Source organism: Myotis yumanensis, unplaced genomic scaffold (genome assembly GCF_028538775.1).
Source record: "Myotis yumanensis isolate MYYU_CA2020_CCGP unplaced genomic scaffold, mMyoYum1.0.hap1 SCAF_2, whole genome shotgun sequence".
NCBI lineage: Eukaryota > Metazoa > Chordata > Mammalia > Chiroptera > Vespertilionidae > Myotis > Myotis yumanensis.
In genome coordinates, this window is record NW_027223753.1 from 65,294,019 (window position 1) to 65,366,107 (window position 72,089).

Below are 72,089 nucleotides of genomic sequence, written 5' to 3' on the forward strand. Positions count from 1 at the left end.
ACTCCATCCCATAGTAGCCGTGGCCTGGCCCTATTTTTAAAGTGACCGCAAAATCAACTGAGGACCACCCCTAGGAGAGAGCTGTGGTTGCAGGGGAGCCCAGCTCAGGGCGCACACTCACATCCTTCATTAGATCCAGGCTGGGGAGCAGCACCAGCTATTGCTTTCAGATGAGCTTCCCAGGAGTGGAGGGACTTTTCTTTGTGAAGAAGAGAGAGGCTTTATAAACCTTGTGCTCTTTTCAAAGAGGCCTTATGGGTGGCAAGGCACAGCCTTGAGGAGGAAGCGGGAGAGGCAGCAAAGAGTTGCTAACTATAAGCCTGTGCAACATGCTTTCTAAGGGTGGGCTGAGGGAGGCAGGAGGGGAGATGCCCTCAGCCCCTACCTCCTTGGGCATGATGAGCTATGGGTGGTTGGCACCTGTGCTGTTGGGCAGCCCAGCTCCCTCCGTCCCTCCATTGCTGCTCCTTGCTCTGGGTGGTGCTGGTGGAGAAGGGCCCAGAGCTGCGTCTGCCAGCCCATCAAATGCCAGCAGCTGCACAATCCTGGGATAATTGCTCATATCTGTTTCTTCTCTTCTCCAGGCCTCGAAGAGTGTTCCAGGAATGAACTTTCCACAGTATGATGACCTGCAAAAGCAGCCCTTCCATTTACATTTCAAACTCTAAGTCAGCCGTGTCAAAGTTTGAACCGGGCTGGGGAGGAGGATAATGGGTCAAATGCAATTAGCAGCCCAGAGAGCTGCGCATTGCAGTCTGATTTATTTTTTTGCCCATCAGATTCCAAGAATCCTAGTGCTTAAAAGCAAAGAAACAATCACTCTATTGTTCTGCAATAAAGCCCAGTTAATTCAAAAATCAATTGCCCCACCAGGTGGGGCACACCCTGGCCCCAAAACAGATGGGGTCAAAAACTCCCCCAAAACGCAGTCTTGTTAAATTAAAAACTTGATCCAGGAGTGGAACAAATAGGAGCCCTGAATGGAACAGGTCCACTCAGGCGAATTCTTTCTTCTCCCACTCCTTTTAAAGAAAAGAAAATCCACCATTCCACTCTCGTCGGTGCTCGCATCTCTGTAGAAGCGCAGGCGTCCACCCTTTGCAGTACAGTGTGTTACTTTAATTAGTCTGAAAATTAAAGGGCAACTCTGGGCCAATGCGAAAGATGATGAAAATACATGTGCATCCTATGCAATCCTCTCATTTAATGAACAGTCTTGTAAACTATATGGCTCACTTTAAGGCGGTCTCGAGGTATAACAAGTCCATTTAAATATCCACTTAATACTTAACAGGATGTGAGGGACACAGTATAGCATACGGTCCCTTCTCAAGTTTCACTGTCTGAAATGTTTCAAAGCTGACCCAAGTCAACCCGAAAAATGTTTAACACCCTGGGCTTGAACACAAGAAACTCTGTGATGAACAGACATTCAATTACATTTTTTAGAAGTGAGAAGCATTTTTGTAAAATAGCAACTCTGGAAACTAATTGGCAGCCGTGAAACTTGTGAGCGAAGGCCAAATCTTGTGGGGAACTTTTACTACAGTAACACGACTCAAAGAAAATGGGAATAAAGGGCATCTTTGTTTCCCAGTCAAATTAGCTGATTAAGAAATAAAACATCTTAACGTGTTTTTAAATGTAGAATTAATTATTTATGTGAAAAAATTAAAGGCACGTTATATGAATCCTACCCTGTGCATGAATTGAATGGGGCAGAAATTGTAATCCGTGTGGATCCGCGTCTTGGGTCATTAAGCAAAACTAAATATTAAGAGCTCTGGTTATTGAAAAAAGAACTGCATTCAGGTCACATGTTGTGCTTCCCATTTTGATTTTTAAAGTCCAGATTAGTTATGGTGCACATGAAAAATGTGGTTCAGAACAAGAACACTGCTCTGTACAGGCTGAGTACTGAGAGTTGAGTGGAAGGAGAAAACAGCCCTACAAAGAGCAAAGCCTACTCCTGGGAGAACACAGGCCTTTTGCTCTAAGGCACCCAGGGAAGGATTCACAGAAAGAATCTGAACAGGCCGCTCTTTATTTTGCTAATGGGTGAGCATGGAACTCACGCAAACAAGAAAACCTAAGTTACTCCTTAGACTCAGAAAAGAAGCGGCCAGGTGACCTTTGACATCTCAGGCCCCCTTGTCTCAGCCCAAGACCGTGAGCCCTGACCTCTTAACATTCCAATATCCTGAAGCCAGGCCCTGCTCAAGCCAGGGCTGCAAATTATCTCTGAGACGTGGATAAACATCTATTGGGCCACTGTTTTGCAAGGTGTGGTCTAAGGACCACCTGCATTAGAATTACCTGGGCCCTAGGAATCACTGGGCCAGATGGGGATGGGGTCCAGGGTTTTTTACTTTTTGAACACATTGACCAGACACTATAAGAACAGTAAAGTTTGAGACTCCCTGTACTAGTGTCCACTTAGAGATGACTTGAGTACATTTCACTAAATTTCTTTAATGGGTCCCCTTTAGTGAAAAGCATTTATTCAACTGTGGAAGCTTATCCACAAATCCTTCAGTAAACCAAAAAAAAAAAAAGTCCTCCCGTCCTTTTCTTCATTTCTCATGGCATCTCTTCACAGAGGGAGTATAGGAATGCTTTGTCCTTTAAAATAAGTTCAGCGAGTACTTGAAAAGTCATTTGGCAGGAGATGAGGGATGAGACAAAGGGGGAAGATTAATGACGAACAGAATCAGAGTCCTTGCTAAAATAAAAATGGATTCACACCCAACTTCTTGTGAAGGGTAAGACATATGGCAGCTCATGTGGGAAGCGAGCGTGCTCAGTAGAAAGAGGTCCTGCTGCAGAGCTGTGTGCTACGGGGTGCAGCTTTCTCAGCCAAAAGCAGAGCATCACGTGCTCCGGGGAGATGCGCCGTCTCCCCGATGTGATGAGAGAGGCTGACTTTCTGAAATTCAATGCTGCCTGAACGGCTTTAATACTTTTAATAAGTTTCTCAAGATGATCAGGTTTGGGGTTTGCATCTTGATTTTGTTCTTATCTTGGGGTGGCCTGACAGCCCATCATCTTCTGTAACTGTGAATGGAAGCCGTTGATAGATGAAGGTTCCTCATTTGTAAAATGGAAAACACCGTCCTCTATCATTTCTAAGAACTGTGAGGAGGAAAGTGCTGGCCACTAGAAATTGCGTCTAAGTTTTAGCTACAAACTACGGATGCATTATTCTTCTACATCTTCTTTTGGGCTTTTTAGATTCTTTGCCAGGAAATGCCAAGACACACATGGAACTATTTTGTTTTGTTTTTAGGAGAGGGAAGAAGGGCAATCATTTGTACTGAGTCATGTTATGCACCAACCTTAAAGTAGCAAGGGCCCAATAGACTTCAGGATTCTATTTCTGGGATTCATTCAAAATTATAAACATATAGATACACAAAGGATATTTACAGTTGTGCCTCTTGTTATGCGTACAGTAGCAAGGACACGAGTTCAGTTTTAGCCCATGGAAAATGACTGCTTAATAAGAGCTTTCCCAATCCCGTGTCCCCTTTCAGATAAGTTTCCACACTAAGTTTCATCGCCCTACTAGAATTTCCTTTGGAATGTTTGTGCTAAATTCCTTTCTCCCTGATTGAAGTATACAACACAAAATCTAGCTTCAGGACTTAAAAAAGTAATTCACCAAAATACACAGAGATGTAGAAAAACTTGGGAGAGGCAGTGGGCAGGAGGGAGGCAGAGGAGAGTTGGGGAAATGAATTAAACTCCCCAATAATTAAGAAGTGATTTACTTGGCACATTTAAAATTTGGAATGCTTGAACAGTAGGGCAGTGTATAACTTCGTTATATGCCATGGGCAACCCTAGCAACTCAGTTTTGCTTCATGAAGCTTTCTTTTTCTTCTTTTGGTATTTCCTGACTTGGTATGTGCAGTTGTGAACTTAATTAACACACTAGTGATTTTGTACCCTCAGGGAAAAATGGTAAATTTTGTAAAATGTAAATATATATAATATAAAAAGAAAGTTCCTTTCCTTCCTGTTCCTCACAGTCTTTATTCCCTCTCTTGCACTCTGCATCAGGAAACCATGAAAGGCACATGAAGGTTTATAGAACCCAAGCCTTGGACCCCACTAAGGCACAATACCCAGGGATTCTTAAATTACTCTTGTATCTTATAGGCTAACTGCTTTTGTGTGAGAGAAGGCAGGGTTAATAGTAGCAAAAGTTAGCCCTTTAGATGATAGCATTATATCTTATGTGCCTTTTTGTATTATATTGCTCTCATTTGGAAGTAGCTTGTACAATTCCCTTTTGAATCAAGCCCTATAAATTTGATCAATATCATTATTTTCATGCGACAAATTTAAACCAATAAAGTTGTCTTGCTTCTTCCCTCTTCTCTTCCACCTACCCTCTTTAAAAAAAAGAAACAACAGGGAGAGTCACAGCTTTGGCATGTAGCTTGAGTGTGAAGCTCTGGTATGGAAACGTCTACGGAAAGATGATATTTATAGATGGGTACATATATATTTAATTTCTTGTGTGTGAGTGCATGAGTGTGTGTGTATATATATTTCTGCTTCTGTTCACCAAGGATACGACATCATAATTAAGGGCATTTTATTTTATCCAATGAAGAGTTTTTTCAGTTCTCTTTAATTGGTAATTTAATTACAGAGCTAATTAGGAACTGAGTGGGTGTTGGGATTACAATGATTGCCTTTAACTGGAAATTCTTACCACTTACAAAGCAAGGAAGTTTCTAAATTATGGAACACTTAAATAGTGGATTAATAAGTCAGTAAATACGACTGGGTGAAGGTAGACCATTCTCATGCCCTTCAATTGGCAAAATTGAGTAGTCTGATCTATTCCACCAAGTAATTATCACTCTGCCTTTCTAGCCTCCTGGGGGGTCTATGCTGAGGCCCCACAGATTGTATGTGGTAAACTCCAGCGCTGGAACGCTCGGGCCAGAATTTAGGCAGAAGATGGATCAGCTGAAAGCTCTTTGGAAGGAAGTACTGTATGGCCCAATACTCAGAGCAAAGAGTCCTATTACTAGCCTTTGCCACTTACACGTGGAGAAAAGCAAAGGAAGAGCTTTTGTTTCTGCCTCAGTTTTTCTACACCTTTGCCCACTGCAGCTGCCACCTGTGCTCCAGGGCGACAGAATAGCAGCTGGAGGTGGTTGGAGGATGGCCTTGGGCACAGGTGCCGCTAGCAATTGCTGGGTAGCCTTGGGTTCCTTAGGCAGAGGGGTCTGCAGCTGAGTGAGCCAATCCATCCCCGCTCTGGCCCACCCATGAACTGAAGGTCTGCCGAGGGCTGAGCTTGGCCTGGGTGCAGTGGGTGGAGCTAATAATCGAATCAGAACACAGCCGCAGTATTTTTTGTATTCTGCGAATACTTGTGACTGATCTATTTAGGAGGAATCATCCGTTTATTCATCAAACATGTAGGACTGTTTGGGGCTACATGCACAAGATGCTCACACAAAGACACCAAATATAAATATGTTGTCTCTTTGAACACAAGTGAGAGAATTCCCTAAAGGACAGATTTCACAAGAGCTTGGGAAAAGCCTAGGTAAGAATTTCTCAATCTGAGTCCAAAGGATGCATTGGGGGAACCAATTCTCAGTTGTCCATAGTGACTGCAGTGGAAGGAAGCGGAGGTGGGGGGGTGGGGAGGGGGGGGCGATTACTGTGCTAAGTACGTGAAATCCACAGATCATCTCTCAATTCTAGTTTCAGTCAATAGCCGCACGCAAGCTCACTTTCCCCCAAACTTTGCACCTAAATTACTGCCTGGAACTGAATTGACTTGAGCTTCGCTGGTTTCCTTCTGCTGCCCATGGCATGGCCGAGAAAGGCATTCGTGGCCGGGTTGGGAAGAGGCCCACACAAACCAACTGCAACCTCACCCCGCAACAGAGAGTGTCTTGAAAATGAAGGCAAAGAATAGTCTTCTCCCTAAACAAAGAGTTAATTGATGAACGAGCACTTTTATAAGCTTCAGGGTTTAGAACTATTATCGGTTTTTCCTCATTCACCAAAAGGAAGAACTTTCTGATGTTTTCTTTTATACTCTCACCCTAAATAACTCTTTTTGTGCTAATGCTTCCACATCATGGGCTGACAAGGCCCCTTATAGTTTACTTTATTTGCTTGTTCTCTGTCTTACTTCAGAATGATTTAAGCTGAGGTCCCCCATGCTATTCGGCCTAAGGGAAAAGAAAGTGTGACCACCCAAACAGACGGAGGCTCGAAAGAAATGAATCAAAAAAGTCCCACCCTTAAATATTATCTTTTCATTAAATTATTGAATTCCCAGTTTCATCAGAACATTCATTCCTTTATTTAATAAATCTACAAATCTCTATCAAGTGCTTAGGATGAATAAGGGTCATATAATTTTAATCCACACCCTGTTCTCTGTGAGTTTCTGGTTAGATTGGAGAGTTGGTGTGTGCACAGTATTACGTTACATGACAGAGGGTAATAAGTTCCATGTGTGAAGCCAGGAGAGAGAGAGAGCTCTCTTGCCACTGGGCTAATCAGGAAAGGCTTCATGGAAGGGAAGGGCAGGGCTCCCGCGGGGCATCCATTGTGGAGGAATTTGATAGGCAGTTGGGGGCAGGGCATTCCAGACAGGAGCTAGGTTTACTGAACACTTACTTTTTGCCCAGAACTGTGGTAAACACTTTATACACATCCAATGAGGGAGGAATGATTATTTTTCCCAAATGCAAATCATGGCAATTATGAAACTTTATTAAACATTCCTGTGTATCAGGCACTGTTCTAAGTGTTTCACACAGATTATATCTTTCAATATTCAAAGCAAGTCTTGGAAGCGGATACTATTATTATTATGGTTCCCATTTTACAGATGAGGAAACCAACGCACAGAGAGGTATGTAACTTTCCCGGTTTACTCAGCAAGTGAGGGGCAAATGAAATAGAACCTAAAAATCTCGCTCCAGAGCCTCCCTTCACTTTCACTCCTGCTCTAAAGCTTCTCCTGGGGAAAACCACAGAAGCAGGAAGAGCCAGTGAAAATGCCTAGAACTCAGTACTGGTGTTTCTTTGTGAGGTGTTTGCAAATATCACACAGATTGAAACACTTTTAAAGGGACCAACCTAAGAAAGTGTTTACATTTTTTATTTAACAACTGGTGCTGTGACAGAAGTGAAAGGATCATTTTCAGCTCATGACTTCTTGTCTCTGCTCACTTTCAGAACCATGGGAGAGTTAGGGGCTCTGGAGGAGGTAGTGGGGGAGAAGGAGAAGGTGAGGAGGGGAGGTCTTAAAGAAGCAGCTCTCTAGCAATGGTCCAAGTACCAGTAATCGTCATTCCCCAGAATTCAAACCCCTTTCAGGCAAGAAGGATGGGCGTGAATGATTTAAGGAAGCCATTTTGTTGAGTTTGGGGAGGCAGAAGGGGCAGAATGGGTTTTGGCTGCGTGTGGCTGGGTGCATCTTCTGCAGCGTGAAGCCATTTGGAGGCATGGTCCCAGCTATGGGCCCACGGGAGGTGCCAGGCCCCAGCAGTGAAGAACTGACACTCCGCTGCTCAGTGTTCAGTCATGTAAGGATGACCTTGTTGGATCATTTGGTCTAAGTGTCACTTGAGCAGTGAAGGATTCAAATAGCACCCTTAAAAGGTAAGTGTAATTTTGTCTTAAAATCCTTATCTAGGGATCTATAGTTTTCAAGATAGTTCCCCACACATTCTATTGTTGGATCCCACAGACGCAGCAGGGAGAACAGGGCATTTTACAGATAAGGGAAGGAGGTGGAGGGAGTTTAAAGGCAATGGACTAATGACATAAATCTTGGGATTAGGCCTGGTGCTCTGCCTCCTGGTAGCTTCTCTGTCAGTGACTACACTGCGTTTACAAAGGCCCCTTCCTCCTCTGACCAGCAGGGCCTGGGTGCTGGAGGGGGGCAAGTGGGCAGTTGAAACTTGAGAAGGGCTGAAATTCCAGAGGAGACAGATGACCAGACTCCTCCAGATGGCACTGGAGAAGGAGAATAAAAAAGGGGAGGAAAGGATTCAGCACAGAGAGGTAAGCCTTCACTTTTCAATTGGAGAATAGCACATTCAAAGTCTTAGAAATAAAGCCCTGAAGACACACTCCCTGAAGCAGAGATCTTCCTTAGCCACCTCCCAGGAAAGGACCCAAGTGGGCAAAGAAATGAACATTCATATGTTTGTTCAACTAAGAACCTGTTCTGCCCCTGGCCCTGGGGAAACCAAGATGAATTAGGACCTTAGTCCCTATAGAAGTCATGAGTATAGTCACACAGAATAAGAGTGGGAGTGTGTAGAGAGACAAGTACACCGTGATCACACAGGGGAAACCAGAGGGACGCTGGGAGCCTCCTATGGACAGAAAAGGGACACCAAATACTCACGTGGACCAACCCTGTGCCAGAACTGTCTAGACGACTTCGTGCATGAGACCTTAGAGGAGTCTCAAATCATGTGATGGAGGCAATATCATCCAATTTTCAGAAGAGAAGTGAGGCTCAGTGAGGTTGAGAAACTTCCTCAAGGTGACCTGGTCATAGAGGGTTGAGCAAGATTCAAACGCTTATTTGATTGTCTCCAAAGCCCTTGCTGTTTGAAGTGTCCACATTCCGAGCGACCAAAAGGCTGTGTCGTTTTTGTCTCTTCCACCTGTGAACGCATCCTGTTTTCTCCCTTGTCTAGAGAACAGAAAGAGGGCATGGGAGTGGGCTTTGTGTAAAGTGTGAGCAGATGCATTGCAGAGTGTGTTACCTTGCTTTCTGACAACTAAAGAGTAGACGTTGCCAATTCTGGGGCCCACATCTCTGAGGGGTGAGCCAAGAGTCCCCCAGAAAAGAAAGCTTACCGCCTGGTGTGTGCCGAGTTGTGGGGTTGCACTATTAGGTTTGGAAAGAAGCAGAGACTTGAAGTCATGGATTACAAAGGCCATTTGTCCTGTCCTTCTGCTCCCGTTCAACCTCTTACATATCCCTTTATGGGGACCTGTTGGCCTGAGTATATTAAGGAAAAAAAAAATGTTCATTGGTTCAGTGACCTTCATGGACAAGTCATGACCAGTTGTGGCCCAGTTGTTTTATGGAAGGAGGCCCGTGTTGGACAGGCTGGGAATTGTTTTGACTTATGTCAGCCACCAGCACTTTGAGGCCCATGGCTGGGGTGGGGGTCTGCAGAGAAACTGCTAACAGCCACCTGGCCACCTGAGCAGGGGCACTCTGGGGGTTAACTTCAAAATAGTTTCCCACCCTTGGATAATTATTTTGTCGGAAATGAAACCTCTGGTGTTCCCTGGCCTCATTTTGATACCTGCCATCCTTTCTTTTCCTCTTTGGAGTCCTATAGTCATGTAATTAAAGTCCCTGGAAAATGTCAGCCGAAACCAAGGTTTCTGTCGCGTATAACCTATGAAAAATGTATTGGATTTAATATGTTTGGTTTGGGAAATCAGTTTTTGTCCACTATAACCAATTGTCCATAATAACCATGTCTGTTGTAAGTGGTGTGCACTGTAATAACCCTCATATAAAGGGTAAAATGAAAGACAAACCATTTCAGATGGTAGCTGGAGCCATATCAATATAGATCACTGCCTACGTATATCAAATGATTGATGGCCATTTTTAAGGCTTTTTCAATTCAATGCCAGTGCCGTCTAACGGCAGTAAAGCACACAGTCTTTGCTGATACCCTTCCTGATAAACCGTCTGGTTGCAAGTGAGAACAGCTTAAGGAATGAAAAGGCACCGGGAGCCATTTCTTTCAAATGATCCATTCCCAGTGTCCTAGTGGGAGGACAGTCCTTGTTGTGGGAGATGGAACATGCAGAAGCAAGCAGCAGCTATGCAGCGGGACATGCCCCCAGGCCAGGGGGAGGGGCCATCTCAGCAGGCTGTACTCAAGCTGGGCCCCACGAGGCTGAGGCTGCCCACTGCTGGTCAGGTGAGGCAAGAGATGAGACTTTGAGGAAGAGACAGGCTCTAGCTCCCCTTTCATAATGACAGCCAACGCGAATCTGCACAGTTGTAAGCACTTTATACTTGTTCATTCATTTAATCCTCAGATAAAGCTCCCGAGATCTGTATTCCCGGCAGTCCCATTTTCACAGTTGGGAAGATGGAGGCACACAGAGGCAAAGCGACTTGCTCAAGATCGTAGTTAGTGAGTGGGTTAAGTTTAGTATCACACCAGGTCCTCTGGCTTCGGAGTCTGGGCTAGGCTAGGTTAGTCTAGTCTACCTCTCATGTCACAGAAATGTATTCGATCTCACTTACATGTGAAATCTGACACAGTCAAACTCAGAGAAACAGAGAGTAGAATGGAGATTCCTGGGGGTTGGGAGAGGAGGAAATGAGAAGATGATGGTGAGAGGGTACAAAGTTTCAGTGATGCAAGACAAGTTCTAAAGACTCTACAGCACAGTGCCCGTAGCCAACAGAACTGTATTGTCTACTTAAAATTTGCTGAGGATAGATCTTATTATCTTAAGTGTCCTTGTGATGTAGGCATCATCATTACACACAAATGATGATGATGATGATGATGATGATGATGATGATGATGAAAGGGAATGAGAGGAAACTGGTTGGTATGTCTATGGTCTTGGTGGTGGTGATGGTCTCACAGGTGTAATTTTACCTCTAAATGCATTGAGTTGTATACAATGAATATGTACAGCTTTTTACATCTCAATCAGACCTCAATAAAGTGTCTTATTTTTAAGTGCATGGATATTAAACTGTGATTTCTTAGAATAAATGTTGAAGGTTTCATGAGACTGTTGCTGACATCCACACCCACCAGCACCTGCTAATAGCCTTGTCTTGGCCAAGATGCCGTCACTCTCTTCCAAGCCCTGCCTCCCCACCCTGGTGCCAGCCGATAACCTCACTCTTCCCTCAGGAACATGAGCCAACATGTGACTGCTCAAACCAGGCTGGTTGTCTCCACGCACATTCACATAGGACCCCGAGCCTTTTCTGCACAGTGCACTCATGTTTTATTTTAAATGATTATTTGCATAATTATTTTTGAATATTAGCCTCTCAGAATGGACTGTAAACTTTGGAGGCTGGGATCATTTGTCCTCTTCATCACTGTCTTCTCATGACAGCCCAACAGTGAGCCTTGCACACAGTAAGGTCCAAGAATTGTTAAAGAATAAGTAAAATGAATACAATTCTTCAAAACTGAAAGAGAGAGAAGGTATTTTATCTGTCCTTCCTGCCCTTTATCCAGTATGAGAAATGTGATAAATCCTTTTCAAAAGGATTGCTTTCCTTAAAATATCCATGTCTGTGTTAAGGAAATGAAATTTCATAAGAGCCAGGACACTCCGATATAAAACCAAGGCGACTTTCAAAAGTCTCAGTTCCAGACACACACGCACGTGCACACACGTGCACCCCCAGTGTGCGCCCCATTAAACCAACCAACCTCACACTGCTGCTCTCGCGTCCTCTGCGAGGCTTCCTTCCTTCCCGGGGAGCACGCATCAAAGGGGTTATCCCACTGTCTCGGAGGAATCCTCCTGATGTGCACTCGCTTTGGGAACACATGCAGACACTCACAGTTTAGCACCGGGGCCCTGTCTTTTCAGCTGTCTTTTAATCTTTGGTAAATTGAACAGCGTGGAGAACTTGCAGGTGACAACCAGCTTGGCTGAGGCTGCAGGGATGAAAACCGTGTCAGTGGAGTCCCTAAAAGTCCTCCAATGTGCTTGAAGCACATAAAGAGAACCCTTGATCCCGGCTATCAAAGGGTGCAGAAAGATCAAGAAGAATTAAAACTGATGGTGTGCCAGAAACCACCTGCAACAGAAGGTCATTACTTCTCCTCGTTAAAACAGCCTCAGTTCTGGGGCCTGATCTGAAGCTTAATTGAAATGTTTCAAATAGTGGATTATAACGAAGATGAGACGTCCCCTGTCCATTTCATGACCTTTGCTAAGAAAGGCAGATTGGTAACAAGGTTAAAAAAAAAAAAACCAGAGTGATTGCCTGAAGACAGCCAAGCGTCTTAATGATATGAGCTGTGACACCTTTCTTGGTAAGGCAGGGGCCGGGGGTGGGGGAGAGATGGTGTCCAGGATGCTGAAGGGATAGAAAGGATCAATGGGAAGGCAAGAGGATCCCAGGATCCCGGCCATTCCCTTGGAACCTACTCCTCTGCCCATATTTCTGTGGCCTTTCCTTTTCTAAATAGGGATGGAGGGACACAACGGACAATTACTACCCTACCTCTGGGGTAGTAATTGTCCGTTGTCCCAAACGTTATTCTTGTGGTGCAAAGGGTCCATCTCCCTGTCACGCTTCTTTTGCAATCTTTCTATCTAACTTTTGTAATCACACATGACCCCCCTCGATAGATGAAGATGAGTTTAGCCCTCCAGGTCTGCAAAGGATGGGAGTGCTGCGGGAGGGACACGGGCAGGAGATAGCTCAACTGCGATCTTATCGGTGCTTCTATATCCTGAAATAAAATCACAATGCTGCTGCCACTTATGCCTTTCGCATGATAATAAATTGCAAGTCATATTTGCCCAGAGATTTGAATGCCTCCTGGCTTTCTTCCTCTTTTTGCTATGATTATCTGCCCTGGCAATAAAGTCCATGTCTGAAGTCCTGTGATTATCTCAACCTCCAGCTGGCACGTTGTGAAAGTCACTGTTTTGGGGATATTGTTGCAGCAGCTGATAGGAAAGCTTTACAAAAGTTCCGAGATCTCATGGTCATTTCTGCTCTGGACTCACCTGTCTTGACCTGATGTGTGTTTTAAGTTTCTTCCATGATTGCTCAGATGCTGGTGTTTGGGTACCCTCTAAGAGCTCTCTATACAAAGTCTTAAGATCATGGGGACACTCATTAGAAATGTAGAGCTGTAGGCCCCGCCCCAGGCCTAATGATCAGATCTGTAATTTAGCAAGATCCTCAGGTGGTTCATAGGCACATTAAAGTTTGAAAGGGCTTTAGGAGGAGGGAACTCTCTTGGCTGGATGGGTTGGAGGAACCATAGTGAGCATTCTTTGGTGCAGAACTCCTCTCTAAGACTGGATTTAGTTGACCCAGTGCTGAGCAGGCCCAGAGGGATGCTTTGTTGCTCTTGCACAGTTCTAAGGAGAAAGGGTTAATAAGTCCTCCAACAGCTGGAGCTATTTTGCAATCAAGAACCAACATAAAATGACAGCAGGCCAGGCACTGAGGCCGGCCTGCCAGAGCCGTTGGATTAGAGCTCCTAAGAGCCTGAGAGAAAGTACTAGTCATTCCTTCTGACTTTATTAAACTTTTGTGTGGTGGCAAAGTTTGTTTGAACTTCACTAAATCCTCCAAATAAAAGACTAGCGTGGACCATCTGGTTCTCTAGGATGAAATAATGTAATTCAGGTCAGGCAATTATCAATAATTGTTTTGGTATAGTTAAGAATGGAAATTCTTAGTCCCACTTGCTCTGTTTCCCTTCTGAAAATACTTTCTCTCTAAACCTTTTGAATGGAAAGTTAAACTAGAAAATTTAGTTTTATTTTTATATCTTGCTTTGGGTGTTTGATTCTAATTTAATCCTAGTATAACTTTTCTTTCAAAATTCAATATTTGCCCCCTCTGAACAAATATATATACACCTACCTCATTTTATTTTTGTTTGTTCTTACTTTGCTTTCATTATTGTCTACATTTCTGCTGTCTTTGAATTTGTCCTTTACTCTTTTCTTCCTAAATTTCAGCCCCATGATATTTTGGGATTCTCTTCATTATATTTGATACTTCTCCAAAGTATTTTCCTATTTTTCTTTCCCATTAATCTTCAAACACAGACATAACTGAAAAAGAATTTATTGAAATGTTTAAAAGGACTCTTCTACTGAAATATATCTTGATGTAATTTTAAACAATTCTGTACTTTTATTCAAGAAACCCAATTTTCTTCCCCAGACTCTAGAGTTTTGGGATTACTTTTTCAGGCATGTCCTCTTTTGAAGCTTTCTAGGAGCAAGAACTGAGAGAAGTCACTGCATTTTAGAGCTCCAAGTCTGAAGTTCCCGGATGAATTATAGAGCAAGCCCTATAATTCTGCCAAATGCCTCATTGTTCTTAACTGAAACAGGAGGCCAGTGCCATCTCCTTGTCCTCAGGAATACAAGAGGGTGAAGAGCGGGCAACAAGGCCTTTGAGCTCTTTCTCTTCAGAGACGAGAGCCCTGAGCTTAACATTCATCATGATGTCTCTCCTGTCCCATCTCCTGGTCCCCTTGTTGGACCAGGTGCATCAGCACGTGGAACCCTTGATAGTTCTCTGCACACACCAGGTGATTTCTTCCCTCTCAGACTTGTGTGTGCTCTTCCTTCTGTGGGGTAAGCTTTCCCCCCTTGTCCACACTAGACATGTTTCAAGATTTCTGGTCAGCATCACCTTCTTTGAGCACCCTTCCCTGATGTCCCCAGGTCAAGTTCACTGCCTCTTCCTTTGTAACCTCACTGTTCACAACACATTCCTTCATCTTTGAGTCTACTACCTACACAATGTAGATACCTACCTTGTATATATTTTTCAAATTTACTTCTCTGTCTTCCCAACTAGACATGAGCCTTTGGGAGTCAAATATTGTGACTAACTCATGTCTATGTTTTCAGAATCTGGTTTGGCAAATGATTGTAGAATAAATGAATGCATGGCCTTCTAGATCAGGCTGCATTTGATTGATATAGCTCTTTGGTTGCAAGCAACAGAAACAAACTTGATTAGGCCAAAAGGGGAGAATTTGTTATTAGAGTTTTAGGATGCATTCAAAGGTAGGAATGTAGCCAGACTCTCAGGCCAGAATGGATCTGGAAACTTAAAAGAAATAGGGATCTCTTCATCTCTCAGTTCTTCTCTTATTTATTCATCTGCCATCTCTCCTCCTCCTTCTCCTCTTCCTCTGCCTCCTCCTCTTCCTCCTCCTCTTCTTCCTTCTCCTTCTCCTTTTCTCCTCCTCCTTCTCCTCCTCTCCTCCTCCTTCTCCTCCTCTTCCTTCATCTCCCCCCCACTCTTTCCTTTCTGTCCTTTCACCACCCCCATGGGTTTCTCTGTTTCTCAGATCACAAGAAGAAACTCTGTTATATGTCCAGATACCTACAGAGTATGATAAATGTTCCCTTGGTTCCAACTTTAAATACCCCGTAGAGAATCTGATTGGCCCAGCTGGGGTCAAATGTCTACTTCTGGACCACTGGTCTATAGCCAGGAGAACAGCTGGTTACAAGGAGGCAAAGTTCCAAAGGAACCTTTATTTCATTCTTTGCCACCCTTTGGGGATAAGAATGAATTGTTTTGCAGTGGCACATGAAACCGCTTACAGACTGGAAAGGGAGGCTGTAGGAAGAACAGTTGGGAGCCTATCAAAATAATCCCACATCTAATCCACCATTTTATCCTGTTGGGTTAGCCTATCAAATACTTCTAAGATGCACCAATTCTCTACCTTTCTACTACCACTCCAGCTTAGCTGGTCTTCTCTCACCTGGACACTGAGAGAGCATCCTAACCAGTCCATTTGTATCCACTTGTCTCGCCCCATCCACCTTTCAGACACTGCAGCTGGGATATTCATTTTAAAATTAAAATCTGATCTGCCACCCTTCTGCTTTACATCACTCTTTTTTTAAAATCCTCACCCGGGGCTATGTTTTTATTGACTTTTAGAGAGAGAGGAACGGAGGGGAGAGAGAGAGAGAGAGAGAAACATTAATAGGTTGCCTTGCATATTTTCCCTAACCAGGATAGATCCCAAAACTTAGGTATGTGCCCTGACCAGGAATCTAACCTGTAACCATTTGGTGTATGGGATGACCCTCCAACCAACCTAGCAATCTGGCCAGGACTGCTTTTCATCATCCTTAAGATAAAGGCAAACAGCCTGATGTTACCTTACGTGGCCTGATTTTGGTCTACCTCCCTGCAATGGTTTTCTCTGAGTCTTTTGAATGCGCCATGCTTTCTCCCACCTCAAGACCTTTGCATATGTCTTTAATTTTGTCTGTCAGACTCTTCTTACCATCCTCCATCCTTTGGGACTCACTCAATAGTCATTTTTCTCAGGAAAGCATTCACTGATTAGAGAATTTAGGCCAAATACTGTTATTAGAGTTTTCAGAGTCCTATAGTCATTTACCTACCATGGTTTTAATGAACCATTTATTTCTGTAACTGGCTAACTAATGACTGCCTCCCTTACTGGCCTGTAAACGCCATGAAGAAAAGGACGTGTCTTTTGCTCCCCATTGTATTCTCAGTACATATCTCAGTGTCTGGCACTCAGTAAATTGAATCAGCAAATAAATAAATAGATGATTAAGTGAATGAGAATCTGAACAGTGACAGTGGCACTAGGAATGGAAGATCTGGGATGGATGCATGCAAAACTTGAGTGCTGACTTTTCCACCAGTTGGCATAAATTATGTTGGATCATTTCCTTAGCTGTTTTTAGTCTCTATTTCCTAACTTTTAAATGGGAAACAATACCACTTCTCCCCAATGGGTAGCAAAGAATGAATGAGAGCGTGTACACAAAAGTGCTTTATAAAACTAAAAAAAAAAAAATGCAACAACCTACCAAGTAGAGATTATTTCTGTTTTATAGTTAAGAAACCTTGTCAGAGTAGGGAGAGCGCAGAGTTGGGATGAGAACTTAGTTCTGCTTCTGGGTGGCAATAGGTTGTCCGATTCTCTTATTATGAAAGGAGAGGCAAGAGCAGACACATCTCCAACTTTCCGAGCTGGAATGGGCCACTGTCAGTTAGATGAGGAACTCAGGGTGGAGTGAATGAGTTTTATTTTTGTGATAAAAGCTAAACCTGTGATATTTTAATAGGGACCAATTTTTGATGAAATTACGGAGGTTTCCAGAGCAAAAGACAAAACCCTTGGGAGTTACTTGACTGGCATTTCTAGTTCTTGTGAGGATTTTATTTCCACTTATGGAAAAGAGGAATGTTTATTAAATAAAAAAAAGAGTGTTTGTTACTGTGAAGTTCTTATAACAAGACATTTAAAAATGTGAAACGTATCATCTTATTGCCATATTCAGTGTTAAATAAAAACAGGTTCTGATTGTGAGTTAAACAAAGGGCAGTGTTATTTTAACCCCCACCTCTTATGACTGCACTGCAATTGTTGTTAACTGTCCCCAAGGACGGGAGGGCATAGTCTCCCCTTCCTCCCCATCTCCTTCCCAAACACCTCTCTCCCTCCCTCCCTTCCTTTCTTTCTTCTTACTGTTTTCTTCAATTCTTTTTTTTTTTGTATTTTATCCAATAATATTTTATTTACCAAAATATGTGTAGCCAAGAGCATTTCACTCACATGTTATCTCAGGGGGATATGGTGGCTGTTTTGCAGCAGGAGGGTAGTAGCCCAGGAATTCACTTGCTCAACAACTAAGTATTGAGCTTACTTACTTAGAGCAGTGATTGAAGAAGAAGGTGAAAGGCAAGGAAAATGAGGGAGATGAGAGTGGACTGTGGCATCCAACTGGAGAGAGATGATGACCCCCAAACCACCACCATACAGAACAGACCTAGAAGCCTAACCTCAGCGATAATAGCTAAACCTTCTTCTCATGGATCAGGCATTGCTCTAGGTGTTATTTATTTGTTATTTTTTTTAATTTTTATTGTTTTCAGAGAGGAAAATAGAGGGAGAGAGAGAAACATCAATGATGAGAGAGAATCATTGATCGGCTGCCTCCTGCATGCCCTATACCGGGCACTGAACTCACAATCTGGGCATGTGCCCTGACAGGGGAATTGAACTGTGACCTCCTGGTTCATAGGTCGATGCTCAACCACTGAGCCATGCCAGCCAGGCTCTAAGTGCTTTTTAATTTGCAAAATGACTTTATATCATGGGTCCTATTGCAATTACTATGTGTTAAATGAACATATGAGAAAACCAAGGCACAGAAAAATTAAGTATTTTACCTAAGGTGGCCCAGCTAACAAAGGGTGTGTGTGTGTGGGGGGGGGGGGAGGCGGGGGGGGGGAGGGCAGATTTGAACTCAGGCAATCTGATTCTCAGCCCATGCTTGTAACACTGTTCTATGTTGCCCTGGGTACAAACCACACCCCTGAGCAGTGAGAATATATGGTCCCTTTTCAGAGAGAGAGATGGAGATCAAGGAAAGCAAGGGAGGTTGGGAGGCCAAACCCTGTCTGAATAAAACTGCTAACCTACTTTTGATGTGAGTCTCATTCTAAGTAGTTCTCGCTGCTCAGGCTTTGAGATGGTCTGTCACAAGCCACCTGTACTTTCGACCTGGAAATGGGCACGTTCATTACTCACCCAGCCTTTGATTTGGGAGAGTGATGTGCAGAGACGGCTATTGGGTGGCTCCCACCTGCCAGAATCTCTGGCTATATTTTTAGTCATGTTGGTGCATTACCATCGTATACTTAGCTAAATTGTGCACATTACATTTAAGACCAGGTTTGCCTTGTTTGAAAACATCCAAATTGGGATTAAGTATTCAAGCTGTAATCTCTCTAGTGGGCGTCTGTCCATTGGATTTGTATGATATAAAGAGGGTTATTGAAATACTGTAACTTTAATATTTTTTATCCTCTATACAGAAATGACTCTTAAGTGAATTTAGAAACTAGGAGAGACATTGGACAGATACCAACAGACAGAGCAGCTCTCATTATTTTTCAGGCCAGTTATAGCGGAGCCTGCATCTGTGTACGCTTTTCCATCTAGATTCTTTCTTTTAGGCAGTAATATGTTATACTCCTTGCTGCAGGATAGTGAATTCCCTTGGGATTTCTTCTTTCTCTCCTCTCTCTGTTTGTAGTGGGGTTGTTCTAAGTTGATCCAGTTTCCCTCACTCTTTACCCTTGAGCGACTAGAGAATTTGATTCATCCAACGCTAGACTATTCCCAGGAATTTGGCAGGGGCGGAGTGGGCAAGGGCTCAGGATGGGTGACTTGAGATCGACACATTAGTATTTAATTGAAGAGTGTACATTTCTATTTAATATTCTGCAAATATTGAATATGAATAATCAGATAAGACACTAGTGTAAAGAAACTCATAAATTTTATTTTGTGGTACATTAAAATCAAATTCAGATAAAAATGTAAAATCATAGCTTATCCAGAGGAACCATTTGATAGCTCCATATAAATCTATTTTAGAGATGTGCGAGCACAAATTATGGAATGCCAGAGCAAGTTGATTTAGGTTGCTTTTTCGCCAACATAAATAATGCAGAGTGCCACAAATACTCAAGTACACTTAACTGAACATAATTAAAATATTGGAATATATTTTAAAAATAAATAATTAAGCAGTTAGAAGTATCTGCCATACTAATTCAAAGTGATAGTCATATGGTGATTATATTATGCAGTTTACCCAGGACTTTTGCTTGAAAGTGCTCTAATAAAATTTGCATTTAGTAAAAATTGCAATTCTGTAATGTTTGAGGATATGGGCAGATTCTATTTCAAGCACGAAACACAACCCTTGTCTCTCTGATCCATCAACAGATGGACTGAGAACAGACATTTTCGGCTCCGGCGAGCAGCTTGCCTGCAGAGACACTGCTCACACCCAGCGCTGCGTTTTCCAACGCCCGAGCCTGCAGTGCCGAGCATTTTGTTTGCCTGTCTCCCTTTCTAGATTGTCAGCTCCTTGAGGGTAGGGATCTCTGTATCCCTGTACACCCAGGGCTGAGTATAACGCTGGCGAGTAGCAGGTGTTTAATAAGTGTTGTGAGATTAATGCGTCAAGGAGGCAATGTTTTGCCCTGGCGGGTGTGGCTTAGTTGGTTGAGCATCGCCCCATGCACCCAAAGGTCACCAGGTCGATTCTAGGACTGGGCACACGCCCAGGTTTCCGGTTTGATCCCAAGTTAGAGTGGGTGCAGGAGGCAACTGATAAATGGTTTTGTTTTTTATCTCTCTCTCTCCTTCTCTCTCTCTCAAATCAATAATTAAGAAAAAAAAAGAGTCAATGTTTCTACCGCTGCTCCCTGTTCTCAACAAGCAGCAGGCCAGGCACACTGCCCAGAAATTGGCACCCCTCCCACCTGGGGCCTCTCTCCCAGATAGACAGAGCTCACTCCCTCATCTTCCTCACGTCTTTGTCAAGGGCACCTTCTCTGTGAGGCCTCCTCTGACTACTCTATTTGAAATAAAGTTGCCCCCACCTTGATACCCAGTTTCGAGCTCAGTTTGTATCACCATAAGCGATACTACATAATTTGCTAGTTGATTTTGTGTAAGCTCCATAAAGGCCAGACTTTTCTGCTTTGGTCACTGCTGTATCCCCACAGTGGATGCTCCATAATAACTTGTTTTCATGAATGAATAAATGAATGTCTGAGTTGAAGATGGAGAAAAGGGATTGCCCTGGAGTATAAGCTTAGTGAGTGTGATTGTAGGATGTATTTGGAGTTTTGGGGCCCACAGAATAGGATCAGCCACAGGTGCATATCTTTCTGCCTCACCGGCCATGGGTGGCTCCTCCAGTGAAGATGGAAACGGCACCCTTTAAGTCACTCAACATGCCTGCCCAGTGTGCCTCCGAGCTCTCTGGAGATGGGCGTCTGCTCTGAATCCTTGGCCCAGACAAAGGACACTTTAACAATCCATTCAGGCAGAATGGATTCTTAGCCTTCCTGGGGACTTGGCTCAGCAGCTTTCTCCCCAAGCTGTTCATTGTCCTTGTCCTTGCCTTGTGTCCTTCCCCACCCCCCTCCCCCACCCCACAGGTCTGGAAGCCAAAGGTTCTGGGTCTGCTGCCCCTGTGTTGAGCAAGGTTGAGCAATATGGTAGATTAAAGATGGGTGCAAATTCCTTGCCATCCTCTTTTGTGAGAGGTGATGCTGCCTCTAGGCTGGTTTTGTGACTGGTTTTGATCAATAGGATTACAGTGGACACGATTCTGTGTCAGTTCTGGGCCTCGTCTTTAGGAGGACTGGCAGCTTCTGCTTCTTCCTCTTCGAAGCTTCCTCCACTTCTGGCTTTCCTGCTGGAGAAATCATGTAAAAAAAAAAAATAGGCCTTAAAATTACATGGACAGAGAGAGGCCTGGCCTTCCCAGTAAGCCCTGCTGCCCCTAGCCTTGTAGCCAGTCCCAGCAAGGCACCCGTTCTGTAAGTGAGGCATGTTGGATGTTCCAGCCCGCTCTGCTATCTAAGAGACCCAAGGAAATAAGACATCATTGCTTTAAGCCACTAAGTTTTGGGGTTGTTCGTTATACAGTACTAGATAATTGAAGTAGTCAAGTTACAGAATTTCTTTGAGTTTTTATTTATTTTTTATCTGGAAAAGGGAAACATAGTTCTGTTCTGGAGGCTGCTCTGAGGCTGTCTGTAAAGTACCTAAGACAGTGTCCGGGAGACATAACCGTTCAGTGAATGTCAGGTTCCTACCCCCTCCCTTCCCTGGGCAGCGCCTTAAGCTCCAGGAATGTCCCTTCAATGTCATCACTCATCAACATTTTCCTCTTTTTGTCCAGCCATTTCCTTTTACAACTTATTCTGCAGAAGCAACTTAATAAGCTCATCCCAGGGGATGTGGACACAAGCTTCATTTGTTAGTGCTTCAGGGCTACTTACATTTAGCAGAGGGCTCAATAAAGCACACATCTCTTTCCCAAGGATTAAAACTTTAGCTGCAGGTTTCCGGCTCAGCGACGGAGGAGGAGCCTGGGATGTGAGAGGAGAGTTTTGGAGAGAAAAGCATGCCTTCTTGGAGGCCCTCCGGCTCTCTTGTTTGTAAGACCTTAACCTTAGGAGAAAACAGCCCAACTCAAGATTCAGTCATGCTCAAGCCAAGTAAGCTTCTACTTCCTTCCACCCAGGAGCCATATCAGCTTTACTCTCAGGCATCTTGATTCTCTTATTCTTCCCTTAGCTTGAAGCCCTCCATAGGCTGTTCATTTTTGCAGAATGGTGCATAACTGGAAAGGAAGGCAGCTCCACTTTGCAGCTGTGAAACCAACCACCTTCCCCTGGCTGTAAAGGAGGTAGGAATGGCAGAGGCTTGGGTCAGAAAATGACGCCCCAAGCCCCAGCTGATTAGTTTATTTTTCTAGACAGACTTTTTGTTGTTGTTCAGGGATACCAGTTCTGTTTTAGAGAATACACGTAATATCCTTTCATTCCTACCCCTCTTTTTATTATAAAACCAATATAACAATATTAAAGAAAACTTTCTCACACCCAAAGAGGGGAAAAAGTTCCCTTGATACAGATCAAAATTTATTTTCAAGTTAATGCTATTCATATCTGATACAATTGTGAATAGAATAGAAAAGAATAGAATAGAATAAGAATATTTCTAACATTGATTCTGTGTGTGTGTGTGTGTGTGTGTGTGTGTGTGAGTGTGTGTGTGTGTGGTGGAGGAGGATGCGTAACAGAGGGAGATTAAATACCCAGAAAAATAGCACAAACTTAGTGAACTTTGTTCAGTTAAAATTTTTTTAAATGAAATAAATAGTAATGATGATTGAGGAAACTGGGAATGGTTTGAAAGGGCAAAAAAAAAAAAAAAAACCACAAAAAACCCAAAACAAACAAATAATAAAACCCAAAAGAATAAAATTAAAAGCATTGAATAAAAGAACAAATTGCAAAAGTTCTGGATAATGCACCAACTACATAAGTAGTCAACAAATAGTTACAAATTGGTTGTGTCTAAAAGCATGTTTTTATATCCATGCATAACAGAGAAAGGGGTGTAATAGATGCATTGTATAAGGTCACTTCAACTTACAGAAGAATGTTTTGGCTTTTTTGAAATCAAACTATTAAGCTAAGAAAGGGGAGTGTTTTATTGTTTCTTTCCAAACTTTTGTTAAATTGAATTTGTAATGGTTTGCAGACATATGCATGGTGGAGGTTGATGGCCTTCTTATAAACCTCATTGCCATCCAGTAAGTAAATGCTGCAGCCTTTCCATTTCCTTGCCTTAAATGTAAAAATCCTTTCCTTCCATCTGAGAGGTGATGAGGGTGTGTGATGAAGTCAGGGTACCTGGGTTTAAATCCCAGACAAGTTACTTAATGTCTCACAGCCCCCATTTAATCCCTGCATTATAGAGATTATAATCTTGTCCATATCTATATGAGCCAGATAATTGCAGCATGGGAGGGCAATGACCTTGAAAAGGGGAGGGCGTCCCACCATGAGAATGATTTTGTGGATGCTGATGATCCCTGTTACCACATTAATATGGACGGTAGATGGTAGCTTGCCATGTAAAGTGTACCGGTCCTACCTAAGAGCTTTCATTCTGCCACACAGCCTAATGAAAGCTGGCTGCCCAGCCAGAGACGGCTTTCCTTAGAGCTAAAGTGAATAATTTCAACTTGGTGGATGGACCAATTTGTCCAAAACAGATATTGTATTTCAAAAGAGACCATTTCTTTTGGTCTCTGGGACTGTGAAGGGCACATAATCCAAAGCTTTCACAGTAATTATTTTAGACTAGAAAAGTAGTACAAACACCAGTGAAGAACAGTAAAAAATAGAGTAATGTAAGATAACAAGTTAACCATAGGTAATCACTGTTAAAAGTTTCTCTCTTTAACTCTTATCCTTATAACTTAAAGTTAGCATTATAACTTTAAACAGTGGACTTCTATCTATCGATTTATAAACTTTGGGCTGCATCTATTGACTCCTTGCTATGGAACATGGAGTACTTAGTGCATTTGCAATATTACTCATCTCCCATCCACTCCACCCTCAGGTTTTGTTGGTTACATTTAGTTATTACAAAGAACATCTCTGTAATTTTAATTAACATATATTAAAACTTATAGTTTTTGATTTATTGAAATTAGAGCTCTATTTATTTTCTGCTATGAAAAATTAAATTAGTTTACTTACATGCTCTTCTTTTTTCTCCCACTGTTATGTCATTTTCACATTATAAAAATTTATATTTGCACTTTGTTTTATGATTATCATGTTTTCTTTACTTAGTTTGTAATTTGATTAAAAAATTCAAAGCTAACAAAAACAGTCCTATGATTATGCAAATATTTACTGCAAACCAAGAAATCTGTGGTTGGACCTAAATAGAAAGAAATTAATCCTGGGTCACCAGCCTATTTTCCTCAAAAGAGAATTTTCTGAGTGTGTTAAAGTAACATGGATTCTTTAAAAATGTCATTTTAGCTTATCAGTTTCTTCTGGCTCAACTGCATTCCTTATTTTCTGGAACACCTCTTTTTTTCTTTCATGTAGAATTCATGGTGGCAAACTTTTCAGCCTTTGCATTTCTGTAAATATCTTTATTTTGTTCTTATTCTATTGTTGATGAGAAATCTAATGTCAATCCAATCTTTTTTTCTGTTGTAGTTAGCCTATTTCCTTCTCTCTGAAATTCTGGGAGTTTCCCTTTATCCTTGGATTTCTAAAATTTCATTAGGATGTATCTTGAAATGGGCCTTTCTTTTCTTTTTCTTCATCATACTGCTCATGATTTAGTGGGTCTTCTAAATCTAAAGATTCATGTAATCCCTTCAGTTCAGAGAACTTTTCTTCTATTGTGTCTTTGGTTATCTCCTACTTTCTGTCATCTCTTAACTTATGCTTTGAGAATTCCCATTAGCCAGTTACTAACCCCATAAATCTCTTCTTTACTCATATTTGCTATCTTGTCTTTCTGTGTCATATTTTGAGAGATTTCCTGGAATTTGCCACATCTCCATTTGTTATCCATGACACATTCAATTATGCAGATTGTCCATTGAATTTGTTTAGACACTGTGCTTTTCTTGTTCAAGGATTCTTTTTGTTGTTGTTCTCTGAGCATTTTAAGAAAATAGCATCTTGTTTTCGGTTATTGGATACATTGTTCTCTTGAACCTTTTCTAAAGCTAATTAAATTTTTAGGCAAAGTTATCTTATGTTTTCAGAATAATCTTTGTTTCTTATGAGGTAAGTGCTCTCCCTCCTTTGTTTCACAATTTCTTTAAATATTTAATAACCCTTTTACTGTGTCCCCATATATATTCTTAGGAGTCCATGAATCCTCTAAGAGATTTTAAAAGTTGGTTTTCATTTTAATGATAATCTCTTAAAGTATCAGTTTGCAGATTCTGAAACATCATGTGTGGCAAGGACTGTCAGAGCCTGTGTTTGCTATTGTGTTTACTATGGCATCCATGTCTCATGTTGCCTGAATGGCAGCAGAATCCTCTGCGTGGATGATGACCTGCACAGGCAGACCAGTCTGGGGGGATGCGGTGGGGGCTGAGGTGGTATCAGATCCTCACAGGGTGCCTGGGCCCCAGTTTGAGAAACATGGCTTCCATGTATCTCACTCATGATAAGGTGACTATATAATTTATTACTCACACTGGGACATTTTTTAGCATGAAAAGAAAACTATTACTAATTAATTTACTAATAAAGGAAGACTATTAATAATTATAACATAAGGAACTGCCTGGCAATCCAGGATGACTGGACCTTCCATTCTAGCTGAGAAGTGTCCTCTTCTCAGAGTCCAGAACTGTCTCTGGATCTAATCTGCTTCTACTGTGCCCAGTGCCCAGTGCCAATAAAGGACCACCTTCTAGGCAGATTGCTCTCCTTCTCTAGGAAACAATTCTCTAGGCTTCACCCAGAAGGCAAATGCCACTAATTGTTAGCTGATCTGCAGGCATGGGGCGGGGGGTGCCTCATTGGTTCAGCTGTTCCAAATATAGTTATGTTAATTAATTTCTCTCACGATTTCTCACTCCCCACCCTGTCACCTCTATCTACCCCTCCAGCGTTGCATTTGTTGACTCTGAGCTTGGAACTTGTCCAGGACTTCCTTGCAGTTTCCTCAGTTCTCATGTCACCATCACTCTAGTTCAGTGGTTCTCAACCTTCTGGCCCTTTAAATACAGTTCCTCATGTTGTGACCCAACCATAAAATTATTTTCATTGCTACTTCATAACTGTAATGTTGCTACTGTTATGAATCGTAATGTAAATATCTGATATGCAGGATGGTCTTAGGCGACTCCTGTGAAAGGGTCGTTCGACCGCCAAAGGGGTCGCGATCCACAGGTTGAGAACCGCTGCTCTAGTTTCATGTGCTCTCTACCTTCCAGAAATGCCTTCATTTCTAACCCATTGATGCTGCATTCTACTTTTCCCGAACATTTTGGGTTTCATTATTTTAAAGTATCTCTTTTCTATCATTTCTCTAGGATCTTTGGAGGAAGGAGAGGCAGATATCTGTGCTCAGGGCACCATCATGAACCAGAGCTTCCTGTTCTATGATTTTGTTTTTGTTTTTTTTTTTATCTTTATGATCTTTATTTTTTTTTTAAATTAAATCTTTATTGTTCTGATTACATTTGTTCCTCTTTTTTCCCATAACTCCCCTTCTCCTAGTTCCCGCCCCACCCTCCGCCGTCACTCCCCACCCACTGTCCTCATCCATAGGTGCACGATTTTTGTCCATTCTCTTCCCGCATCTCCCATTCCCCTTCCGCCCCCCCCCCCCCCCAAGAATAGTCAGTCCATTCCCCTTCTATGTCCCTGATTCATTGTAATCACCAGTTCATTCTGTACATCAGATTATTTATTCACTTGATTCTTAGATTCACTTGTTGATAGATGCATGTTTGTTGTTCACAATTTGTATCTTTACCTTTTTCTTCTTCCTCTTCTTAAAGGAAACCTTTCAGCATTTCGTATAATACTGGTTTAGTGGTGATGAAGTCCTTTAGCTTTTCCTTATCTGTGAAGCTCTTTATCTGACCTTCAATTCTGAATGATAGCTTTGCTGGATAAAGTAATCTTGGTTGTAGGTTCTTGGTATTCAGTACTTTGAATATTTCTTGCCATTCCCTTCTGGCCTGCAAAGTTTCTGTCGAGAAATCAGCTGACAGTCATATGGGTATTCCCTTGTAGATAACTGAGTTTCTTTCTCTTGCTGCTTTTAAGATTCTCTCTTTGTCTTTTGCTCTTGGCATTTTAATTCTGATGTGTCTTGGTGTGGTCCTCTTTGGATTCCTTTTGTTTGGGGTTCTCTTCGCTTCTTGGACCTGTAACTCCATTTCTTTCACCAGGTGGGGGAAGTTTTCTGCCATTATTTCTTCAAATAGGTTTTCAATATCTTGCTGTCTCTCATCTTCTGGCACCCCTATTATTCTGATATTAGTGTGCTTGAAGCTGTCCCAGAGGCTCCTTACACTATCTTCACACTTTTGGATTCTTTTTTCATTTTGCTTTTCCAGTTGGGTGTTTTTTGTCGAATCTTTGGTTTGATTCTTGTGCTCCTCTGGTCTGCTATTTGGTATAATATTCTTTATTTCAGTCCGTGTATGCTTACTTTCTAATTTCTTTATCGTAGCATTGAGGGTCTCATTAGTTTTCGTGAGGCTCTGCTCAAGTTTATAGCAAGCCCTCAAAATTGCGATTCTTAGCTCCATATCCTCCATTTCTGTCATGTTTTTTTGTCCCCGCATCTTTTATGCTTTCTTGGTGCACCCCCTTGTGGTCTTTGTGCGCAGTCTTGTTCTAGCCAAGCCTTAATTGTTGTAGTTAACACTAGAGGGATTTGACCACCAGGCCGACTGGCTGTAGGAATCAGCTGTGTGGAAAACGTCTGTCTTCTGGGGAGGCGCTAATCCAGCCTTTGCCTGAGGTGATCGGCAAATGGCTGTGCGCAGGGTTTGGGCGGGGCGGGATCTACAGGGCGGGCGGAGGGAGCAGTTATGGCCGCTCTCAGTCCCGTTCCCAGAGGCTCTGCTTCTCAGAACCCCGGCAGCCGCTGCAAACCTCGGAGAGAAAGCTGCCCTCAGGTTCCAACTGATGCCGGATAATCCCGCTTCTCCCGTTTGAGTCTGGGTCCCTAGAGACTCGCCCGGATCTGGAGCCCAGAGTCTGAGACTCACTCCCGACCGAAAACGACAACCGCTTTCACGCGCACCTTGGTACCTTTGTATTTTCCACACTGCGCCTCCTCTGAGCCTCGGTTTGCTGTTCTCTTTCCTTCTAGTTGTAGAGTCTCTCTTCAGCCAGCCTTCCTGTGGTTCTGGGTGATGTCCGTTCCGTCTTTTAGTTGTATTTTTGAAATGATTGTTTCCGCAGCGGTCTCCGGTGTTTACCTACGCCGCCATCTTGGTCTCTCTGTTCTATGATTTTGAATTTGAGCCTGAATATGGCTGTATCTGCTTTCCTGGGTACATATATTACCTCAAAATAAACAATAAAGTAGCACTGGAAGGACCTGTTTGGGAGCTACCCCTTTTTTATTTTGTCCTTGTCTTCCTTAGATAAACTTCTAATTCAACATCCTATGAAGGCATCGATTCTCAGGAGAGAACTTTCTTAAGTAAAACTCTATTCACTCTCTAGTTCACTGTCTTTAAAGCTCATACCTACCCTGAATTAAAGAGGGAATAGTTAAGTGGTTTAAAATAGAAGGCTGTTTCTTCTAATGTCATTTAGACATGTAAAGAAAAGAGTCAGAAACTGAAAAAAAAATATTCTTGAGAAACTATCGCAGTTTGTGCTAAGTTTTTTAAAAAAATATATTTTATTGATTTTTTACAGAGAGGAAGGGAGAGAGATAGAGAGTTAGAAACATCGATGAGAGAGAAACATTGATGAGCTGCCTCCTGCACATCTCCTACTGGGGATGTGCCCACAACCAAGGTACATGCCCTTGACCGGAATCGAACCTGGGACGTTTCAGTCCGCAGGCCGATGCTCTATCCACTGAGCCAAACCAGCTACGGCTGTGCTAAGTTTTGTAGGGAATACAAACAAGTATAACATAAGACTTCTGCCCTCAATATACTCATTACCAAGCAGAGTTGAAAATAAATGCGGGGGTGAGTTTGGAGACAACAGAAACTAGTTCAGAACCTATGTGCCAAGTCAGAAGTCAGCCCTCCAGGTTGTGATTCCACAGGCTAAGAGCTCCCTGTAGGCCTGGAGGCTCACAGAAGGCGGCTCAAGGCTGTGAGACGTGCTCTGACCTTTGAAGAAAGAATAGGAGCTGGACTGGTGGGGGAGAGAGGCTGAACAAGCTAGGCAAAGAGAACGTTGTGGCCAAGCTGGAGACTTTCGTGGGCCATGTTTGGTGGGTGGAGCGGTCAGATGAGCACAGATTGTCCACGTTGTATCAGGGAGGGAAAGGGTTAGTTAGCAAGGGGGCTGGGACTCTGTGAAGTTCTGGAAAGTAGGCTAAGGTACTTGAATTTTAGTCCAGCTGGGAGATTTTGAGGAGGAGAACATGAGTAGGGTGGTGTCTGAGAAGGCTACAATGTGTTTAAGAAATGTTTATGAACCCAAGTTGTGAAGGAGGGGGAGGAAATGATGGTGTACCAACCAGATAGAATAGCAGCTACTAGTTAATTCTATCAATATCACTAATTAAAAAAATTTAGGTTATAATGTTAACAGGAGGTGTTGGGAAGTAAAAGAGATGAGAATACCAGCAATGATTTAGTAGCAAGATTCACTTATTGAGAAGTCAAAATTTTAATGAATTTAAGAATTAAATAAATGTTATTAAAGTTAGTTGTGAGTGCCTGAGCATTTTAAGACAAAGGAATATGGATTTTTCCTATCCTATCTGAGAGAGGTTCTACAGGAACTTACTCTTTAAAGAAAAGTGTGTGTGTGTGTGTGTGTGTGTGTGTGTGTGTGCGTGTTTGGTCTAAATTATTTAATGATGTGCAGTTGGGTGTGATCACCATATTTGTTATGTGATGGTGCCTCATTTATTAGAAGACTACAGGCTTTTGGCAGATGACAGGAAAATGGGTAAGGCCCACATTTTAACATGGATTTTAAAAACCCTTTTCATTTTCTTTAATTATGGTCCCTATAAAGAGATAGAGGGACTCACTCATTATACATTAAGTTCTGGAAGCAGTGAGCCAATGGACTTGGGGTTCTGTCTCTGAAAGGCACCATCTCATCAGCTGTGGATTTGTACAGTCAGGTTTGTGAAAGTTCCAGGCATTGAGGTCTTTAGCCCGAGGAGATTACAGGGCGCTATGCACAGGGCTCTCTTCCTTGAGGAGCCTACTACCTGGCAGGGGCATGTAAGCCAATTTTATTATACTCTTGGAATAGAGTTATTCTTACGCTGTGAGCGTGTACTACTAACAGGGTGGTTAAGTACAGCAGCTCACTCACCAGCTCCCTTTGCTCCCCTCTGATAAGAGGCACAGAAGTCTTCCTGTGATTTTCCCGAAGCGTCTCCTCTGTGTGTGCTTCCTGGGTAACCTGCTGCTCTGTCTGTTTCTGTGACACACTATTGGGTGGACTCAGGCCTAAGGAGGCAGGTGGCTGGCGGTAGGTTCACATCCTGCCGGGTCGCAGGGAAGGTTTGGATTCTTCTTTGGCGACTTTACAAATCTGTTGAGCAGCCAGCCAAGGCAGGTCCTCCCTTTGTAGCCACTAGTGTACTGGCTGGGAAAGCAAAGCAGCAGCAGCCAATGGCCTCTTGCTATGTCAGCCTCAGCTTTTGAACAGGATGCTGTGTTTCCCTGTCCAGAACCCTGGGCATTTCACTGGCACTCAGAGCATTATTCATTAATTCATTCCTCCACTTATCAAATTTCAATTGAGCATCTCCATCTGCCAGGTACCAAGGGCATACAGCTTTCAGTAAATGGAGGAGGCAGACAGATGCTGTGTAGTGAACATATATTGTTTTTGTCTATCCAGCATTCCTCCCCAATCTCTTGTCTCTCCCCAACAGCCCCCTTAACAGCCTCCTCCTTCCTATGGGAAGTTCTCATTTCCAATTCCAAGTGGTCTGGGTAGAGCACCAATTCTAGTCATTTTCTTCCACCCCCAGGACACCATAGGAATTGGGGGCAGGTGACTCAGACTTGACCTCCAGGCCTGTGGCCATAGTGATTTTATCCCAGAAATAAACTTGTAAACTCCAGCCAGGCCAATCAGATGAATTCCCTGGGGGTTAATTTGTGGTTGCCTGGAGAAAGCAGCTCTGTTTTCTCTGAGGTCATTGGGATGATGTAACCCCAGTACCCTCCTCAGTCAGGCTCTTCCCCAACCTTACCCTCACCCCTACTTTCTACTGCATAGGGGATGAGGCCCATACAGAGTGAAGCAGAGCCAGTAGGTAGAGAAAGAGAATGAGGAGAGAATGTAAATTGGCCAAAAACTTTGAGGCCCGTTCTACCCTGGCCATTGCAGTTACCTGACATGATGAATGCCCCCTTTTCTCTATGTTGAGTTGGTTTGCCATGACACATAGCCAAAAAAGCCCTAACTAGCACACAGTGTGACAATTGCTGATGGGTGTTAACACAGCTGCTGGGGGAATCATGCCTGATCTGGTCCTGCAGAATGAAGGAGGACTTTCTGGAAGCAGTGATATTCAAGCTGAGGCCAACTACTTTTCCAGGAAACCTTGAGCTTGAAAAAGGGAGGGTGAGTGGTTTAAGAGTTTCAGGTGGAAGAACATCTCATGTGAATACCTGGAACTAAGCAGTAATGGCCTATTTGAGGAATTACAAGGACTCTGGTATGCCTGGAGCGAGGAGTGCACAGACAGCATGAGGCCAAATACACGTCTTGCCAAACAGCATTGGAACAATCACTGAAACGAGGCCTGCTCTACCTCCTCCTGCAGCAGAGGTAGAAGAGAAAAGATTGCTTCTGCCCTCAAGGAGCCTAAAATTTCACCGGGCATATTGGACACAAATATGCACAAAGTTAAATCACAACATACAGCCACAGTAAGATGATGTACCAAATCAGTGACTGTAAGGTTTACTGTAAGGAACTTCATGAAAATTCTAAGAGAAAGATCACTGGGGATTGCAGACAGCAGGGAACATTAGCACTGGGCCTAAAGAAAGGGCAGGGTGTTCGCGTATGAACACACATCAGGTTCAGTGCAGGGGACCAGTAAGGAGACCAGCTGGGTGCTTCAAGGGGTTGAGTTAGAGAAGAGTGGGGAAAAGTTTGGAATAGTAGACTTTAGACTTTATTATGAAAGCAATGGGGAGCCACGAATTGCTTTTGAAGGTAAGGAGGGGTCCGAAACAAGTTATCTTGTGAGATAACAGGTGAGACTCCCGTGATCCCAGAGAATGGGCTCTCCCACCACCATCCTTGTATCCAGAGTGCTCAGCCACATTCATTCTCGGAGGAAGTATGCAGCCGGTGCCCCAGCAGCAGTAATAGCAGCAATAGCAGCAATAGCAGCATTGTTGGAGGACAGCGATGGATGACAGAGGTGATTATGCAGCGAGGCATTGAATTGCTATAAGTTACACCTTCTGTGTCAATATGCAGAACTGGTTTGACTGAATTCAGTGAAAAGAACACCTGAGTTCAGGAAGACAACACATTTTCTGGTGTGTTGGTGTGACACCAAGGACCCTGTGTAAATGCTTCTACTTTTCTTTTTTTTCTAAAATAACAGTTCCATTGTTACCCAGGTAAGTCAGAATAGTCAGCTGGTAGAATGCCAGGCTAATGAGGCTATTTACTCTAGTTACCCTGATATGGGTCAGCTGGGCTCCCTAGACATCCCCCAATGGCATTTAGCTCAAGTGTGTGTCGAGGGTCTATACATGCCTGGTAGTGCAGTAGATAGAGCTGGGCGTGTGAAATGGATACAGTCAGATTCCAGCACCAGAGCGCTGAACCCAGGGGGGATGAGCATGGGCTTGGGGGACAGAAAGTCCTACTTTCAAATCCAAGCTCTGCCATGTTCTAGTTGTGAGATCTTAATCTCATTGACCCTTGCTTTTCTTACCTAGACAATGGGGATCAGAGTATTTTGGGAGATTGTAAAGTGAAAAGAGACATTTATGTGTAAAGTACTCAGCACAATGATTGGTACATAGGTGTTCAATAAAGGATGCCTATTTATCATGCAGCGTGGAAAGTACAGTGCCCCAGGTCTGTATATGATGCTAGGGAAGCACAGAGGGGGAACAGTTATCCTAACTTCAGGGAATTCAATGAAGGCTGCCTCGAGAAGAGGGCATGTGGTGGGAAAGGAGGAGTGAGGAAAAGAGAGAAATTCCAGGCAGAGGAAACAGGAGTGCCCCTGACACCTGGGAGACTAGCACAGGGCCAATCCACTGCACAGCTGCAAAGACAGTTCCAAACATGCCATCTCGCTGAGCGGTGAGTCTGACTTTCACCTGGATTCTAGAACCCACAGAGCGCACTGCCACCAGATTATGTGTCACACAGTTGTCCGTACTTGGGAAAGGAAGCGGCTCTGTGCTGGATCCCATTCTTCCCCAACCCACCGTCTAGCACGTGTCTGTTTTCTTTCTTGTTCTCATCAAACTGGGACTGACTCCTGAGGGCAAGAGAAAGCTTGGGAGAATTGTGCTAAGGAATGTCTCCCGGTGGCCTGACGTGGCTTTTAAAAACCGGAAATTGGGCAATTAGTAAAATATCCTGGTGCTCACAGAGCAAGGCTTTCTCTAGGCCCCTTCTTTCATCTGTGGCTATTGATGCCCTGGAGAAGGTTGCTTTGGGAGCCCATTGTTATGCCTGAGTTCCAGATGGGGCAATTAAATGCGGACAGTCGGACTGTTATTTTAGTTGCCTTTGGAGAGGAAATTTACAGTGCTTGCTTGTCCTTTTCAATTTTCCCCCCCTGGTGCAGCTGTTCCCCCCTCACCTCAGAGGAGACAGGGCCTTGGTGGTGGAGGGAGCTGCTCGCTGGGCCGGCTTCTGTAGGGGCCATGGAGCCTCTGGATGAAAAGCTCAGCGGAACTCCAAGTCATTATCGTGATCAAGGACCAGGGGGACGGTTCAGCGTGCAAATGCAGATGCTCTCTCGGTTTCTGTGATAGATGTGTTCCCGGAGCCAGTGCAGCAGTGTGTTGAATTCTTTTTAAAATCTGAAAGACCTGCAGGCTCTTCTCTCCTTTTCTTAAATCCATTTCCCTGTTGAGATGAAAAAATGTAATACTTTTCAGCTTACTTCAGACTTTCTTCAAAAGTATTTCTGGAAAAGGACCCTTCATGTGGAGCATATGAAAACTGTCAGAGGATGCGAGAGAGCGAGGTTTTAAAAACACGTTAATGGACAGCCATTATGCTGTAGGGAGTTCCCCCAGGGAGCAGAAAAATATAGGCTGAGGAAGTCTGGGGGCAGACAGACCACAGAAGCTATGGATTAGGGCAGGAACATAATCCAGGGATACTAAAAAAACTGGATACAGAATGAGATGGGAAAATAATACCAGCCACGATAAAGAAGATTGCCAAGGTTTGCCTTAGGAGAGTGCTTGAAAATATAGGTTTTGGAGACTGGCAGACCAAGTTCAAAGGTTGACTTTCCTACTTGCTGGCTGTGGCATTGGACAAGTTAATTTTTATGTGACTCAGCTTTCCAGGCTATAAAATGGCCATAAAAATGATGTCCACTAAGGTGATTGTGCTAATTAAATGAGATGATGTATGTAGCATGTCTGCCTTATTCTCTGGTATGCAATAAGTGTTCAATAAATGCGATCTATTATCTATTATTGCAATTATTGCTATTATTATTATTATTATTATTATTACTAGAGGCCCGATGCACGAAATTCATGTGGTGGGGGGAGTGAGGGGAGTCCCTCAGCCCGGCCTGCACCCTCTCCAATCCAGGACCCCTCGGGGATGTTGTACTGCCTCTCGCAATCCAGGACCGCTGGCTCCTAACCACCTTTGCCTGCCTGCCTGATCACCCCTAACGGCTCCCCTACTTGCCTGATAACCTCTAACTGCTCCCCTGCTGTCCTGATCACTCCTAATCACCTCTGCCTTGCCCTGTTCCCAGGTCCCAGGATTCCCTCCTCTAGCTGGTCACAGGCACCCAGAACCCGGGCTTCCCTCCCTCTGGCCAGCTGCAGGCACCCAGGACCTGGGCCGGCAGCTGCAAGGGACTGTGGGCAGGCACTTCACTGGGGCCACAGCCGCAGGCACCCGGAAACTTGGGGTGGGCAGCTTGTCCCTCTCCCAGCCTGGCTGGTCCCCATACCTCTCTCTCCAATGTTGAGTGTCTGAGCATTACGGCATGATGGTGTGACAACATGAGGGTGTGATGACCATTTGCACATTAGCTCTTTATTATATAGGATTATTACTATTATTATTAGCAGCAGTAGTAGCGTTATCACTGGCATGAGGGCACAGACAGATACATGGACTGTTTTTGAGGTGGTTGCCAGTCCTAGCTCCCTTCCGAGTGTACATGTGCCTGCACTTTGTCAACCATGCAGGTGCCCTTCTCTCTGGATGGCGGTGGATTTAATCCCATCGCTGGGATTTCCTCACACACAACCCAGGTTCTTCTGTGGCACGTTGGCCATGCCACTGCGTTTCTCATGGAGTGAGCAAAAGGCTGTGTCCTATTAGCAACATGGGCGCCACGCAGGAGGTCCTGTGATTCATTTTCATCTCATGTGTTGCTTTGCCCCAACTCCAGGGCTGGGAAGCCCCGGGCTGGAGGCTTGTGCTATGAGCACATCTGAGTCATGGACAGAGTATGAAGGAAAATGAGCAGTTAAATAAAACCTCCAGAGGGAAGCAATGGTAAGCAACGTGGTCTCTTCTGAACTTTCCCAACTCACCATCTAGAAAAGGTGTCATAAACCTGCAGGAGTGACTAAGAGCTGAGACAAAGGCAAGCCTGTTACAGACGTCCCCGTAACTCCAGGAGCAAATCTCTTTCCCCCTCCTAAATAACACAGGAACATTACATGGCATTAACAAGTTTCCCAGGACAGGAACTTCTAGTTTATTACTTGCTCACATTGTCATCAGAAATTAATTTTGTCCCTGAAAGACAAATTGGCTAGTAGCTTATGAAGTTAAATGGAAAGAACAAGTACGCATCTGTTTCTTCTGCATTTTGTCTCCTTGGTGTCTTACATATAAATGAATCAGAGTGTTCAAACTTAAATTAAGATCTTTGGCTAGATAAACAGTTAAAACTGGTTCCCATAGCTACCTCTCACACATAGCTGTGATTGCATTATAATCCCCTAGTAATCAGCTCTAAATGAAAGAAAGATGATAAGGGTGCTCTTTGCAGTTTTCAGTACTGATTTTTATTAGCTCTCAATCAGGCCGGGACTGCTCTGTCTTTCATCACATTGTGGTAGTGTTTGTAGAATCATTAGAGTAATAAAGCGGGGATCTTACTGAGGTGCATTTTTCTTGAGGTGTTTTATAGAAGAAAAACTCCGAAGATTACACTGGCTGGTACAAGAAAGATTTGTTTCTGAGACGAAAGTAAGAATGTAATGTATGCCATACTCATTTATTCTTCACCGGAGTCAAAACCTAGTGAATTATCCAGCCTGGGTACCACAGCCACCATGAAACCCTCTTGGACTCAGGCAGCCAAGTATTACCATAATAGAGATTTGCATGCGTTGAGCCAGTTTCGAATTTGCCTTGTTATCCTTCTCCAACACGCTTCCCGTGTAAAGCCCTCACATTACGAACGCATTACCCACAAAACCGCAAGCTTTGCTTTTCCCAATGTGATTTCTTTAGCAAACTGGTATAATCCAATAAAACATCACGTCGCACCAACACTGAAGTATTTATTGCGGAATAAATTTCAGCTTAAAAAGTGCACTTGCCCCCCTTCCTTCTCATATATCACAGAGTGACCGGTCCTTTTCAGCTTCAAGTGGGGAAAAGTGGCAACTAAAGATGACGGCTCTCTGATGCTTCTCTGCATTTTTTCTGGAATTTTCTAGGCCCGTCCAAGAGATGGTAGCAGGGGGAGAGACTTACACTGACTTTCCCCACGTGTTGCAGGATTTTTCGCAGATTTTGCAGGTGTGCTGCACATTTGCAATTAACAGAATACTTAATCCGGACCTGCCTCTCCTTTCCCACCGGCCTCATTATAGCCAGGTACCTTACAATGCATCCCACTCTACGATCCCCATCAAGATGCCTGCTTGTTTTAAATGCTGGATTTTATGCATTTTATGTTTATATTAGGCCGAAAGTGTCCCTATATTTTAGTGACAGACATTTATGCTCATCCACAGGGTAAGAAACAATATCATGGAGCAGTATGTAGTCCCTGAAAGAGTTTATAGAAATGTGGTGGCTTTATATTTAATTGTAAGTTACTATATTTTAAGGGAAGGCTTTGCCTGAGGTAATTATTACAGCTCTCATGCCCACGCGGCGATACTGTGCATCTCTGCAACCAGCAGAGCGTTTGGAAGATCCAGGTGGCCAGAGAGTTAGGTGGTGGCATCGCGAAGATTTCCACCACGTACTTTTTCAGTTTCTATAATCATATGAAAACATATGTGTGGGGTCTAATCTGAAGATAGAATTCTTAGAGAACAAGAAGAAGTCACTTGATTAGGGTGGCTCAAGGTGGTAAGGACACCTTGTTTTCATTTTTAAAACGCTTCTGAGAAAAACCTCATTTACTATTTATATTAAAAAACATAAAAGCCTGCATTCAAGCACTGGTTCTCCTTTCTTTTATAAAATAAAGCAAATAAAAATATTTTGCTGATGGTGGTGCTTTTGGTATATGTTTGCATGTTGGTACTTAAATGCAATATGTCTGGAAGATGTTGCTATTTCACACTACATGCACAAGGAAGAGTAAATTGTAGGTCCTGATTATCAACAGATAACAAGACATACTGTATATAAATAAACGCTCAGCCTCCAAACCCGTTATTGGATTAGCTATACAATCACGTCTCGGGCTGTAAGCCTGTGCTGACAAATGAACACTTTTCATTTGGCTCAAGGTCCTCATCAGCAACGGAACTAATTTTGCATTCTCACTCATTAAGTGAATAAGATGTGGAAAAAACTGTCTGCTTTTTGAAGTGTAAATTTGCTGCTACAGGCTGTGCAGACCAAAGCGCTTTTGAAGCAGGCAAATGAGATCATCTCTAGGGACATGCGAACCTCACAAAGTTTAGGTCATTTCTGTTGAAGGGACGGGGTGCGTGCAGGCATACTCACCAACGTTCACGTGATTTAGGTGGACATGTGCATTGGGCTGTGTGGGTGTTCTTGGGTGTCAATGATGGATGCTTTGTGTGAACCTGGGAGAGAAGTAGGAGCACGATCTTCATCTTCTCCAGAAGCCATGGAATCTAGGTGCTCAGCCTGGCACACACTGGGTGTTCAATGATTAGAGAGACCGAGATGGAATGACCAAGGGTTGGCACATTAAGCCGGCAGGATTCTCAGCCCTCTGCCAGCCTTGAGAAGGAGCAACACGGCCTCTGAGCTTTTGGTTCAAAACCTCCTTTAGGCGTGGGCTGTTCCATGGAGACATCAAGATAAAAGACAAGTACTGCTGGAGCTGGCTGAGGAGCAAGATGTGCTGGGAGAAGGGAACTTTATACGTCAACCATTCTGAGTGGTTTTAAATACTCTATATTCTGAGAACTCTACCTTCGTGTCTCTAGCACGACTTCTCATTTGAGCTCCAGATTCTTTTCTTCTTTTCTTTCTTTCTTTCTTTCTTTCTTTCTTTCTTTCTTTCTTTCTTTCTTTCTTTCTTTCTTTCTCTCTCTCTTTCTTTCTTTCTTTCTTTCTTTCTTTCTTTCTTTCTTTCTTTCTTTCTTTCTTTCTTTCGAGCGTCAGGAGGAGTTTTCCATTAATGAGCTCCCGCACAAGTTTTGTTTCTTGCCCATCCCATTTCTGCACGTGGACAAGTTTGCCTCCATCCAGTGTCACAGTGAATTTTACCTTCCTGTCGTCTGCTGTTGTCTTGTCAAACTCCATCCCCACCTTGAAGCTGATCTCCAAGTTCTTAAAGGTGCTTTGTGTTTTTATGGTGATCTTGTCCCCATTTATTTCGATGATTGTGGTAGGGTTGGTCATATTGGCCACCTGCCTGGTAGCAAAACCCACACTGATTGACCTCATGTAGTCACAGCAATTCTTGCTGTCCACTAGCTTCCAGGTGCCCGAGAAGGCATCCACCACGGTGAGGCTGGGCTAAGCCTCCAGGGGCTGGCCACCCATCCCCCAACATGCGGAAGTGAAGTGGGCAGCCAGTGGTGCCAGGCTAGCCTGTGTCAGTGCGGATGCCTGGCCTCCCAGTCCCTGCCCCCAGCCTCGAGCTGTCAGGACTGGCTTTCTTCCTTGGGCTCCAGTTTCTTAAATGCAGCTGTCTGCTTGGTCTATGTACTTAATTATATCACAAAATAAAATCCTGGGGTTCTACCCTAAAACATTTCTATTGCCCGTTCCTCCTTATTTCATAAATTGCATCAGCATCTTCCTTCTCACGCAAGCCAGAAACTTAAGAGTCATCCTCGATTCGCCCTTTTCGCTCACCAATGAAATAAAACCTATCAAGAGTCATGCTCGTTTTGGAAACAAAATATATCTTAAATTTTCTTGGACACCTAGCCTAGGCAAACATCATCTCTCATCTTGACAATGACACCAGCCTTTTAACTTGCCTCTCCACCTCTCCTCTAACTACCCCTCCTCCCCATTCATACTGAACAGAGAGTAATCTTAAAACACGTGTGTCTTGTGTTGAATTGTGTCCCTTCCCCCATTAATATGTTAAAGTCTTAACCCCCAGCAACTCAGAATGTGCTCTTATGTGGAAACAGAGTAATTGCAGGTGTAATTAGTTAAGAGGATGTTATCCTGGAGGAGGGTGGGTGCCTATCCAATATGATTGGCGTCCTTATAGAAAGAATGTCATGTAGAGAGAAAGAGAGACAGAAGGAAGATGATGTGAAGACACAGAAGGAACACTTTCTATAAGAAATGCTAAGATTGCTAGCAAACCTTCAGAAGCTAGGATGGAGGCATGGAACAGATTTTCCCTCACAGCTCTCAGAAGGAACCAACCCCACTGATATCTTGACCTGAAGCTTCTAGCTTCCGGAACTGCGAGACAATAACTTTCTGTTTAAGCCACTCAGTCTGTGGTTCTTCGTTATGGCTGTCCTAGCAGACTAATGTAGTGTGGAATCATATCCCTCTATTACTTAAAGCCCCAGATGGCTTCTCGTTTTATTTAGATTCAAATTCAAAGTCCTCATCAAGAGTGACAAAACTCTTCATGATCTGCCCCCCACCCACTGCTCCAGTTTCGTCTCCCAGCTCTTCCCTCATCATCTTCAGCCACAGCGGCTACTTCTCTGTTCCTCAGTCACAACAACCTCTTTCCCTTTTCATGGCCTTTCCACACGTGGTGCCCTCTGCATGTACTTGCCTCCTCCTCCACTGTCTTTGCAGGCTACTACCTTACCCCTCAGGTCTTAACTTACATGTCATCCCTCCCACCTCTGCTATTACTCTCTGCCTTTGCCCCATTTTTTCTTTTATGACTACTTATCACAGTATGTACTTACTTTATACTCCTGTATACTTTAAAAAATCTAGACTATAAGGTCCAGGAGATCATGCCAGTATGGTTCATCAGTGCACAGCCAGTACCTGACATAGAGTCTGGCACAGACTAGGTACTCAGGCTGGCATGCATTGGGTGCTCAATAATTATTTGTTCAGTGAATGAATAAAAAGAAGATACTTAGAGAAACACCTCTCCCCTAAGCCTTTCTCTTTTGGTCACACTTGGAAAAGGATGATTCTTTCATTGGAAGCATTTGTTGGTTTGTCCCTACATTGGAAATGATCACTTTTTGAGATCTCTTCATAGTCTCAGGATTATCTCTCTAGAATGAGAGGACCTGATCAAGAATTTTGGTGGAGGAATACGACAGGAAAAATGGGCAGTGGGTCAGGTCTCTGCCCATTAACTGCACTATAATGTTTATGAATTATCTCCCAGAAGATCATTGCCAGGGGAAGCCAAAGAGTACATTGTTATATAGAAACACTCCACAAGCTTAGATTTTGCCAAGTTGAAAAATAGGAAGTTGTGTGGGTGAGTGTGAAGAGACTGCTAGCTGTCCACCAAAATCTGTCTTGCTTTCTTTCTGGGGACACAATTAAATTACATTTCCCAGCGTCTCTTTACAGCTGGGTGCGATCATTGACTGCTCTATACTGGTACATGGCAGAAGTGAGGGATGCCATTTCCAGGCTCAGCCCAATGAAAATATCCCTTGTGCACTGTCTATGAGCTTCCCTCCCTGGTTTGTGGGCCTGTCAATGCCCAGCGAAACCCTAGAAACCACAGCTGAAAATGCAAAACCACCATCAGCTCGGGTCTCTGAAGAAGAAGACTCTCCGTAGAGACCTGAACTGAGCAGGCAATCCTATTAAGCAGCTCACATGAAGCCACTAACATTTTAGGGTCTCTCTGCAACTGCAGACTAGCCAACCCTAACAGTATCATGACACCTTCTTCAAGAAGCTGACACTCATGAGGGCTCAGGAAGTGAAGGAACTTTTAGAATTGACTCAAGCAGGAATGACTTCTCTCTCACGAGGCAACTGAGCCACTCAGAAAGGGATTTGGAAAGAAACAATATAATAGCCCATTCTTCTAATGTTCCATGAGCTGAAGGAGATCAAGGAAAAGATGACATCTTAGCGTTGCCTATGGAGTTCTCTTGATGTTTGCCACACATCTCTGCACACCATGGCACTCCAGATTAGTCCCCTGTCTTTTCTGATCATGACCCATCTCAATAACATTGAAAAGACTTTGAAACGAATGGTGGGAAGACAAAATATGTGAGGTGAGCACTATGGACTTGGAAGGGAAAGAAAAGGGCAAACAAATTCTGACTGACATTCAGATATTTGATCACCTTCTCATGGTTGTATCTGCAAGGAGGGTGGTGACTGTGTCTCATTGATCTCTCCCAGCCGAATGCTTGGTAGATCTTTTTTTTTTTTTTTTTAATATATTTTATTGATTTTTTACAGAGAGGAAGAGAGAGGGATAGAGAGTTAGAAACATCGATGAGAGAGAAACATCGATCAGCTGCCTCCTGCACACCTCCCACTGGGGATGTGCCCGCAACCAAGGCACATGCCCTTGACCAGAATCAAACCTGGGACCTTTCAGTCCGCAGGTCGATGCTCTATCCACTGAGCCAAACCGGTTACGGCTTGGTGGATTTTATGTGTTTAATGAATGAGAAATGAGTAAATACATTAGCTTGTTTGAACCTCATGAACCATATGAGGAGATAAAGCTTTATTGCAGACAGTCTTATTTGCCTACTGGGATCAAAACCATTCCTGTTTCATTTTCCTTCTTCCGGTAGATGGAAGAATACACTTTCTAGCCCCCACACAGTTAAGTGGGGTCATTCTCTGGTTCTGGCCAAAGGAATGTGAGTGAAAATGACACAGCAGGAAAGGCCTCTCCTGATTTTCTGTGGTGCTATAGCCAATCCTGAGGTCCTGTGCTGATGAGGTGGAGCCTCTGTCAGCCCTGCCCGACTGACTTGTGCTGGGCATGTATAGTTAGTTAGGTTATTATATATGCTATACTCCAGCATAACCTGGCCTACATGGACTAACACATTTACCCAACAGCAACACCCCCCCTCTTTAATTTATGTGCCCAGAAGCTCAGATTTTGCCAGTTTTTCTCTGGATGCCCATCAGCCACAGAGGCAGCTAGGCCCCTCAGAGCCTCAGGGGTGAAATGGGGGTGGTGTTAGCTGATTACAGTAATCTGAATCCCCTCAGCCAGTGATTAATCACCCCAGGGGGTATAAGCCAGGTCTGATCAATATAATGTCTAGGGAATTCTGCTGGGGATTGTTTTGGGCAGTTTTCTTTACTTATAGACCAGAAGACAAGAATGCTTCCATTTCATTATAGGGCCATTGTTTTAGGAGGATGTGAGGCTTGAAGCTGCTATAACCATCTTGTGGCCATAAGGGAAAGCTGGAAAACTGGAAAAAAGAGAAATCTATTTTAAGCTACTTAGCTATGTATTCTGTTTCTTGCACCTCAGAGCATCCAAACAGATTACCTCCATTTTATTGAAGAGGAAAATGAAGCTCAAAGAGTATAAATGATTTTCCCAAAGTTTCTTGGCTTGTAAATAGAAATCAGGCGTGTAATTCCAAGTCTCCTCTTTATATTGTTCAAGGGACAGTGAATAGATTTTTCTCTCATCTGCCCAACTAATTAGTTAAGAATGGCTACCTAGAGAGTTATGCTGAGAAGATAACATCCAGCAGGAAAAGGGGTTTTGGTTGATTAATAATTTCAAGGGCAAAAGCTAGGGAAGCAGTGCCCCCTTTTTCCCCATCACTGAGTATGTCATGTTATTTCTGGGTTAATTTTACTGTGAGAAGAGTCATGTATTAGTTATCAATTGCTGAGTAACAAATTACCCCAAAATGTAATGGCTAAAATAAAACCCCAACATTTGCCATCTCACAGTTTCTGCAGGATATGAGAATATGGGTGTAGATTAGCTTAGTGCTTCAGTCTGAGAATCTCTCTGTGGTTGCAATCAAGCTGTCTGCTGGGGCTGCAATCTAATCTGTAGTCTTGGCTGGGGAAGGGTAGCCAAGCTTACTCGTGGTTAATGGGAGGTTCTGTTCCTCATGAACCATAGGATTGAGGGCTTCAGTTTTTCATTGACTGTATCTCAGTGCTTGTCACCTGTGCCTCGTCATAGGGGAGCCAACCCCATGGTGCCTGGCTCTCCGGGTAATGAGTGAGCAAATGAGAGAGGGTATCTAGGAAAGAAGACAGACTTTTGTAATTCAGTCTGGGAAGTGACATCCCATCACTTATGCAGTATTTCATTCATTCGAAGTGGATCAGTAAGTCTAGCCCACTCAAGGGAAGGGGATTGCACAAAGGAGTGACTATCAGCAGGCAGCCATCTTAGAGGCTGCCTACCTAGCGCAGTGACAAATAAAAATAATGAAATTACTTTCCTATTACCATTCCTGTAATTGCTGCAGTTAACTACTTTGCCTGAAAAGTTTTTTATTTTTTCCCCCTCTCAAAGCTCTAGTCTTTCTCTGTGGGGTTCATTATTATGAACCCACATAATAATGCCTATGTCCCCTTTCCAGATCAAGGGGTTAAGCATGTAATAATATTAATACTATTAATATTAATTGTTAATTATAATTAACAATAATATTAGATAATAGTCCCACAGTGCAGTGAGTGCCATTGGCATTGGTTTTTCTCTTTTTACTCTTTTTCTTAAATTCTGGTCACATCACATGTGCTTGTTTTGAAATTGAACATGACCAGCGCACTCTCTCTGACTCTCTTGTCTCCTCCCAGGCAGGATATAACTCAGGGCTGCCTTTAAATCTGGTCTACCTCTTAGGATTTGCCTGTTGGTGAGGGGCCCAAGAAAGGAGAGAACGAAAGCCATTCTCTAGGGCAAGATCTGTTCTGCACAGTTTGGAAGCACCTTAGACAGCAGGCATGTATTCTAGTGAGAGTGCAACTATTTCAGGGATTCGGAGGAAAAGAAAGAATGGAAATAGAATGGGTTAATGTTAATCAAAGTTGCTGAACAATCATGGAGCATTTACTCGTCTATCAGGGTGGATAAGACGAGAGGACAAAAACTGGACTTTTAATAAAGAGAGGCAGATTAAATTAATCATGGCAAGAAAATGAGCAAGAAATGCTTTGACATTGTTATTTAATAAGAAAAATGTGTAATTAACTGATAAAAATAGTTTTTGCAAGAAGCAGGCAGTTAAATAGTTTATAAAGCCAGCCAGGCCAAATCCTCAGCATCCCTGACTGTTAGCAATCAGAATGCTTTTTATATGGTGTCTTTCTTTGGAAACGCACAAACCATCTCACCACAGACATTACCTCATTTGCTTCCCAGCCTAATGAATGCTTTATGGCTGAGAAATGGTGGAGGAAGCAAGTGATACGGAGGAGATGAAGAAACTGAGGCACAGAGATGGCAGGGGGTGGGGAGAGGAGAGACGTTTTGCAGCATTCCCAGAAAATTACTGTGAGCGGTACTTGGTTATTCTCATTCCTAACCTCCTGCCCCTTAATTGTGTTTCGGGCATTAGCTAATGAATTTAAATGAAACAATTGCTGTCTCCTCCAAGGGCTGCATCAGGAACCTGGGCTGTGTATTATGGCCGATAGGATCATAGTCTTGCGAATGGGAGGTGGGGGTGGAAAGAGATCCTGGCATTTGCCATCTGGTAAGCCTGCCTTTAATCCTCAGTAAAGTAATGGAATGGAGATGAAGAAAAAAAATTCGTAAGAATCAAGAGCATAATGCCACCATGAGCAAGCAGCTGTCTGGATTTTTAAAGAGCAAATTCCATGAGACAAATTTAATTGCATTTTTAATAGAATTTTAAAAAAACCCTCCACAACATTAGTGAGTGAAGGAAATGAAATGGATCCATCCAGAAATCTCGCTTGAGAGATGAATTCAGCAGAGCTGGTTCTAAGCTCTGTCTGTCTCATGGATTGAAACCTGGCTGGAAGGCCACAGGAGCAGCCGGTGGGCGGCGGGGGACTGACTGGGAGACGGTGGGCAGTGGCATGCTTCTGGCAGGCTCTGAGGTGGGCTGGTATCTATAGAGCATCATTATTAATGACTTGCAGGAGGTGATGAGCAGACCATTAATTAAATGTGCACATGTGGCCAAGTGGGAAATTGGCGGCGAAACCCCAGAGAGGCAGGCACACAACACCCAGGTACTTGTTTTGCAGCCTCTGTGATATGGCCTGAGAGAAGTGGCTTGACTTTGTGTCCCCTCCTCTCTCCCTGCTGTCTTGGGCTTGAACCAGATTTTTGTACGGTGCCACAGGGGCAGTTTCAGGGGAGATGCCTCAGGAGCCCTCACCAAACACCAGCGTGTGTACTCTGAAGACCTGAAAAGGGAAACCTACAGAAATTAATATTGATATCAGCAGAGTAATGAAGCAGCTGCGAAGCTGGTTCATAAATGACTTGTCCCACTTCAAGGCATGTTTACATCAGCAAAGGGGAGAGCAAGCAGGAGATGCAGGGGTGGGGAGGTGTGCCCTCTGAGTCATCTTCAGGGGAGCCTTTTGTTCCGTCTCATCCTTCCTAAGAGAAGCTGGGGTGGTTTGACTTCTGAATATACTCAGGCATTTGAAATGAGGTGGCTTGCCCCAAACCCTACAGAAAGCCATGCTTAAGAGTGAAGCTCAAGCATGACACAGCTTTTCTATTCAATCAACATTTAGTTCTCTCCTTAAGAGATCCTCCCTAGTAACTCCACTGGCTTGGCTGGTAGCTTAGTCACAAATGAGTCTTGCATTGCCCCCACTGGAATGTATATTTATTTGAAAGTGCCTCTGTTGCCAAGGTAGAAAGAATGGCTCTGAGAGCCATGCTCCTTACTTTGCAATAGCAAGTACTGTGTGTTCTGAGATGGTAGATTATCATTTGTATTTTATTTAATTTGAGAACCATTAGCCAAGCTCTTTGTAGACAGGAGAGATTTGCAACGGCAAAGGTTACGCTGATCAACCCTTTGCCATTCTGAAACTGCGCTGGGGCTGGTGAGGCAGCCAGGCAAGTGTTCAGAAAGAGGGATGAAAACACCACCCCGCCACTATGCCAACAGCAATAACGCAATCTCTAGTACTCAGCGACCATTGACATGCACTGTCTAATCTAATCCATAACACAACGCAATGGTGAGAAGTATTATTATAATCCCTATTTAAAAAAAATAGATCAAGGTAGGAGGAAAGTTATCAGTGTGTGTAGTCAACCAAGAGCAAAGCATTGAGAAGGTAGAACTGCCCTGAGTCTCAAGCCCATTGTTCCAGCATCAGGACCATCATCTAACCTTGGTCCACGGTTACTTTGGTGGGGGATTTGATGCCTAGAATAATGGATCTAGAGTCTGAGGCCAAGATAGTGACATGTTAGCCTTTAATTATCTGTTTAATATTTCTTTGGAGAAGTTGAACGATAAGCAGAGATGAAGGCCCCCTACTGGCAGCACGTGCCTCTTTTTTTATTCTCAAACTATTCAGCTCTGGCCCCAGACTTGCATAATATACCCACAAAAGCAAAAGTTCTGAGTTGGCTTGGCCAACCCTCCTAAGAAGGCATTTCAGTGACCCTCTGTTGTTACTTTAGCATGCCCATATTTAAAAAATATGTTTTCTATTGATTTCAGAGAGAGGTAGGGAGAGGGAGAGAGAGATAGAAACATCAATGATGAGAATCATGGATTGGCTGCCTCCTGCACGCTCCCTACTGGGGATCAAGCCTGCAACCTGGGCATGTGCCCTGACTGGGAATCGAACCATGATCTCCCAGTTCATGGGTATCAGCCACTGAGCCATACCAGTTGGGCAAGCGTGCCCATTTTGGAGTATAATTTCTCACCTCTGGGGCCTTATTGAATCATTTGTCACAATGATACACAGCACGCTTCCTTAGAGGACTTCTGATAAATTTTCTCCATATCGTTACATTTCCAGAGATTATTTTAGGTCCAAGTGTTATTTTAGAACCTTTTATAGATTGATGCCACAGTTGCTACCCTGCTGGCCCTGCCAGCGTCGTGCACTAACCTCTGACTGGGGTGGCAGGAAGTAGGCATTCTGGGATTGAACTGAGTGAACAAACAACTTCAGATCAGGACAGACTCTCTCAATGGTGACAAAGGCACTTTTAGCTGTAAAGCTGTAATTGGATGTTTTAGGTACCCGACCATGGGGAGACAATCAGCAATTTTTGTCCCAAGCTCCCAATTATAGACTGTATTTTGCTATGATATCCCCATTGCAAACCTTCTAAAATTTGACTTTGTGCTCTGACTTCATGGAGGAATGTATTTCCTATCCTTTGAATCTAAGTTGTCCTTGCTTAGAACCAACAGGATATAGTGGAAGTGACACCATGTGACCTTCAAGATTAGGTCAGAGAAGGCCTGAAGCATCCCCAGGGCCTCTTCTGAAATTGCTGGAGGTTAACATCACTTAAGGGGGACTCTTAGAGTGCTGCTTGCTCTTCCCCATCAGTTTCTCCCGTTCTTATTCTTTGGGCCCCATATCTAAGCCATTATTTTTCTACTCCCTCAAGCTTTTATTTTTGTATCCATCCACTCCCCCTCTTCATCCTCCTGAGTTTCTTTCTCCTGTTCACTCCCCTTCCCTCTGGGAAGTGGGGGATAAAGGAGAAGGGGGCTCAGGTGAGCAGGGTGATTATCCTGTGGAATGCTGTGCTGGAAGCTCTATACATGTGGTTATGCTTTATCTCCTGACAAGCCTATAGCTAAGTGAGATTATTTCCTTCTTTTTTCTTCAGATGAGGAAACTGAGGCTCCGAGGAGTGGAATGTCTGGGGTTGGGTGTGTTCCTAGAAGTGTCTCATTCAAGAAACCATTTTCTTTTCGTTGGTGGCATGACATAGGGGGGGAAAAATTAACAATTCATGCTTCATAATCATGTTTCAATTATAGCCTAGCAAACTAGAGGGTGTTCTTCTCCCACAATAAGAGATCATTTCAGAAAATCCTCTGTTGTCTTTATAAAGTCCAGAGAGCAAAATTCCCAGGTTTTGATATCGATGTAAATCCGAACCTCATTTTATCTCGTGGTCAAGTTTCTGGTGATCTTAATGGGTAACTCTGCAGTTGTTGTTGTTTTTTTATTTTTATTTTTTTAAATTTCCATTTGAGAGGGCTGCATGTTACACTAACAATGTAGAAGCTTAAGGGAAATAACATGGATCATAAGCTTAAAAATGTATTGTATCTTAATGGCAGTACCCAGCCTATAGATGTCCAAAATATATTTTTTGAATAAATAAATGATTATGAATATTCTTACTTTTTTTTAAAAATGCATTTTATTGATTCTTTACAGAGAAGAAAGGAGAGGGATAGAGAACCAGAAACATCGATGAGAGAGAAACATCGATCAGCTGCCTCCTGCACACCCCCTAACTGGGGATGTGCCCACAACCAAGGTATATGCCCTTGACCGGAATCGAACCTGGGACCCTTGAGTCCGCAGGCCGACACTCTATCCACTGAGCCAAACCAGTCAGGGCAATATTCTTACTTTTGTATTTTTTTGCCATATCCAATGTTTTAGTTTCTGCAGAACATTGTTACTATACATCCCATGTCGTGTGTGTGTGTGTGTGTGTGTGTGTGTGTGTGTGTACGGGACGGGGTAGCTAGGGCAGTCTAGAGTTATGTAAAAGTCCATACAACCTCATGTGGACAAATCACAGTTCTGTTCTGGACTTCATTTTGCTTCTTGGCAAAGTAAAAGTTACACTAACATGACCTCTAGGGCCACCTCCAGGTCTATATATGACCATTTTGATTCCTACATTGAGACCTAGATATATTTTCATTAAATATTGAACCTGGGAAACTGGTATCAAGAATGCTGAGTATAATCATGCAGTAGGGATTTTTAAATCCAAACATTACTTACCAGTCCTAATCACAAATACAATGAAAGGATTTAAAAAATCAAAATCAAACTGAGAAACTGCAAGACTATAAAACAAGTGCTTTTCCTCTCTAGCTCTCACAAACTCATTCTAACATCTGGGGGATTTACAGGTGTTAAAAAATGTCCCTGAAAAGAGTCTTTTTATTTCCTGGAGTGATGGAAATATATTGATAATTACAGGGGGAAATTAGTTTTTTTAATAAAACAATTAAAAGGGCTCAGGGTTTAAATGAAGGAGAATGTAATTTTCCTTTATTTTATCTGCCATTAAATTGATGCTACAAGCTATTAGCAGGGTTTAGTTTAGTCAAGGCTGATTTTCAAATATAATCCATATTTATGTGGATAGTCAGAGAAAGCTCAGCACCACACACACACACACACACACACACACACACACACACAGCTGTTAGGAGTTTATTTTTTTAAGAATCAGGAAATACAAATAGTGACAAGAAGTGGCAGAATATGGAATTGGGAGAATGTGAGAATTTAAAGGATCAATTCCTGCTTCCTGTCAAGAGGCTATTTTAGATTTAGTGAGATTCTTATACAATATTTCCTTTTGTTGTTGTTGTATGTGTATAACTGTAATTTGTGAGCATCAGCATATGACATCTGAACACATCTTAATGGATTTGAGCATAGTAGTCAGACATGTGCTGGAGCCACTCACATGGCTGTTGATTGCCCCCATGTCTTCTCAACTCTGTGCACAGTGATGTCACATCGGGAGTTCGAAAGTGGCCATGGTGGAAATATCGACACCATGGAAGTCAGCACATACTACAAATCTGGCTCCCCTCTTCCCTCCCCCAGTGCAGTTGTAATTTAACTGTAATCAGTGGTATGTTTTTATCAACACACCACTGATCATACTTCAATAAAACCACCAACAAAATTAATGGGAGATATCACATGTATTCTTGTTTGCAATGGTAATTAAACTTAAATGATTCATATACATTTATAGACACAATCAGCTGCCATTTACTGAGCACCCACCATGTGTCAGACCCTCTGCCTTTTATAGATTGTCCCTCGTCCCCATAATAACCCTGTAAGGCAGGTGTTACAGCCCTATTTGACTGGCAAAGAAACTGAGACTCAAACAATTGCCTATGGTCACACAGCTAGCTAATTGCTCAATCAGGATTGGAACCCACCTACAATGTGTGAGCACAGTGAGTGAGATCAGCTCATGAGTCCTCAGGAAGGCAAAAGGACTCTGAAGTCTCTTGTGAGACTCCAGGATCCCAAAGTTCAGAGGCTGAGCTGCCAAATGCCTCCTTCCTGTAGCAGGCCTGCCCATGACTCAGGAGTGATGGGTAAGATGTTCTGAGAGGCCCAGCTTCCCAGTGGGAGTGAGCCCTCTTGAGTCTGCGTAGAGCTGAAAGATGGTTCCAGGATAGCCTCGCTCCAGTGAGGGATTCCCTTTCTTTGAGTCGTTGTCACCAAGATTTTTCTTATCCATGAACATTCCTCAATCTCTCTCTTTCTCCTTATTTGTCATCTGTGCAGCCCAAGTCTTAATTTACCTGTTTAGTCCCTGTCTTTCCACCCTATTACCTATTTTCATCTTTGCTCCTCTTCCCATTTTCTGAACCATTCCAGGATTCCCCAGGGTTATAGGGCAAAGAAAATTTTATGATTCTAAAAATTGGCATCAGAGTTTTTTTTTTGAAGGGATAAGAGTCTTTTGCTAAAAAGATGCCTTGATGGAGCTTGGGATGAGGTGTCTGGACTAGACCACAGGCTACAAGGGAGAAGAAGGAAAGCTTCTGTGTGTGATAAATAGACGAGTTGGGAGGTGGGTGAGGAGAATGGAGGAGTGAGGTGAAGAAGAGCAGAGGTGGGAGGAGGGGAGAGCATAAGCCTGCCTGCGACATTTCAGTGATGTGTGTAAACCTGCACATGAGTTGGGTGAAGGATTTTTGCATTTTTATTATGAAAAATGAAGAAGACATTGGATTCCATGCCAGGGCTGATGTGTGTGGGACAGAGGCAGCTGGTTAAGAAGTTGGAGCCAGTGACCTTGAAGAGAGGCCCTTGGAATGAGCAAAAATCTGAAGAAGAGCTTTAGGTTTCTAAAGGTCACGGAGTGGGTGAGGTGGATTCCGGACAATTTTCTTCACACCCACAAAGATCTGGTGAACCTTTGGCTGGCGTCTGGGTTACTCCAGCTTCCAGGAACACATGGCTTCTCCACACTAACCCAGACTGCTCTGGTCTTGACTGAATTCAAACATTCTCTCCCCACTTCTCCCCATTTTTGTCCTTGGGCCACGTGCAGGCTTAGGATAGCCAGCCTGTAGCATGAGGGTGCTGAGTTCTTGGGGGATTAGGAAAGGTAGAGCACAAAGAAGTGGAACAGAGGCCAGATCCATAGAAAGAAGGCAATTATTAAAGAAAAAAAGAAGTTTCATTTCACACACCTCCATGGGCCAAATGAAATAAAGCAAAACATGCCCAAACTGACACAAAAATAGACACTTCAAACCTCATCCCCCCTCCAAAAAATTATCACTGTAACAAGGAAACTCCACTTTCTGATGGTGGTAAGGAGATGTAGAAATAGGCAAGAACTTCAAAGTCCTGGTGACCTGATTGTAAGGGTACAACTGGTAATCTAAGATGGAGTATTGGGCCAAGACAGCTGAAGGTGGCCATGGGGATACGTGAAGGCTTGCTCAGGTATTCTCATGTACATGCCAGAGAGAACTGATGTCTTAAATTCGGTCCTTGAGTGTGAGGTTGAAACGGGAAGGCTTTTAAAATGGACCTTTGTCAGTGCTGTGGAGAGATGGTAAAAGGGTGAAAGCTCAAGTCCTGGTTTATGGATTCTGAGTTAGATAGCTGATTCTAAACACTGAGTGCTGGGGATGTAAGTCAAACACCTCAAATTCTACAACCATCCAATTGTGGATAGAAGAACAATTGTCCCATTTTTTTTATGACTTGCCTTAGTCACTGAGGCTGATCTCCTAAATGCCAGAAAATTGTTACCAACTGTCAGACTGTGGGTGCCATAGCCCTTAGTCAGAAAAATGACCCCAAATAGTAGAAAAAAATTCCAACCTCTACCAAAAAAAAAGAGAAAGACATTCAACTGAATTACTTAGACTTTAAAAACACACCATTTCTCATTTTGCTTTAGTATAACAACAGAAATTCTAGCAAAGGTCATTCCCAACTGCACAATTGTATAAACTTGCTTTCTGAATGGAGAGATTGGAATTTAGGTGGCTGACCCATGAGATGGTGTTTATAATCGAATCCAAGAGACTGCTGTTCATTGGTTATGTTCCAGTCGACACCACCCTGCCTGGCATCTCTGTTTTCCAGGTGTATATAGCAATCTAAATAAATGAAAACATATCCCATGTCTCTACCAGCATAAGCCAGAAAGAATATTTACACTGACTAAGAATAAATTCCAGAGAGATTCAAAGAGATTTATTGGGCTGCCATTTACTAGCTGTGAAGTTGGGGTTGGGATAGTCTCTGCCTCATAGAGTTGGTTGAGATCAAACTATGACCAGGCTCATACAACTTTAGCCCAGAGTCTGGCACACAGAGAACACTCAGACAATGGTAGAACTTTTATTAATAAGTGATGAGAAGTTTCCATAGTGTGGGGAATTTCAAAATGAATAGAAGTTTTTCCTTTAAGAATCAAACAAAGGAGGGAGTAGAGAAAGACAGGTCAGCAGATAACTGTGATATATAGCACAGAGTAAATACAATATATAATACATAATTGGAGTCTGCATTGGGTACTTTTTCAGAAGAAGCCTCAGTGCTCCAGAATGGCAATCATTAAGGATGAAAAGACCATCTACTTGCATTAAGCCTGTGAATGTGAAAGACTAGGTCCTAGCAAGGCCAGTATTGTTGTTCTGCTGTCCTAATGATGGATGGGATTTGTGAGCAATTGAATTGAACCTCTGCCATTACTATCGATTGTTGGGTAGACTTCTTGATCGGAGCCAGTGGGCCACAGTCTGGGTCGGTGGTCACACTGACATAAGGTTTATGACCTTTCGTAGGCTTCCCATGTGCCTCATCACATGCCCATCTGCCTGAGACCTAAGACCAACCTGGCAGTAAGGGACTTGGGAAATGAGGATTGAATTAAGTGACTGCAGATCTAAGCCAGCTGTGGCTGGAGCCTCTTTTTTTTAAAGAGGGATTTTTTTTAATTTCCAAAGCTTTGGAGGCAGTTTAGTTAAGGCATAGAGATGCAAATGAGATGCTTGGAGGTTTAAATAGTAGATCTGATTGTCTTGCTCTTTGACCCTAAGCCAGTTACTTACCCATTCTGAACCTCAGTTCCCTCATCCACAAAACAGGAAGAATGAGCCTGATCTCATTCGATTTTTAAGGTTTTGTCTTTAATAACAACTTTATTGAGATATAATTTACATACCATAAAGTTCACTTTTTAAAAGTGATTTCAGTGGTTTTTAGTATATTCACAGTGTGTAACCATCAGCAAGCACTCTCTAATTCTAGAACATTTTCATCACATCCAAAAGAAACTCATACCATTTGCAGTCACTCCCATTCCCCAGGAAACCACTAATCTACTTTCTGTCTCTATGGATTTGTCTATTCTAGACATTTCATATACATGAAATCATACAATGTGTGGTCTTTTGTGACTGCCTTCTTTCACTTAGCACAATTGTTCCCAAGATTCACCCATTTTTTTAGCGCCTGTCAGTACTTCATTCCTTTTTATTGCTAAATAATCTTTCATTGTATGAATATGGCATATTTTGTTTATCTAGTCTTCTGATATGGGATAGAAATTTGAATTGTTTCTTCTTTTTTGGCAATTATGAATAATGCTATGAACATTCGTGTACAAGGCTGTGTATGGACATATGTTTTCATTTCTCTTGGGTATATGTCTAAGAATGGAATTGCTGGATCTTTTGGGACCTCTATGCTTAACTTTTTGAGGACCAGCCTAATTGTTTTCCAAAACAGTTGTACCAATAAATGAAAGTTCCAATTTCTTCACATACTTGTTATTGCCTGTCTTTTGATTTTAGCAATCTTAGTGGGTGTGAAGTGGTATCTCAATGTAATTTTGATTTTCATTTCCCTAATGACTAATAGTGTTGAACATCTTTTCATGTGCTTATTCACCATCTGTATGTTTTCTTTGCAGAAATGTCTATTAAAATGTTTTGCTGATTTTTTAATTGGTTTGTCTTTTTATTGTTGAGTTTTAAGAGTTCTTTATATATTCTGGATACAAATTTCTTAACAGATATATAATTTGCAAATATTTTTTTTCATTCTGTGGGTTGTCTTCACTTTCTTGATGGTATCCTTTGAGGCACAAACACTTTTAATTTTGGTGAAGTTGAATTTGTCAATTTTTTTTCTTTTGTAGCTTATACTTTTGGTGTAATATCTAAGAAACTATTGCTTAACCCTAGATCATGAAGATTTACTCTTACATTTCCTCCAATAGTTTTATAGTTTAGCCCTTACATGTAGGAGTTTAATCCATATTGAATTTTTGTATATGGTGTAAAGTAAGGGTCCACCTTTTTCATTTGTACATAAATATACGGATATCCAGTTGTCCTGACATTACTTGCTAAAAAGACTATTCTTTTCCTATTTAATGATCTTGAAACCCTTTATTGGTCTTGAAGACTAAATTATATAACCTATGTAGAGTTCCTGGTATACATAAGTTTCAATACATGATAGCCATTATTATTGTTATCATTAGGCTACTGTGTAAATTCTCAAGCAAAATATAATAGGTTATACTTCCTCATTACTAGAGATTCCAGCAAGAAGTAAAAAAGAGCAAGTGGCTGCAATTAGCTTGAAATCTTCTATGTAAGATTTGCAAACAATAGTAATGATAATTGCAGTAGCTAAAAATTATTAGTATTTCCTATGCACCTGACACGTCAATAAACTCAATAAGTTCTCACAACAACATTATAAGATAGGTTCTATCTAATCGCTTTTATTTGGATGAGGAAATGTGGACTTAGAGTGTTCAAGGTTCACAAAATAATAATAACTTGTTCAAGGCCACACAAGTAGCAGGCCACAAAGTGGATATTTGGATTCAGACAGTCCATGATTATGAGGGGATTCATTCTCAGAAGATTGGAGCGAGAGGCTTGTCAGAATGAGAGAAACAGAACAGCGTGTGCATTGACTAACATGGTGAGAAGGTGGTTAAGAGAGCTGGACTCTGTGGGTCCGAATCTCAGCTCAGCCATTTACAAGCTGCATGACATTGGGCAGCTCAGATTCTTCACCATAAAATGTGAATAATAATTGGGCTTCTTATCTCATGAACTTGTTGTGAGAAGTAAATGTGGTTACTTTGTGTAAAACACTTAGAACAACTGCTGGTACATAGGAAATGCTCAAAAATTGTCAGCTGTGATGCTGATGGAGAGCTTTATATCTGATCCCATGCTTCTTTTCCAGAATGATTCTTACTATTAGGGCCAGCTTCATGGGTGTGCAACCTGTGCATGCTCAGAAGGGTCCCAGACGTGGCTTATTGCTCTGTTGTCACCACCTTAAGATTCTTAAATTATTTTTTTAACATGGTGTATTTCTGTTTTGCCCTGGGCCCCACAAATTATGTATCCAGTCTGGGCAGGGCATAGGCTGGCTAAAAGTGTTGAAAGTGTTCGCTCCCTCCCAGTGATGCCTGACCCAGCCCATGCAGGGCCGTCTACACACACACACACACACACACACACACACACACACAACTTCTTGGCTGCTACTATGAGCTGCAGTGGATCTCAATGTTGAAGATAGTGCTGTTCACTTTAATTACTATGTCAGCAAGGCCAACGCACACCCACTTGACATTCCTGATTTATTACCTAAAAGTGAATGCAATGCATAGTGGGCCCCAATCCTGCCTCTATTATTGGACTGAAAACCTCCATTGACTTCAGCTGGCAGCCTTCGCCACTAATTGAGGACAGAGTTTGGCCCCACGGGTTTTATATAGAACATTTTTCTTTATTTCTTGTTTTCATGGGTGTGTGTTGTGGGCTGGGGATTATTTTTATGTTTTTCCACTTCCTGATTAGTTTTAGGAGTTGTTTATTTGGAGACTGCTTTAATAAATTTGCACAGCAGGGTGAGTTAGTAACAGGGTTGGTGTGTATAACCAGGAACCACCTTCTTTTCAGTTTGTTTTTTGGTGTTTAATTCCAGGGCACAGTCTTTCCCATTTCACCAAATCCCTGATAAGATCACCTACCTTTGCTCCAGAGATACCAGGGTGGGTTAGCTTGAGGGCAGAGCTCTGCTCCCACGCAGACTTCCATCACGTTGCCACTGCTCCTTTAAAATGTCCTTGAATTTCCCTGACTGGTTTGGCTCAGTGGACCGAGCATCAGCCTGTGGACTGAAGGGTCCCAGGTTCGATTCAGGTCAAGGGCATGTACCTTGGTTGCGGGAACATCTCCAGTAGGGGGTGTGCAGGAGGCAGCTGATCGATGTTTCTCTCTTATCAATGTTTCTAACTCTCTATCCCTCTCTCTTCCTCTCTGTAAAAAATCAATAAAATATATTTTTAAAAAGTCCTTGAATTTAAAGGTTATTTTCCTGTCTGTTTCCTCCTCTAGATTGTGGAGATCAGAGGGCAGGAACTTGGCTATTGGTGTAATTCCAATGCCTAGTGCAAAAACCTTTATTTGAGAATATTTATTGAGCATCTATTATGTGCCAGATGCAGTAGATGTGACAAGACAAATGAGGTCCCTGCTCAAGAGGAGTTTACATTCTATGGTTGAAACAATGAACAAGTAAGCCAAGGATACTAGCTATAATTGTAGAGTAAGATTGTTATTAAAACTAAAATCAGGGGATATGACAGAATGACTCTGTGTGTGTGTGTGTGTGTGTGTGTGTGTGTGAAGGGCTCCCAGAAGACTTGACTTCTGATTGAGACCTGAAGGCCAGAAGTAGCCAGCCATCTGCAAATCATCACTGCAGGCTGAGGGAGTCACCAAGACAGAGGCCCCAAAGCTTTGAGGGGTGGAGGGAGGGGGAGCAGAGTGAACATGAGGACAGTGGTAAACGATGAGCCTGGCCGCGGAGGCATGTGGCAGACAGTGTTGCCCTGGTTAGGAATTAGACTAATTCTAAGGGCAATAGGGACCTTAGGGAGAGACTCACTGTAATTACATTTTCAAAGAGCACTCTGGCCAACCTGTGCAAAAGGAGCTGTGGGGAGAAGAGGGCAAGTTTGGAAGGGGGAAGACCAGTTGGAGGTTTTGTGCTAATTTGTTAAACTGACTAGGTTATTTCCAGCAAGAAGTTGATATTGTTCTTGCCGAGGCTGGTAGAGGAGAGTGAAGGAACAGATGAGGATTCAAGAGAGCCAACAACAAGGTCACGTTCCTCTTGATTGAGCCCTGGCATCTGCTTTTACAATGGACCTCAGAGCGCCCCCCCTCCCCCCGCCAGTATATGTCCCTTTGATGCTGGTGAGACTGAATTCTGGGGGAGTGAAGAGCCTGGCTGGGATTGGAGACGAGGAGTCAAACACATAGAGATGACTTCGTTCTGAGGGAAATGAGAGAAGAGGGCATTTTCAAGCCCAAGGACAGTGCGGCAAAGAGCTAGGGGGATGCTGGTGTGAAGCTTGTTGAATAGAGGGTGCATTGCGGCGGCATCAGCAATGTAGAGTGGGATGGCGAGTGCCCACATTGCAACTTGTTTAAAGAGGCTATTGTAAACGTCCCGAACCAGTTAATTACTAGTTTTTGTTATGTCAGGAACTCCTCAAGTAAAAGCAGAAAGAAGCCATTCATGAGTATGTTCCAGTTCTGTAGTTTAATGGGACAAGTGAAAAAATTTTAAAAACCGATAAAATGATTTAGTTCCTGGCAGGATTGAAACTCCTCACAAGAAATGCTGAAATTACAGACTGTGCCCCACCTCCTCTTACAGAAGCCATTGAAATGTCGCAGACTTAATTGGACCAATGGTCCATTGCTGTTCTGCACAAAACTCTATGCATAGAGATTGGGATGCCCATAGAGAATTGACAAGGGTGAGGAAACAGCCTGTCAATATGAACCCAGGCGAACACGATGACCCAGAAGGGCTTTGTGAAGCGCACGGCCAAGGTGGAAAGGAAGAGGTTTGTAAGCAACGAGTCCACACAGCTGGGATGACTCCTGTGAGCAGGTTCCATCTGTCCCAGGATCCAATTGCACTGTTCAACTAAAGATGATTTTGGAAAGGTTGGGAAGTGCAGATAACAGGGCATAGAGAGAGGGAGGAGAATTTTTTTAAAAGGTGCATTACCTAAACTTATCAGGCAATGAGTGTAATTGTATAAACTGAACACACTTGAGAGAAGACACACTGATTCTGAATGTCTAAGGCATGCTAGGCTAGAAGACATTCATGTCTCAAGTTTTAGTTCTTGCTCACCTGTGTTGGTTAACTCAAGTCTCTGTTTGAGGATGCACTTAAACCCCAGTGTGGATGCATGGGGTGTGGCTCAAGAGAACATGGGGCACATGAATTCACCTCTGGGTTTTCCTCACTGTCAGCATTGGAGTCCAACAGACCTACATTCTGATCCTGGGTCTGGCACTTATAGGTGTGTGCTGCTGGACCATTTACATTACTTTTGGGTCTATCATATAGAGATAATGCAGACCTGATCTAGGATACCAAAGCAGCTTTCATCTACTGAGTTTCTTGGGGTTCCTCACCTACCTCAGACATAGGCCAAATGTTAGTGATAGTGTTTTATAAAACGCTAATGGGATAATTCCATTGAACATCTTGAAGTCGCCCGATTATTATATGCCTTTGTCAGTAACTTAGGTGAAATAGGTTTTCCTTATTTATAGATTAAACCAAATCAATGCCCAAGAAGATTTCAACACAGCTAGAATAACTAGAATATCATTCATAGTTTTTCCTTAGCATACTTTGCAGTTACTAACAATGTATTCTACAATAATCCTATGAAGTAGATGGTTCATACTGTTATTCTCATTTTCTCAAATAAGCAAGTAGTAGGCTCTTAAAATTTACATGTATATTTTAACGAATGGCTGAATCCTTCAGGCTCTCTGTGGCCCAATTAGGACTTTGATTGGGCTACCTAGCCTGCAGGGTCAATATCACCCCTATATCTTGTACATTACCTGAGGTCCTCTTTACTATCACCAATGACCCAATCCAAAATGACAATGGTTTCACTGTGTCTAAATGTGCAGGTCCTCATCTCAATTAAGTTTATTGAATAGCAAGAGAGAAAAGAAGGAGGCACCCACAGGTGAAAGATGAACGAAGTGAATGATGGGTTTGCGAGGCTTTGTCAGTTGTCCTGACAACAGTGTTTTACAGATGTGTACATACCGATCTGCATGATTTAAAGTAATGAAGTCATTTTTGTATTTTCTCTTTTCATTTTGCATTTCCAGGGAGGGATCTGTCAGTAGGCTCAGCTTATAGCCATAGGGGACTTGGTATCAGATATAGTCTAACCACCCGCTTGATTTACTCCTGAGCTTCTTCAAAGAGAATGGAGTCCACACTCGCTGTCTTGGTTTTTTTTTTTTTACCTCCTCACTCTACCAGCTGCTACTAAATTCACCGAAGATATGCTATTGCCAAGTCTGATGAAAAAATGTTCATCCCCACTTTATCTGACCTTCCTGAGGAATCTGACTCTGCCGGCAAAAACAGATTGTTTCTCCGTTGGCTTCCAGGACGTCAGTTTTTCCTGATTTCCCTCCTCTGTTCAGCCTCCCCTCGGTCAGGCATCCAGACTCTGGGTTCAGCCCTGTTCATTCCTCATCCGACACTCTGGGATTCTCAGTCACAGCATGGCTTCAACCGTCCGTGACCCATGAATCTTTGCCTCTAGCGTGGCTCAACCTGATGTGGGTTTTCCAACTATCTGACTTCAGCCCCTTACCCTTGTACCTTGTCATTGCCAGCGAGGATAGCTCCTTTATAATCTCAAATTAAGGCACTTGCTCTTGGCCCTTACCTTTCTAGCTCATTTTCCATAGTACACCAACCTGAACAATCTCTTGGCCTCCAGGACTATATTGATTCTTCTACATTTTCACTGTTCCTCACTCCTTTGATGTCCTCATTTTTCTTCTTACTGAGATTAAATTCCATGTTCAATCATAATTACATCATAACTGAAAATTCTTCAAAGTTATTTGGTGAAACTACAATCTTTTAAAATCCAACTCTCTTCCTCCTCCATCCACACAGCTGAATAAACTGGAGAAAACCACACAGCTGTGCAGAGTGGTCTCACTTTAAATTCATGACCATGCACCTGTAGTGGGTCCTTAATGCTGCCAGGCAATGACTCCATTAGTTCCTGGTCCTTTCATTCTCTCAGTTAACTGATCCCCCACCCCCACTCTCATACTCACTCTCTGCTAAAGATCTTGCTTCCTACTTCACTGGAAAATTGATGCCATCAGAAGAGTAAGGCCACAGACTCCTACTCCATATCCACCCACTTAACTACCATCTACACCCACAGACTTGGCCTTGCAGCCTGTTCCTTCAAAAGAACTACCTATGCTCCCATCTCAGCCAGTCCCTCTGCCTGTGTATCCTCCTGCTCAAAGAGATTGCTACAGGACTTCTCCCTCCCCTCAAACATCTTCAATGCCTTCCTCTCTGCTGGAGCATTCCCATTCACATGGCTCCTAGTTCACTCAGAATAGAAACCAAAGGCCTTATAGTGGCCACAGGGGCCTACACAATCGGGCTCGCCATCAGCTCTCTGACCTCATCTTCCATGTATCTTCCCTTGTTCATTTCACTCCAGGCTCCCTGACCTCCTTGCTGGCCCTCCAACCCTAGGACCTTTTTTCCTTCTGTCTGGAAGCTTTTCTCCCAGGTCTGCTTGCCTGACTCCCTTACCTCCTCCAAGTCTTCACTCAAATCTCACTTCTCAATGGGGTCATCCTTGTTGGAACCTCAAAATTTCTCTCCCAACCTCAGGACTCCTGATTCCCCCTACCTTACTCTACTCTCTGTTTCTTTTTTCTTATCATCTACCTCAGCGGTTCTCAACCTGTGGGTCGCAACCTCTTTGGGGGTCCAACGGCCCTTTCACAGGGGTCGCCTAAGACCATCGGAAAACACATATAATTACATATTGTTTTTGTGATTAATCACTATGCTTTAATTATGTTCAATTTGTAACAATGAAAATACATCCTGCATATCAGATATTTACATTACGATTTATAACAGTAGCAAAATTACAGTTATGAAGTAGCAACGAAAATAATTTTATGGTTGGGGGTCACCACAACATGAGGAACTGTATTAAAGGGTCACGGCATTAGGAAGGTTGAGAACCACTGATCTACCTTATTATATACAATAATTTGCTTGTTTATTATGTTTATTGTTTAGTGCCTGTCTGTGCACTGGACTGTGAGCTCCTTTAGGGTGGGCAGCTTTGGGTTGTTTATGATGTATTCCATGCACCTGGACTAGTACCTGGCACAGAGCAGGGACTCAGACGCCTTTGTTGACTGAATGAGTACCCGCTGGTGCTGTCCATGTGCTGCTGTCTTGGTTCTGTCTTCCTCTTACTTTCTGGCCTAATTTCCTACACTATTAGCTCATATAATGAAAAGCTTGCCATTTCTCATGTATACTACACCCCTTTCCTCCCCTCTACGGAATTATGTTCCAGTCACACAGATGTCCTGGCCACATTCGGCATATGCCATGCTCCTTGTACCTCCAGACTTCTCCTGCTGTTGTTCCCTCTCCCTGGAATGCCCCCACTCCTTTGTCCAAATGTAAACATCTACTCAAGAATCAACCCAAGCAACTTCTCTTTTGTGAGGCCTTCCTGGGAAGTTCAGGCCCTTCCCTGGGCTGCCAGAGCAACATGTGTGGGATTTTATTACAGAAGAAGAGACTCTTCATCTTTGTGGTCCCAGTGCCTCTTCAGTGCTTGGCCCTGTGTGAGTCAGGTTTTCTCCCCCACCCCAGCTTTATTGAGATACAATGAACATATAACAGTATATAACTTTAAAGTGTACAACACAGTCTTTTGATATATATTATGAAATGATTACCACAGTAAGTTAGGTAACACATTTATCACCTCACATAATTTCAATATTTTGGAGGGGGGAGGGATGAAAACTTTTAAGTATATATTCTTTTGTCCATTTATTATTTTTTAAAAATATATTTTATTGATTTTTTTACAGAGAGGAAAGGAGAGGGATAGAGAGTTAGAAACATTGATGAGAGAGAAACATCGATCAGCTGCCTCCTGCACACTCCTTTGCCCACAACCAAGGTACATGCCCTTAACCGGAGTCAAACCTGGGACCCTTGAGTCTGCAGGCCGATGCTCTATCCACTGAGCCAAACTGGTTAGGGCTCTTTTGTCCATTTAGCAGATGAGGAAACTAAGGGTCTGCCAGTTTGCCACATAACTCAGAGCTGAATGTTGGCCTGATATGGCTGAACCCCAGGGCCATGGTCTTTCTACTATGAGACCCTGCTTCCCTCCAAGACCTTTATAAAGGCTGCTAAATTAACTTCCTCTCAGGCATAATCTATTTCCATGGCGCAACAAGCAAAGCTGTGCAGAAAAAACCTGAATCAGCCTGGTGACCTACCAACTCAAAGAACACAAAGAACATTATTGAGTGTAATCATTTTCTTTGGAAATGATGATGTTTCAGAGACATGCAATGCTGGGCACCTATGAATATGTTTGGTGCACAGGGCTAAAGGCTGTAATAATTTGGATTCATGGCCATCCTGGGTAATTCCTTAGATCATTCTCATGTACAGTTGCCTACATTATCACAAGGCAGATTCATAGCCCTTATAATGCAACTGGGAGAATGATGCTTTTGTAATTCTCACATTTCCAAAGCGGTATCATGTGCTTCATAGTTCCATACCTCCCCATCTGGGCACATGAGGAGAAACAAAATCCCTGGGAGAATAATATTTCTAGAAATATGAGAAAAAAACTTAATTTCTTTCATTTTATATCCAGATGTTTTCCAGCAGGAAGGAAAATCTCCATAGAACAAAAGGTTCCCAAACAAATAAAACTTCCAAAAGAATTTTCCTTTTAGCAGATCTTGTTGTATTACTTGCAAACTAGCTGGTGAATAAAAGATGCTTTGAAGATTGCATAGTCAATTAAAAGTGTTTCATAGGGATAAGGAGACACATCCATAATCTATCAACAGGTGTTTTTTCTTGGTCATCTCTGTATCCAGTTAATCTTTATACACAGAACCTTAGTAATCAAAGAAACAATTAGAGTTTATTAATAAGACCTTGGACCAGGGAGTGTGGAGATGCCAAAATGAATGAGTCATGGTCATTCACCTAAGTGGCCTCGAAAATCAGGAAGAGGATTAATTCTAAGGCAGAAACTTGTACATTCCATAAGGAAGCAACAACAACAAAAATTATGTGGGATCTGAAGTGGGAAGAAATCATTTCTGCCTGGGGATATCAGGATGGACTCCAAGGAGGAGGTGGCATATGGGATGGGAAGGTTTTGGACAGACTGAGAATGGGAATGAAGATCCCAGGCGAAGGAAGGCAGAAACAAGGTCAAGGGGTCACAGTGGCGTGGTGGGCTAAGGGTGGCTAGGCTGCTGGGAACTCGGGAAAAGAGCCTCGGTGAAGGAACAGGGTTGGGGGGGGCGGTACTGCCAGCCACCTTGCTCTTCCTCAGGTCCCAGTCCCTGGTACTGTGCCTTTTATAGGAGGTGCTTCAGGGTATTGATAAACTCAGTAGATGAACAACTGAATCAAGACTCTGTGGGCAATAAAGGAGGAGAAAGCCTTCAGGTTTGGGAGATCATTGTTTTGTCTAATTCACTCTCTGGGCCCTATGTAAGTTGGTATATTATTTCCTAGCAGAGTAGAATCTCCCTTTTCAGACTGGTAATTCAGACCTGAAAAAAAGTCAGCTAAAGAGGAGGGTCATAGAAAAGTATGCATTTATACCTAAATTTCAAAAAGTTGTCCTAGCATAAATAAATGTACTATATTCATTAGTTTTTGTTAATATAAGGCCAAGGTTTTTGTTTTTTTTTTGAGTAAGCGTCCACTGGCTAGGCTCCCCCGGTCATTTTGCATAAACCGCCCCCTAACTCACTAGCTGTGAGTCCCAGCGTGCGTTCTTTTCATGCAGGAGGCAGACGGAAAGACACCTGTGAAGCGATCTGAGCGCAGACCTATTTCGCATTTTTCCTGCCCATACCTCATTAGGCAGCGATTGGATTTAGTCTCACCCATTCTTTCCCAATTATCCCACTTAGTTTTTTATGGAAACAGCCCTTTTCTTTTTCAGAAATCCTATTTCATGAGGTCACACATTATTGATCAAAATTATGTAACTATAATAACAAGGAAGTTTGGAATAAGGAGTCGCAGTAACGGCACAACTGATTGTAGGAGTTGGAATGAGGAGTCTGAGTAACAGCACACAATTCAGATCGCAGGAGGAGAAACTGGGGCGGGGGGGGTGGGGTGGGTAACTAGAGCGGCATCCTCTCTACCAGTGCTCAAGGGCCAAGGGCCTCAGTCAGTGAGCCTCCAGCGGGAGGAGCCAGCACCTGGCAGCTGGTTCGTCTCCAGTTGAGAAAGCTTTCCCCTCACACCTCTGACCACAATGCACTGAAACCCAGCCAGACCTGCTGAGGCTCAGGCCAACCAGACATAAAGCCGACCTGCCTTAGAGTTCATGGGAGGTGCCTCACCTTAGAAATGCCAAGGAGATGCTGCTCTAACCCTTTCACTCACCACTGAGTCCCCGGGGTGGCCTTCCCAGCCAGCGCTGGAGTGAAGCTCCAGGGTGTGGAATTGTTTTAGCATAAATCAGTCCAAAGTGGGAAGGAAGGCTCTTGGGGATCATGGAACAGTGCTCGGCATGTTGCTAATATGTATTAAATGGCTCCAAATAAAAATGGACATGGCTTTCTGCTACACTAGGCAGATTGCTTGACTCTCTGGGAGTTGAGTACTTGGAGGAGAAAAATGAGGGCTTCCAAGACTCTGGCTGGTGTCCTAGCAAAATTTATTTTCCCTTGTCAAGGTGACTGGTTTCCTGCAGGAAGGAAAGGAAGGCAGGTCCACCTGAGCATGTCAGGCCACTGCCCCAGACCCTGGGCTTCTTGTCCTGCACAGAGCGGACACAGTGACTTCTGGGGGAAAGACCCGGTAGGGGTCAGGAGCCAGCCATCCTATCCGTTCTTGTGCTGAAATGGCCACATAACCTATAGAAAATTCTTTCATCCCTGAATGCTCCCCCCCCACCCCCCTGTAAAAGGAGGGTAAACTGAAAGCATTTGAGAAAGTCATGCACTATTCTGACAATAAAGGCCATAGGGTATTTAAAGGCATAAATCAAGCAGTTTATTCAGAGGCAAGAACCACGCACCCCTCTGTCTCCTCATGCTCTGAGTATGATCTGACTGATGCCGTCTCTCCATTGATCCGCCCACCAGGGTTAATTAGTGCCTCTGCCCTTGAAAATGATCCTACCCCTCAAGATTACCCTAGGGGCCTGATGGTCATTGCCTGGAAGAATATGGTGAGTCAGTGAGTTGAAATACCGAGTTGTTTTTTCTATCTTGTGACTGCTCTGAAGATATTTAAGATCCTTTCCTCCCACGTCCTCACCCCTCTCTGAATACCCAGCACCTCAGTCTTCCCAAACCTCCCACCACTGAGCAGATGTTTAGAGCTTCCCACCCAGGAGCAGCCACAGCCTCTCTCTGAATCATGCTCACCTGTGCAGCCCGGAAGTCGGGTGGGAGGGCAGGCAGAGCAGGAACCCAGGCCAGCTGTGCCTCCAGGAGCCCTAGGCTGCGTGAACCACCCCCTGGAAACTTCCTGCATTGCCCTGGTGTGGGGAGAGGGTCAGCTGGTGAAATGTTCATGCAAACTGCCACCAACCATGAAAGCAAGCAAAGCAAAAGCAAAAGTTGGCAAACCAAGAAATGATTTCTTTTAAACAAATGGGTGGTGGTTAAATCTGATAAGGAGCAAGTGAACCTGTAGTCTTCCTGGTTAGTAGCAGCTCAGGCTCAGAAGAGGGCTTAGAATGTGTTTCTGGAGGTCATATAAAGAAGGCTTTCTTCAGAGCCACCTTTGGGGTTGGGGTGAGGAGAGGAGGGAACTGGAGACCCGGCTATGGAGGGAGCTCTGAAGACTAGCCACCTTGGGAGGGCCCAAGGCAGCAGAGCCCAGACGGCACTGCCATCCGGCTTTGGTTTCGTGGGCTTCGGAAAGGAATTGGTGTTCTGAAGGCAAGGCAAGAGGGTCCCTGTGCCAAGGAACAGGGTAAATGAGAATTTGTCTCTAGGCCACAGATTCTGGAATTTCCCACAATTAACATTCCAGCGGAACATTCAGAAGGCCCAGGCCTTTGGTAGGCCTGTAAATTAAAGCCGGATAAAGAATTAGACTCTAGTTGTGAAGGTAATGGTCTGGGAAACCATCACATTTGTTATCTGTGAATTGTGACTCAGTTTTTGCATCTGTAAAGTGGTAATAGATTCAGAAATATTTTTAAAAATGTTAATGCTGACCAGGACCTTAGAGTTAATCAGGTCTAATTCTTTAATTTTAGAGAAAAGTGTCCTGAAGCCAGAGAGGTGAAGCTTGTTGCTCTAATAATAATAGTTTTAATAATAGTGTTGATGGTGTTGAATGCCCTAAGCATAGAAATTCATTGAATCCTCACAAATTCTTTCTGAAAAGTTACTACTATTAGACCTATTTTACAGATGAGTAAACTGAGATGTAAAGTGGTTGAGCTTCTTGCCCAAGATCATGCAACTAGTCTTGGGCATAACTGGACTTAAGCTCAAGTCCAGTAGACTCTACAGTCTCCAATTTTAGAAAAGTAGCTCATAGCATCTCATATAGAAACCTTTTTTATTTTTTATTTTTATTTTTATTTTTTTAAATATATTTTATTGATTTTTTACAGAGAGGAAGGGAGGGAGATAGAGAGTTAGAAACATCGATGAGAGAGAAACATCGATCAGCTGCCTCCTGCACATCCCCCACTGGGGATGTGCCCGCGACCCAGGTACATGCCCTTGACCGGAATCGAACCCGGGACCCCTCAGTCCGCAGGCCGATGCTCTATCCACTGAGCCAAACCGGTTTCAGCAGAAACCTTTTTTTAAAATCATCACCTGAGAATGTTTTTTCCATTGATCTTTAGAGGGAGTGAAAGGGAAGAAGGAGGAGAGAGAGAGAGAGAGAGAGAGAGAGAGAGAGAGAGAGAGAAACATCGATGATCGAGAGACACATTGACTGGTTGCCTCCCACACACGCCTTGACGGGGGCTGGGGATCAAAACCTCAATGGAAGTATGTGCCCTTGACCAGGAATCAAACTCAAGACCCTCCAGTCCACGGGCTGATGCTCTAACCATTGAGCAACCAGCCAGGGCAGAATTTTTTTTTTTATATCTCCAGGGTTTGGAGAGAACCATAAAAGTGATATAAAATGGAAATAATGGTGCTTTTATGAACATTATTTGATAATAATAACTGAGAGAGTGTTAGGTGTTAGTTACTATATTAAGTTTTATACTTGGATTACCTCAATCATTTAAACCTCACTTCAACACGATGAGATAAGTGATGTGATTGTACCCATTTTATAGATTAGTAACTTGAAATGCAGAGACATGTGGGGTCAGGACTTGAACCCACAGTCCTAATCTCTATGCTGTACGTATACCTGACATGCCTGTTATAGACATGTGCTTCCACACAACTACCATGTAATGACAATTTACATTTATTGTGATAATCTTGATGTTGAAATAAATTAAAATATAATCACCAAATCTTTGGTGGGAGATGAATTCTATTGTACTCAAGTGTTTTGGAGATGGGTAGTCCATTTTGTCTCCAGATAACCTTTCTAGATTAACATAGAAAATTTCGCCTATGCATCCGTAAGTATCTACTTGCTTAGGTTGAAGGGACTGACCTGGCTACAGCTCACCCTTTCCCTGCCCTTTCCTCTTCAGCATTGAAAGGGAACCCTGCCCTTCCATTAGTCTCAGCTTCCTCCCTTTGATTGGTTGTGTTGGAAGTCCTTGCAGATGGGACAAGCATTAGGTTTTGTGAAATAGTGGCATCGGCTGGTGTTGAAAGGTATAGAATTAAGTTACTTAATGTAGAAGCTCCTTTCCAAATGATTCCATGTCTAAGATCTAAATTATTCATTTGAAAAATTAATCAGTTTGGACTTTAGAAGTTACTGTAGGGTATTTTTTTCTTCTCCTTTTGCCTCTAATGGATAATTGGAGGGAATTGGCTTTTATATTAAGAAGATAAAACATGAGTTTGCAAAGTTGCCATCTGATCTTATTGCCTGTTGGGCTGCTTGGGAAAAGGATTCTCTGATGAGTCTTGGATCCGGAGGTACTTGAGAGTAGGAGCTACATATATGCTATTTTTTTTGTCTTTTATTTAATGCACAAACGAACACCATATACTTACCCATTAAAGAATATGTAGGAGCTGCTTTGGCAAGCAGAAGCCCCAGTTAGTGAGTTGCACCGTTTCTGAGCTAACTGTTCCTCCTTTCTTGGCCTTCTTGGCCCAGCTGCCTGCTTGAATCTGGCCCTGAGCTGGGTGGTCATGTCCACAGTACACAGGTATAGGTAGTGTGGGTTAGTAAACCTTATAAAGGCATTGTGCATTAGCTGGGTTCCATATTTCACATGCATTTTATTGAGCTAGTCTGAAGATAGTGCCCTGTTTTGGAATGAGGCCCACTGAGTCATGCCAGGCCTCTTAGCTTTCCCTCTTACATGGTAATGCCTACTTATGAACATGAAATTGGCCCAAGTATATTTATCCATAAGCACATGAACAACCCCCACTCTTCTGCTTATCTATGCTTTCATTTTCTACCCATTTTCAACACTGTAAAGAAAGGATCACTCTTTTACTCTGTATTAGCAATGTATGCCCCCTTCCTTTTCCTTCACTTTATACTTTATAAAGAGTGATTTTGTGTAAAAATTGTCAGAGTTATGACTTATTGAATATCTTTTGCTTGGAACTCTGTAATAATTATTTCTGTAATAAGAATTGTCATCATTGTATACTTATTATACACCAGGCACTGTGTTACTAGTAAGTGCTTTGCAGATGTTGATTCATTTAACCCTTTTAACAAGCTTATGACGTGAGTACTATTAATAAACCCATTATATGGATGAGGAGAGGGAGAGTCATTGAAGTTAATTAAGTTGCCCAAGGTCACTCAGCTTGTAAGAGGCAGAGCATAGAATCAAGCAGTCTAAGTACCTACACTATGCTCCTTACAACTACAAAACATATATAGCTTGTCCTTTAAATCTGCAACCTCCCTTCTTAACCATCCTATAAGTTCAATATATTACTGTATATACCTAAGAAGATCCATAATTTGATCTCAGATTTATCTGCTTTCAGAGCCCATGCTCACTCTTTCTTTTTTTAAAATTATCTTTATTGTTGACGGTATTACAAATGTCCCTCCCCACCTCCCCCCCATTGACTTCCTCTTCCCTGCTCCCATTCCTTCCCTTGGCCTTCACTACACTATTGTATGTGCCCATGGGTTATGCATATAAGTTCTTTGATTAATCTCTTTCTGTCCACCCTACTCCTTTCCCTCTGAGATTTGTCAGTCTGTTCCATCCTTCCATATCTCTGAATCTATTTTGTTCATCAGTTTATTTTGCTCATATATTCCACATATATGTGAGCTCTTTCTATTCTCCAAATTGCCTTTGAGAAAGATAGACGCTGAGTTGCCCATAAGTTGTTTCTTTCTCAGGCACAGAAAGGTAGGCAGAAATAATTACATCACATATGATGCCTAAGCAAATCCAGTGGTTTAGTCCATTGGTTTACCAACATCTTTAATGTTAGGTGTTTTCTCAAATTTTATGTGATAACCCAATATGTGCAAGAGATCAAGACAAAGGTACTGTGCTTGAATTAAGGGTAGGGGACCAGTGCCCTTTTTGTACCTACTTCCTATGAGCCATGGCTTTTTCAGCTCCTCCATCAAATTCTGAAGAACAGCAGAAAGCACAGCTGGAATATCATAGATCTCATCCTAAGTCAGAGACATGTGGCAAACATTTCTAAGTGGAGAGTTATTTATCCTTTTCTTCATTTATTAAGCACAACATTATTTCAAGATATCAGTGGTTTTAAAAAGAAAAGTACTGTCCTTATTCCAGCCAAAGATACATTTTCTAAGCCCATCTTCCTAGAGTTACCATTAAAATACATTTATTGGTAAAGTAAAATCAATAAGCACTCATCAAGTGCCTACCAGTCCTGGGAATACAAAATTCAATATGACATGGTAACCTCCATCCTAAATTATGATACAACTATTATTATTTTGTTTTCTGAATGATTTCCCAGGCAGTTAGGGCCAATCCAAGATGATAGTAAAACAACCATGCTGTCTTGTATTTTTCCTCCCACAGGAATTCCAACATCCAAGTCCTACAACATATCTCAAATATAGGTCACTCTATGATTTCACTAAGCAACTGGAATCAAGCATGGCTCACTTTCTTCCTACAGACAACCCAGAGGACATACCATTCATGGACCTCAGCTGCAAGTTTTCTTTGTATGAAACCAGACTAGATCATAGATAATTCATGCAAAATATATTGTGAAGCCAAACATAAAGCTTTCTGGCTATATATATATATATATATATATATATCCCACATTCAAAGGCTGTTAAATCGCGTTGTTTACCCATATCTTCAGAAAAAAAATATATACACTGAGTAGTCAGATTATTATGACTACCTGACGTTTGTAGGCAAATTAGCTATAAATTCGCGCTGAAGTTGCTAGAGGGCCAGACCATTATAAATAGGGAAGCAGGTTGTTTACCACAACAGTAGAAGTGATTTTTTTCTGAAGATATGGGTAAACAATAAGATTTAACAGCCTTTGAACGTGGGATATATATATATATATATATATATATATATATATATTGAGTGGCCAGATTATTATGACCACCTGACATTTGTAGGCAAATTAGCCGTACACTGCATCGTATGGGATATGGAAGCCGAAGGCCTGTTCGAACACCTTTGCTGTCTGTAGTTACCAAGATAAAACGTCTCCAATTTGCACAGGAACACAAGGATTGGACAGTTGAGCATTGGAAAAAAGTCATGTGGTCCGATGACTCACGTTTCCAGTTGCATCATGCAGATGGCAGAGTGAGAATTTGGCGGAAACAGCATGGAAGCATGCACCCCACATGCATGAGTACAACCCTTCAAGCTGGTGGGGGCAGTGTTATGGTTTGGGGCATGTTTTCCTGGCATGATTTGGGCCCTTTAATTCGTGTGGAACAACATCTGAATAGCACAACATACCTCAGTATCATTGCTGATCAAGTTCATCCTATCATGTTGATGGCATATCCCAATGGAGATGGCTTCTTCCAACAAGACAATGCACCATGCCACGGTGCTTGTATTGTGCAGGAGTGGTTTCAAGAACATGAGGGAGACTTTACCTTGCTTAGGTGGCCCCCACAATCACCAGATCTCAATCCAATTGAGCATTTGTGGGATGACGTTAAAAGGTCTTTTCATCAGGCAGCTGGTTCCACAGCCATCAAATCTCACAGAACTGGACAG